This window comes from Meriones unguiculatus, chromosome 2 (assembly GCF_030254825.1).
Source record: "Meriones unguiculatus strain TT.TT164.6M chromosome 2, Bangor_MerUng_6.1, whole genome shotgun sequence".
Taxonomy (NCBI): Eukaryota; Metazoa; Chordata; class Mammalia; order Rodentia; family Muridae; genus Meriones; species Meriones unguiculatus.
Genome location: NC_083350.1, coordinates 22,065,770 through 22,136,744, shown reverse-complemented (window position 1 = coordinate 22,136,744; position 70,975 = coordinate 22,065,770). Strand labels below are relative to the sequence as shown.

Here is a 70,975-nt window from a genome sequence, read left to right as displayed (position 1 = left end):
CTACTTCTCTCTAAGTCCTTCCCTGTCCCATCCAACTTTGATCATAAGATTTTTAAACCACAACAAAGAAATGGAGATGACTCAGTACATGGAAATTCAGAGCTTAGACCACGAACTTCTGCCACAGATGCTCAATTGTAAAGGCTTGCCAGTGACAAGGACGCGTTAGCATATGGGCATCAGGAGCTCAGTTGCAGATGGTGGGGTCTAATGGGCACATCCACTTTGGAAAAGCATGTAACATGACCTACTATGGTAAAATACACACCTGTGCTATGATATATAACTCCTCTTCAAAGACTCACCTGCAAATGCACACTACCATGCATCAAAATTCATGTGCAAGAGGCTGGCGAAATGGCTCAGCGGTTAAGAGCACTGTCTGCTTTTCCAGAGGTCCTGAGTTCAATTCCCAGCACCCACATGGTGGCTCACAACCATCTACAGTAGGACCTGATGCCCTCTTCTGGCATGCAGGTGTACATACAGGTAGAGCACTCGTGTATGTAAAATAAATTAATCCTTAATATAAAAAAATTCATGTGTAAAAAGTATTTGAGGCAGCACTGTACGCAGCAGCCAAAATCTACCCAGTGGGAGGCGTGAGGTTCTCGCACGATGGAGTACAGTACAGTCACGAAGATTAATGAACTATAGCTATGGAACAATGATCACCGAGTCTCACTAAGTGAATCAAAGAAGATGAATTAGTGCCGGGACAAATCAAGTGTTTCTATAGAAGAAGAGAAACCGAGAAACCGCCCCATGTATCCCAGTGAGGTGTGACATGAGCAACCGTTAAGTAGACATATATCAGTAAGAGAACTTCTAACATTAAAAAGATGAGCCAGGCACAGGCGGTACACTCTTGAAATCCCGGCGCTCAGGGAGGCAGAGGCAGGCGGATCTCTGTGAGTTCGAAGCCAGCCTGATCTTCAAAGCGAGTCTGGGACAGCCAAGGCTACACAGAGAAATCCTGTCTCAAAACAACAACAACAACAAAAATAAAAATAAAAAGATGGTACCTACAGGGTCCTACTACACCACTAGATGTGGATCATGTAAGTATGAAAACAAGGCGCTGGTACACTGGTATTATCTTGGGTTGAAAGGAAAGTTCGAGAAGCTTGCATCCTTCCTGCTGCTTCCAGAACTGCGGTTCCCAGCCATAGACACTTGGGGGCGCTGAGGAAGGGGAACGGGCTGGTGCTGGCTAGAGAAGGAAGTAGTGATAGCTTGATAGCTGCTGGCGCAGGCTGTTTCTGGGAAGCTCAGCTGAAAGCCCGCGTTCCCCAGCGCATCACGGATGCCCGGGCAAGGGGAGAGGGCAGCGGCTGCCGCAGGAGCCCAGCGTCAGTAACAGCTCGTGGACGGCGGGCGCAGGCTGTGTGAGCGCAGCTCTGAGTTAGCGCCTGGCCTTCTGGGGGTCCGCTTGGCTATCTGAGGTAGCTAACACTGGGACCCTCTCTGGTGCACGTCCCAGAACGTGTCCTCACTCCCGCTCCCACCTCCCGAGGCTTAAAAAAGCTTATCATCCCGACTTCTCGGAAGCCCCCAGAGAATGCAAAACCAGTTCTGCCCACACGCCTCTTGCACCGAGCCCCAGGCTACTCTCGAGTAGCAGAGCTGGGGGCTGGAAATTGATGGTGTCCGTGAACGTGTTACTGAGGGTCAGCTTCAGGCGGGAGTTAAGGAGCCTCTGCTTCACACCACCACCACCAGATAACCAGGAACTTGCGGGGAGGGGAGGAAGGGATGCCCTGTGGGGTAACTGCCTGGAAGAAGGCCGGAGGGTGACGCTGGAGCACATCACCTGATTGTAAATCCAGTCGCCGAAGTCTCTAGAAAAGCCCCTTGTTGGAAACTGGAGAGGAGCCTGGAGCTGAGCCGTGGGGTGCAGCACTTCCGGAGACCTTTGCTCTACTTGTAGTGACCTGGTTGGCTGCCTAGGAGGAGCCGGCCATTTGAGGACCTGTTCTCTCTGTTCTCACGCTCGAACTCGAACACGCACTCACCACTCACCGGACAGCCCTTTCTAGAGCTATTTTTAAACTGCTCCCCACTCCCAAGCAGCAGGTCTCTGGCCTGCCGCGCTGCCTTCCTGCAGGCTCTGGGAAGCCGCTCCCAGATCAGAGCTCCAGCTCAGGGAAGAAAGGCGGCTCAGCTGGAAAACCTGCTTGTCGCCAAGTCTGATGACCAGAGTTCAATCTCCAGGCCCTAAGTGATGGAAATAACCGACACACAAAAGCTGTTCTCTTACCTACCTACAAACACACACACACAATGCATATTGAAATAAAACTATTATAGTATTTTTATTAATTCTTTGACAATTTTATACATGAATAAAATGAATTTTATCATATTCCTTTTATGGAACTGTCTAACTCCCTTACTTAACTATATGGAAAATTAACCCAGTTCTAAGACCTAAGACTGTATGAGTCTCAGAAGAAAATAAAGCACAAAACTTTCATGACATGGGTTCATCGTTGAGTCTTACAACACTGGGTACAGGAAACAAAAGCAAAAGGGAAATTCAGGGATCTGGAGCCAGGAAGATGAAGCTGATAAAAGTGCTCAGAACACAAGCCTGACAACCAGAGTACAATCCTTGGGACCCACATACAGGTGGGGGGAAGAGTCCACAAGCTGTGCTATGACCTCTGCACCGTACCCTCCCGTTTCAGAAGTATCCGGCCATTTAGCACACATTTTGACTCCTCTTGGCATCCAGCTGGTATCCCTTTCAGGGATGTAAGTCAGACCTTTGGCCTTTTGTTGGTGGTGGTTCTGGGTACGGAACCCGGGCCCTCACCTATGCTAAGCGGGTCTACTGTTGGGTGGCATCCCCAGGCCTTGTTTTTAAATGGGCCCAGACCCCGGGCTCTGGGTTGCAGTGTTGGCTGAATGCGCCCCAAGTTCCCTGAAGGCACAGTCCAAGAGGTGGCCAGCACACCAGTGATTGATGAACAGTGTATTACAGCCTTCAGACACTGTCATGTCGCAGAGTAGTTAGGAATATCGCCACCCAGCCTGCACTGTGCCAACTCTGTTTCTTAGTGCTGTGTCTCATCGGGTGGCCTGAGCTGATGTGTGTCACATCTGCCTCTGTGCAGGCAGTAGTTCAGAGAGTGAGTCATGAAGCCACTGAGGGTGACAGACAGCTGTGGCCTTACCTCCTGATCTGTGAGAGAGGTTGCTTCAGTGGTAGGTGGTGACATTAGAATGGTACTTGTAGGTCACTGGAAAGAAAGAGAAGTGGTAGAATCGATGGCTACATTGGCTCCTTTACAAAGGGCCAGATCCTTGGGGAGCGGGGCTTAAGTAACAAACTGGTTACCTCAAGTTCTGGAGGCCACCACACCTGGTCTGTGTGGTGCTGGGAGCCCAGCCCTCGGTTTTGTGGGTGTTGGCCAACACTGCTGAGTTACACCTCCAGCCCAGCTCACACATTTTAACTTTGAATGAGGACTCAGGAGTTTAAACCTACCCCTCTTTGTTCACAGGTGTCACATGGCAACAAATTACCCAGCAAGTTCCTTAGCTCAGGTTTTCCTCTGTGAGATGGACGTAACAGTAGCAGTCTTCTGGGGTATTGGGTTACTGTGTATATTTCTTTAGGTCATTGTAGGCAGGTGTTGGAGCCTCTGGGCTGTTGTCACTTTGTATTAATATCCTTCCTCATAGTGTTTTATGCAGTAACTGGTGTGTAGCCACTCAGTGGTTTCCTTTAGGTCCTCAGTCCCGTGTGGAGCTGTGCAGGCCTTGCTGAGGTGCTGCCTGCTGGACATGCTGCTCTCTGCTTGTGACAGACTAACATCCACCATCACCCACACACCTCCCATCCCCATCTCCTGGAGGTGCAGGTGGCCAAGGAGGGAAGTACCACAGCAAGAAAGGATATTCTCACTGCTGGGCCAAGTTCCCCAAGTTTTGATTTATTGATTTATTTAGTCTTAAATAATTGTTCTGCCTTGCACGTTTCTTCATCTACATTCTGTGTGGCACATAAATCGACCCAAGACCATTTGGTTGACAACTTGACTGAAAACATCATTTTCAACAACAAATCATGTATGAACAAATTACCTTTTCTTAAAATTTCTATTACCTTTTCTTAAAATTTCTCACTTGGTGTGCTGGAAAGATGGCTCAGCAGTTCAGAGCACCTCCTAATTCTTCTCAAGTAGTAATACTCCCTGTTGACTAAGCATTCAAATGTATAAGCCTATGGAGGGGAGGCCTTTTTTGTTGTTGTTGTTGTTGTTGTTGTTGAGACAGGTTTTCTCTGTGTAGCCTTGGCTGTCCTGAACTCACTTTGTAGACCAGGCTGGCCTCAAACTCACAGAGATCCTTCTGGGAGGCCATTCTTATTAAGGCCAACACAGATGCCCTCGCCTTGGTGCCACCATGTCCCATCTACTTAAAGTCAAGGGCGAAGGTGCCTGCATCAGAAGAAATGCAGTTCATGCAATCTTCCTCTCAAATGCCAATTGCTTTGAAGCCTCTTTGTGTGGACCCAACATGCTAACTTCCAGGGCTAATAATGATCATTTTCTCCTCCTAGAAAAATACTTCAAAGCTAAATGGAGTTGCATAACAGTCTTCTTTTAGGTTAAGGGGGGGGAAAGGAAGGAAACTTTCATGAATACAAATGGAACATAATCTTTCAGGGGAAAAAAAAAAACAACTCAGAGAAACATTGCCCCAAGAGCAATCTAGTTTTAAATTACAGAAAAGGTGGAATATTTGTGTGTACAATTCCATTCCTGTTCAGTCTCATCCCCAGACTCCATTCTCTCCCATGTGAGCAGAAATCTGAGGCTTCATCCACTGTCCTAGTAAGGCTTCTCTGGAGGAACAGAACTGATAGGATGAACTCACATAGATTATATTATAATATATTACATATAATATATTATATAAGCCAGGCATTCATACACACACATAATTGTTGTGGAGTTCAAGCACACTAAAAGACTCTCTGGAGATTTTAATCAGCTCTTGGTCAGATTTGAGGCTGCAGCCCTGGCTGGAGACAAGTGGGGGGGGGATTAAATTCATTTCTGGGACATGCACTTCTATAGATGCAATTCTGTTGGACGTGCACCCTGGGTCTTTTGCATTCCTGGAATTCCTGGAATGTTTTTAACTCACCAAAATGTCTGACAGGCCACTCTTAGACCTTTAGGATGGTTGCTTAGGCCAAAATGAAACCATTTTAGCTGCTACAATATATATTATATTAAAAGGACATTTATTAGAGTGGCTTACAGGCTGTGGTCCAGCTAGTCCAAAATGGTTGTCTACCAACAGGAAGTCCAAGACATCAGGAGTTGTTAAGTCCACAGAGCTCTATGTCTCAGCACCCGGGAGGCAGAGGCAGGCAGATCTCTGTGAGTTTGAGACCACCCTGGTCTACAAATCAAGTTCCAAGACAGCAAGGGGGCTTTTACACAGAGAAACCCTGTCTCTGAAAAAAATAATAATAAACAAACAAACAAAGCAAAAGAAAATCTCTCATAGGCATGTCCAGCTGCTTGGGTTTTAGTTGATTCCAGATATGGTTAAGTTGACAACCAAGATTAGCCATCATACCTACCCTGCAGGGATGCGGCAGGCATTGGTTGAAGGAAAAACTCAAAACAAACCCATGCCATATAGTATAGTGCTGATAAAGAAAATAAAAAAAATTGACAGCGATAAAAGGCTGTGTGGGAAAGTATATGAGAGCGCTGTGAACCTCCCTCGTCATTTTGCTGTGAACCTAAAACAAACGAACAAAACAAAAACAGTGGGAAGGCATCTGCCTTGCACACATGACACCCTGGTTTTGGTTCCCAGCACCACAGGAAAGTAAAGCACATCTGGGATGGAGGTGAAGAACCAGCCTGCCTCCATCTTAGGCTTAAAAGCCTTTATATAGTAAAGACAAACTAGGTTCATTCCTGTTTATGATTAAAATGTTTAGGATTGTGCCATGCCCCACCTGTCATCTTAACTAAAATGGTCTATACTGCCTGTTCCAGGAATGGCAATCATGCCTTTGTTTCAAAAAATTAATAACCATCTTGTAACCCTCTCTTTGCTTCAAAAGGGTTGTTATGGAGATCTTGTTATGACTACCTGTTGCTATGCTCACCCTGCAAACATGTCTTTGTTTCAGGAGGTGGTTGTGACTAACTTGCTTATGTTCTGATCCGGTAACCCTGCCTATTTTGCCCCTTCCAAATCCCCCATTTGAAACTCCCTTATCCCTGAGCTATAAAAGCCTTGTCTTCCTCATATCCAATACTGACCTCTCAAACCATGGCATAGGGGAAGGCAGTCATGTACACCAATAAAAAAGCTTGCTTTAATTAATACCAAGGAAGCAAGCCCCCAGTTTCCTTTAACACGATATTGGCAGGAGAAGGGGTGAATGGCAAAGCAGAACACCCCAACGGAGGAGTGTGGCAGGCATCCCAGGCTCTTGAGGCGTGGGACAGGGGATAAGAGTCATATAGATGACTGGTTCTCACTCTTCCAATTGTTGTGACCTTTTAATACAGTTTCTGATGTTGTGGTGACCCCCAACCATGAAATTATTTTTGTTGCTATTCATAACTGTAGTTTTGCTACTGTTATGAATCAAAATGTAAATACGTGTGTTTTCCACTGGTCTCAGGTGACCCCTGTGAAAGGATCGTTCAACTCCAAAGGGGTTGTGATCCATAGTTCGAGAACTACTGCTCCAGGGAACTCTGATTAAAACATGCATCAACCATCAATCAGAAAACTAATCAAGAGGGAGGACTCTGGCTAAAACGCTCAATCCCCATCCTGAAAGGCAAAGAGAATGGACATCAGAAGAAGGAGAAAACAGGGAACAAGTTAGGAACCTGCCACAGAGGGCCTCTGAAAGGCTCTGCCCTGCAGACTATCAAAGCAGATGCTGAGACTTGTGGCCATCTGTTAGGCAGAGTGCATGGAATCTTATGAAAGAAGTGGGAAATAGTAAGATCTGGAGAGGACAGGAACTCCACAAGGAGAGCAACAGAACCAAAATAATCTGAGCACAGGGGTCTTTCCTGAGACTCATACTCCAACCAAGTACCATGCATGGAGATAACCTAGAACCCCTGCACAGATGTAGCCCATGGCAGTTCAGTGTCCAAGTGGGTTTCATAGTAATGGGACCAGGGACTGCCTCTGACATGAACTGATTGGCCTGCTTTTTGATCACCTCACCCTGATTAGGAGGCAGCCTTACCAGGCCACAGAGGAAGACAATGCAGGCACTCCTGATGAGATCTGATAGACTAGGATCAGAAGGAAGGAGGGGAAGACCTCTCCTATCAGTAGACTTGGGGAGGGCATTCATGGAGAAGGGGGAGGAAAGGTGGAATTGGGAGGGGAAGAGGGAGGGACTTATGGGGGATACAAAGTGAATAAAGTATAATTAATAAAAATAAAAAAAGAAAATGCCTCACAGATTTGCCTGCAGGCCAATCTTATGGGGGAAATTTTCCAATTGAGGTTCTGTTATTCCAGAAGATCCTATATTATGTCAAGCTGACAAAAACTAACCAGCACACCAGAGTACCTTGAATCTGTGTTCCTTTCCTATGTCTAGTCACTCATATTTAGCCAGAATACTCTACTTCCTCCTTTTCCTTTAGAACAGAGTCCTTGCTTTCCATTAACATGTCTGAGCTGTTTGAGAGCAAGCAGGTTGTTTTCATCCTACCAGGAGGAAGGGAGGCAAGAAACCAAACTTCAGTGTGGGGAAATGAAGAGAGCTACACACCACACAACTGACTCTCTGGACCACCGAATGCCAAATGCTGTGCCAGCACTGTTAATTTTCATTAATGTCACCATGAACAACTACAGATGTATAGGATGGAAAATCTTAGAGGACTATGGCCTTGTAGTTCAAGTTTAATAGGATGAAGGTGGTGACAATAGTTGAAAGGCCATTTCATAGCATCCAGGATCTAAAAAGTTGAGAGACTGAGGAGTGACTGCAGGGCAAAGCCAAGACAAAAGACAAGTCCAGAGAAGCTTTGCACTGAGTTCTCAGGGAGAAGCAGGGACAAGGTTCCACTTCGCAGGAAGAAGGCTGATGACCACGTTAGTCTCTCTTCCACCAACAGGGAGGGGGTATGTGAGATAAGAGGACTGTCTTTTCCTCCAGAGGTCATGAGTTCAGTTCCCAGCAACCACATGGTGGCTCACAACCATCTATACTGGGATCTGATGCCCTCTTCTGGCACGCAGGGGTAATGCAGATAGAACACTCATACATAAAATAAATAAATACAATCTTAAAAAAATATAATAAGAATGTTCTTGTTGCAGATCCAGGCACAATGTGAGTGACATGTACCTGCCCAGCATTTGTTGGCAGCCACCCGTCTGGCTTGATTTAGTAAAACATCTACCTGGGGCAGACTAACTCCAACAGCTGTCTAAGCGGCTCTGGGCTCTTGAGCCAGGTGATAGGTAGGCAGGGGTCTGGCTCTCCGTTGCAAGACTTGTCCGCTGAAAAGGATTCCTTATAACCTGTAGTGTGGGTGCATGGGGCACCACCTTAATTCCCTGTGTCAGTCTGAGCTGCCAATACAAAGTGCCAAAGCTGGGGAGGCTTGCCTGCTTGTGGCGATAGGGTCTGAGGCCAGGACATACTAGGAAGGCAGTCCACCACTGAGTTGCATCCCAGAGCATCTAGGAGGCTCAGCCACCACAAATCCTTGAAGTTCCAGAGACTGCTTATCTATGATCAAGGTGTGGGCAAGGTTAATTCTTTTTTCCCACAAGTATCTCTACTTGGCTTGTGGTAGCTGCCTCGCATGTCTTTCTCTATATACAAGCTCCCACTTCCTAGAACTTCAACAAGTCCCTGACCAGATCCAATTCTTTAAAGCAGCCCCCCACCCCCGCCCCCAAGGCTGTGGTCCTGCTCCACATTAATCCCAGCATTTGGGAAGCAGGTACATGTCTGTGAGACGGGGTTTCTCTGTGTAGTCCTGGCTGTCCTGAAACTCAGTCTGCAGACCAAGCTGGCCTCAAACTCCGAGGTCTGCCTGCCTCTGCCTCCTGAGTGCCAGGATCAAAGGCATGTGCCATCACACCCAGTTAATTGGGGGTGGGGGGCAGGCGGGGGAAAGACAATATAAAATTCAGCTCTAAACAGCAGCCTTCTATACATAAGGTTTCTAATGCTCAGACATTATCAGGAGTCCACTTTCAGGGAAGCATTAATAAAATGAAACCCACCGAAAAGTAGATACAAAGTCCAGGCCAGTTTCTTAGACTTATTTGGCCCTGGAGCATAATATGTCATTTCAAAGCAACCTTTTGGAGAGGTAGATAGAAGATACCTTTGCCTGGCATTTTACTTCTTTGGCCTTTGCTCTGCTCCGGAAAGGACAGAAGAAGAGTCCTTGCACACTGCCACCTCCTGAGTTTTGGGCCCCTGCCCACGCACTTTGCTTGAGGCCTCCTGGTGACCTAGGTGAACGTTGAGGGTGTACCCTGGGGACCTCAAAGGAAGGGGAAGTTGAGAAGGAGTTTTTCAAGCCAGAGCACACTGAGACTTGCGGAAGTTAAATTCGGCAACCGGAGGCTGGCGGATGGAAAACTATGCCGCTTGTCCACTGAGGCTTGTCATTTAGGGGTGTGGAGTGATGTTTTGTTTGTTTTTTTCATTTTGTTTGTTTTTTGAGACAGTGTTTCTCTGTGTAGACCTGGCTGTCCTGGAACTGGCTCCATAGACCCATGCTGGCCTGGAACTCAGAGATCTGCATTAAAGGCGTGTGCCACCACCACCCAGCAGGAAGGGGAGTGTTATCTATTATAAAAGGCTGATTTCAGTATTCAGTGAGTAACAGATTTATTTGTTAATTTATTTAATTTTTGTAATGCCAGAAATTGAATTTCTTCAAGCATTCAAGGCACATAACTTAGACATATTAAATATTGGTTATATAGCACCCAGTATATTAGGCTCTTGAGGCTATGTTGGTGCATTATTAAGCAGCCTTTTTGGGGTTCTTAAAGTCCCATCCTGAGGACAGGACCCAGGGCCCCTGCACAGGCCACTAGACTGTACCTACAGAAAATGCATGAGTGTCAAGCACAGGACTATTAACTCATGTAATAATCACAAAGACCACTGTGTATTTAAATAGAAAAACAGAAATCTGGCTGGCTTCAATCTTCATACTTGTCAAAAGCACACCATTCTGCCTCTGTCAGAATAATGTCAGTTAGACAACGACGAAGTTATCAAGATTTTCTGCAGGTGTTGATATATGCAATAAAAATTTTATTATTCCAGATTGGACAGCAGTGGGGGGTGGGGGTGAGGAGGGTGGCGGCAATTCTTATTATCCTTAGCTGTCATCTGCAATGAAAATCAGCAGTGCAACACTTTTTACTTTTTGTTGGGGTTCAAAGAAACCCGGGACAAGTCTCACTCAGTGCCTGAGGCTCCTCCCAGCACTCCTCACCCGTCCACTACCCTAAACCTCTCCCTCCCAGGGGCTGGGCTTCTCTTCCCCCAGCTTCTCTTCCCTATGTACGGTAGCCATTTTGGCTGCTCACCCTCTTTGGTTCTCTTAGCTCTTGGCTCCCTTACTCCTCTCTCCTATCCCCAGCCCCTCATGACCTGGTTCAGTCCAGTCAGGTTGGACTCTTCTTGATGTCTCTGGTTGTACAATAAACCTTTTCAGCCATACCTTGGAGTGGTCATGTTCTCGTTTTTTTTTTTTTTTTTAATTAAAAAAAAAAAAATGATGCATAGCCGGTCGTGGTGCTGCACACCTTTAATCCCAGCACTTTGGAGGCAGAGGCAGGCTGATCTCTGTGATTTTGAAGCCACCCTACTGGACAAAGGGAGCCCAGGGCAGCCAGGGCTTTGTTACATAAAGAAACCCTGTCTCGAAAAACAAAACAAAACAAATCAGACATCGTATGCATGTGGTTAGAGGGCAATTCTTGGGAGTGGGCTCTCTCCTACCATGTAGATTTCAGGGGTCAAACTTAGTTTATCAGGCTCTGCGGGAAACATACTGAGCCATCTTCACTTGTCCCACATTTCACTTACAGAAGAGGCATTCAGAGCAGTTTCAGGCATATTCTGAAGCCCAACACTCTTGAACATTATGGAAAAACCAACCAAAGAAAAAAAACACGAACAAAGATGGAGGAGAAAAATGCCTTCAGCGGCTTCATACTAACCGCAGCAATCATTGGTCCCCTTTTCTGTGTCATGGGGAAGAAGCAGGGTCCTTAAAGTTGACTGTAGCTAAAAGGGCTTACTGCCATCTTTAGGTTAACTCAGGAAAAAAAAAAAGTCTCATCAAGGTTTTTACACAAATTCCCATTCTCCCAGACTGTGAGAAGTGGCACTCCAGAATAATTTTATGTGGGTCGATTTTTGTTTTGTTTTGTTTTGTTTTTCTTTGTGTGTAACCCTTGCTGTCCTGGAACTTTCTAGACCAGGATAGGCTCAGACTCCCAGAGATCCACCTGCCTCTGCCTCCCCAAGTGCTGGATTAAAGGCGTGCGCCACCGCGGCTGTGGGTTGATTTGTATAAAAGTGGTGGTTTAGAGGGACTCCTTAAGTTAAACTCTTGGACACTCAGGGAAACGCCTTCCCAGTATTTGCATTTTCATAACAGGCCTGGAATAGCTTTTTGCGGCCAAGGTTAAAAAGGTCACTCCTCGCTACAGAAATCCTAATCACAGTCACAGCGAGGGCTCCAAACAAGTTTTGAGTTTAAACAGTTTAGGAAACCCAGGGACCGTCTGGGTGTTTGGCCTGCAGCTCCCTCCCACCTGGGGACGGCGCAGTTACGTGTGCCTGCCGGGTGAGTTCCGAGGCCGCCCACACCAGCCGCCAGGAGCTGGAAGTGCCCACCCTGACCTCCCAACAGCCGCCTAGGCTAGGACAAGCTGGGAAGTGGGCCTGTCTTGGAGCGTGGCTAGGCGGAGCGAGCACGGGAGGGGCAGGCGGGGCAGGGAGTGAGATGGGGGCGGGAAGAGGGCGGAGCGAACTCTGCACAGGACGAAGGGGAGGGGCGGGGCCTATCGTGAAAGGCGGGGCTAATGCAGAGGGGCGTGGTCTTGAGGGGGAAGGCGGGGCAAGGCCTTGAATTGGGGCGGAGGCGGGGGCGGGGCGGGGCGCGAGGCGCGCCTACTTGGGCTGCAGCCCCCTGTGGGCCTTCCTGCTGCAAGGCGCGCGGGAGGAGGCACGGCTTGGCGGGAAGGCGAGGAGAGCCTGCGGAGCCTCCGGGGCTGGCGGCGGCAACGAGTGGAAGCCGAGGTTCGTCCGCAGCACGCGCAACGCAGCAGAAGGTGGCTGGGCCCGGCGAAGCCGCGATGAAGCCGAGCAGCGAGGAGGAGGAGGTGGTCCAGGGCGTGGGCCCCTGGGACGAGTGCTTCGAGGTGGCGGTGCAACTGGCGCTGAGAGCCGGACAGGTGAGTGCGGCGGCCGCGTCCAGCCCCTCAGAGCCCCCGAGGCACACCCGAGGTGGGCGGTGTGGGCGGGAGCGGGGTGAGTTGCAAGGACAGGGCCTGTGTCGTTTCTAGGGCGCACCTTTCCCTGGCCCTTGACCTCCCTGCAGTGGGAGGAGGCTTGCTTGCATGGGGAGCATGGGGTCAGCACCTTGGGGAGCAGGACACAGCCACCGGGAAAGCGTGAGGGACGCGCTCCTCATTGGACGATGGAATGGCCAACCGCTGAGTACTTGACCTTGGCGTTTGAGTCACCTGGAACGCAAAAGTCCCTCCCTGGCCAGAATACGGCAGCTGTTTCTTTTTAAGGGACCAATCTTGCTGCCGGGTTGTAGGTGCTACCCGTTTCAACCCCAGGTGCTTGGAGCTCTGGCTGGGTTGCCGCTGATTGTCCTCCAGGCATCATGAGCCCGGGCAGCCTAGGCTCCCAGCCTGAGAGCGCCTCCAGGGAGTGACTGGCCCAGACCCGAGTTCAGGAGGAACTCGTTAGACTGCCGGAAGGATGGAAACCAGCGCAAAGCTGCAGAGAACCAGACTGGGTTTGAAAACTAACTGTGGCGCCTCTGTTTTCCCTTTTCACTTTTGTGTTCGCTCCCTAACTGTTCCTCTGCTTCTTCAGCAGCGCCAAATTTACAATATCGGTGGAGTGAATATACAGTGGTTCCCAAGACGTTAGAGCAGGCCCTGTTTAAGTTAGGGCTTGTTCCATTCTCTGCTCCTAAGACGAGGTTGCTCGCTGCTGACTTGGGAGAGGGGAGGAGGAGTTACAATAGAACTGTGGACAGAAGGGCTTATATCCAAAAAGCGTGATTTTCAGGTGTATCTGAAAAGACTCTGAAGTGTTGCCATGGTGCTGGGGATGAAGCCCAGTGGTATAGTGGTACCTAGCATGCACAAAACCACCCTCAACATAGCATCAACCGGAAGGACAGTACTTTGAAACTACCCTGTGCAATATGCAGAAAAGCGGGGAGGCAGCCCTTCCCTAACAGCTGATATAGCTTGTATCTCTGGGCAGATGCTCTTCCTGGAAAGTAGCTCCTCTATGAACTGGCAGCCCTGTTTCCCATCTCCACGCTTCTGCAGCATCCTTCAGAGAGAGCTTTGTCAGTGTATGCAGGGACTTTTAAGAATCTACCACAATGTTTTTTGTTTGTTTCCTGGTGACTTCGAGAAGGAAATTTAGGACTCAGGCACTTCTATGTAAAAGCTGGTGAGTGAAGTTATAGGTTCTGAGGCCTTCCGGATTTAAAGCTTCAAAGAATTAGAGGCTTAAGCAACTTTTAATATTCAATGATGCTCACTGGAAGCTTGCAGTACCACAGACACAGTTCTTAGGGGTTTTATAAATTTTAACCTAAAGATATTGTTTTTGCAATTTCCTAACAACAACAAAAAAGCTTTAAAAAAAATAAAGGCAGTGAAATAAAGATTCTGACATTAGGAGTCTGGTCAGGAAGCTTAGGACTCAAGGCTCCCTCTTGGAATTATGCAGCTTCCTGCCTGCCTGGCATTGAGTGAGAGAACGGCCGAGAGACCGAAGGCACACAAGGACATGGTAACCTGTGACAGGGAAAGAGCCTCTAAATGATGATCTGGAGTAATCAAGCTGTGACCGGAGAAAACAGCCCTTAGCAAGGCAGCATAGATGACAGGGAGTGGCCTCCCCTTAGCCACAGGCTCCTCCTATGCCAATGCTCTATTTCCTTGTGGGCTACTGTCAGTTACCAGCTGAGAGTCTGGCTGCTCTATGCTAAAAGGCCCAGGGCCTCAAAGGGAGGGATCTCCCAAGATATATGCCCAGGATCCCCAGATTACACTGTCCCCAAGTTTCCCTTGCTCCATCCTGAGAAAGCTTCCTGCTTCAGAGATGACCCTAGCCTTGCTATTTCCCAGTTTTCCCCCTTACCCTTACTTCATTTAACCTCAACCTACTGGAGTCATTCCTACCCTTAAGAACTCCCAGCTGTGTGTGTGTGTGTCTCAGGGCCTCTAGCACGTTCCCTACCACTGAGCTACACTCCTAGTCCTTATAGTATTTCCTTCCTCTTTTCCTTCTGTTCTTTTCTTCCTTCCCTCCTGACAGGGACTCCATGTTTAGCCCAGGTTGGCTTCATGATCTCTTTGGCTCTGTCTCCCCAGTAGTGGGACTATAGGTGTGTGTCATGATGCCAGCTCATTATAGTGTTTTCCCTGAGGGAATAGAAAGGTAAACAGCTGTTCCTACTGCAAAACTGAAATTACCCGTAGTTTAGAAGAATTACACTAGTACAATTAAAATTTTTACAGTGGTCATCAACTGAGAACTTTAAATTTTCTTTAATGTTGCCATATGCTACATGGTACTTATACTGTGGAGAGAGTGTTGAGCAGACTGCATGTATTTAAAACCTCTGTTCTATCCAGTCAGCTCCCTTCTCATGCTGGCTGTCCCATACAGGTATATTCCTTTCTCTGTACCGAGTACCGGTAGCAAATGGCCAGAACAATTGGTGTGGTGTACAGGAGAAGCATTTTTGAAAGCCATCCCTTTCTAGGCTGGCTAACACTTACAGGTCAGTATGCCTGCACACCTGATAGATAGGTCTCATCAGACCTGCGTATGTCTGCTTAGACCTCCTTGCCCAAGCTGTTCACACCCACTTCAGTACCAGCTGAGGCCAGGTCTGACAGGGTTGGTCATGGATGAAAGAGACAAGGTCAGGTGTACAGTCAAATAGCTGATTTCTTCCCATTTGCAAAAGGTGATCTGGGGAATTGAGACTGCGTTTCATTAGTTTTAAATGTTTGTTTACTTCTTTGATACTATTTGTTTGTTTTAAAACTGTGGCACTGAAACACTGAAGTTGGCTCACCAGGCAGTGTGTGTTGATTGACTCGGGACCTATCTGTAGCCTTCGCTCTGAATGTGATGTGAGGTATTGTGGAGAGTCCCGTGAGACCCAACAGCCAGAGCCCACCTGGCCGCTGCATAGATCCTACAGGGATGTAACTGAGCTGTGGAAAGAGATGATGATTTCAAAGGCTGAGGTGAGAGTTCAGGTTGGATGTAGGTCGTGAGGGAAAGATGCTAGGATGGCATCAGGGATTTGGGCCTGAACAGTAGGTTTCTTGAAGGATTTGCAGTGTCCTGAGATGGTGAGCTGCAAGTAGAGCAGGTGTGGGGATGATCCAAGCTTATGGCGCGTGCGTGGCCAGTGGACAAGAGACTGACCAGATCCAGAGTGCTGGAGACATAGAATGAAGCAAGGCTGGCCAGCTGGCTGTCCACAGGACCACGTCACCCCCACCTGGGCTCCTTCTGTTTTCTCTCTCTCTTTTAAATAATTTATTTTTATTTTATGTACACTTGTGTTTTGCCTCCATGTGTGTTTGTGTGAGGTTGTCATAACTTGAAGTTACAGACAGTTGTGAGCTGCCGTGTGGGTGCTGGGATTTGAACCCTGGTCCTCTAGAAGAGCAGTCAGTGCTCTTAACAGCTGAGTGGTCTCTCCAGCGCCCCTGCTGTTCTCTTCAGAGAGTCTGAAGTGGCCCTGTATGATGGCTTCCCTCTGGTGACTACCTTTCTCCTGCCTGGTCTGGGCTGAGACATCTGCCAGTGAAGGAAGTGCAGAGAAAGAGGGGAGTAAGCTCACATTGCCACAGGCACCCTGTCTGCTTCAGCCCCTGTGTTACCTACACACACACACACACACACACACACACACACACTTCCCCAGGATCCAGCCTGTGAGGTAAACTGAAACTTTTGACAAGATTTAGTCCTTTCCCTGCCTGCCACCCTAGTGCTGGGGGTGAAATCCAGGGTTTCAATAAAGAATTCCACCACAGAGCCACACACAGAGCTGTGGTAGGTAAGGACAGAGTTTCTGTAAAGCAGCAGCTCATGAGTACTAAGACACAGGCACCCTTTAGAGGCTCTGCTGGTTTCCCAGTGTCCTGACCCAACCTAAGAAGCCAACTGTTGTTTTCTTTATACAAAGTCATGATAAATGGATGTGTTTCTTTTCATTTCTTTGGTTTGGTTTTTTTGAGACAAGGTCTTACTAAGTAGCCCAGGCTAGTCATGACTGCAGTATCTTCCTCCGTTGGCCTCTTGAGTGCTGAGCTGACAGGTATATGCCAGCAAGCATAGCTCCTCCTTGTTCTTTTCCTTCTGTTTCATTTTCTTTATTCATAATTTTCTTTAAATGAAATATATATGTGTGTGTGTGTGTGTGTGTATTTGAAGGCAAAGGTTGATGTTGGATGTCTTCCTCAGTTGCTTCCCACTGTATTTTAAAAAAATATTTTTATTTTATTTTTATTTTGTGTATATGGGTGTTTTACCTGTATGTCTGTGCACCACATAGGGGCAGTGCTCAAGAAGGACAGAAGAGGGAGTTGGGGTCCCCTGGACCTACTGCTACATTGTTTAACTGCATGTCGATGCTGGGAATCGAACCTGGGTCCTGAGCAAGAGCAGCAGTTAGTGCTATAAGCCATCTCTTCATCCTACCCCATCACTGATGTGTTTTATGAGACAGGGTTTCTCACAGTATCTAAGCTAGACTGACTGGCCAGCGAGCCTCAGGAACCACACACACACACACCACACCACACCCATTCCTGTCTCTGTCTCCCTGGCTCTTGGATCACAGGTGTGTGTCATCATGTTTGGCTTTTATGTAGGTTCTGGGAATCCCAAACTCAGGTTATTAAATTTACACGGCAAACATTTCACTGACTTGAGCCTTTGCCCCAGCCCCAAATTTTATTTTAGTTTTGTAATTTTTTCCCCCAGTGGGGAAGGGACTCCGGAACTTTGGGTCCTCCTCTTTGTGCTTCCCACACTCATTTTGCTAACAAAGGTTGTCTGAGAAAAATGGGAATGGAGTGCCTTTCCCATAGAGGGAAGATGTGTAGCTATGCCTGGTGCCTTTAGTTCTTGACAAGTAGGGAGTCTGGTGGGATTCCTCCTTGGTCTCACCTGAGTAGAGATGCAGTTCTGATCTCTGAGGCCCTGAGGTGGTCCTTTGCTAACCCAAAGGAAGCTCTGTCTAGTGGTGATGATAAGTCCTTGGGGTTAGGGGAGGATGAGGCTGAAACCGTGTAGCCAGAAGAGTGAAAAGCTGGGACCCAGTTCCAGGCATCCCCTTCCATGCCCACCCTAGCACTGGAACAAAGTGGGACGCAGAAGAGGGGATCCTGATCCACCTTCACTGCCAGACTCAGCTGGCTTGACCCTTAGGCTGGCCTGGTTTGCTGCTCTCTTCTCCTGGGAGTGAAGGGACGACTTCAGCTGAGGGGAGGCTTTGGTTTCCCCACACTGAGCCAGTCTCAGGATCCCAGCGTTGCTGTCTGCTGGCTCCTAGCCTCTGCCGAGCACAGTCAGATGTCCCTCTGCAGTGGGTGGACACTAGTCACAGAAGCATGCCAAAAGACCACAACCATAAGGGAACCCGAGAGGTGGGGACAGCTTCCTGAAAGATTTGTAATTTGTTAATTTGTATTCTCAAGAAGAGCTAGGTGATGGGTTCAGGAGAGTGGAGGGGAAGGCACACATGATGGAGGCAAAGATGCATAAGAAGATGGAATGGGTGACATGGAGTAGAGAATCCAGGAGCTGCAGGAGCCTGAGATGAGACCTGGAGGTCAGCCACTGGACGTGAGAAGGGGAGATGCGCACATGCCTAGAATAAGCACTAGGCTTAGAGGATGATGATGGAGATGCATACCTTTCTTTCTGAGTTTGGAATTCAGGCTTCGGTGACTTGGGCACACATTTTATATATTAAACATTAACCGCAGGCTGTTTGGAGAGGGGAGAAAGTCACACCAGGAGGTCTGAAAAGCTCATGCTGTCAAGAGTAACTATTAAAAAAAAAAGATCTAAGTACACACTAACTTGTTGATGGTAGAATGATTAAAATCTCTTTAGGACTGAAGGGGAAAGAGCCATGGAAAAGGGCTTAAAAAATAACAATGCACACTAACTTGTTTCTGGCAGAATGACTAAAATCTCTAAAATTAAGGGGGAACGAATCATGGGAACAAGCTTTAGCTGGTACTCCACATACACTCCCATCTCCCACTGCAACTCAGCCTTAGCTATGGAGCAGGGTGGCAGGTTTTTAAGTCTTATCACTTGATTGAAAACATCCTATCATCTTTCCTTTCAGTGTAGGAAGATTTAGGAGTTAAATTTTCTTTTGCTTCTTTTTTTTTTTTTTTTTTTAACAATGTACAGAGCTAGCCTCAGGAATCAAACTTTTCTCAGCTTCCGATTTTAGGTTCCTGCTTGACATTTACATGAGGTATGTGTGAAATGTCTGGTCATAAGCCTTTGAATTTTGTCATATCCGTATTCTTAGAAAAACCAGAGTGGTGGGAGTCTGGGAGTGTGTCGGCCAGCATGGGCACCTGGCCTGTACTCTTAAGACACCTCCGTGCCTCGGATGCCACTGTTGCGGCAGACAAGAACACTGTGGCTCTGGGTCTCGAGGCGGTGTTGAACTTAGAGCTCTGGCTGTGAAAGGTAGCTTATCTCGTCAGTGATAGGAAATGGGTAAGGGCAAGAAGGCGGATGAGCCCATACCCTGTAATTCGATGGCTGAGGTGAGTGAGTTTATGTAGCTTCCCTATGTGTGGGTCCACTGGGCAGGCAGCATCAGACATGCTGCTGAGGCTTACCTCCTCGCCTGTGGAGGGTGAGCTTGTCCTGAAGCTGCTAAGGTTCAGGACAAGGCTTACTGCCTCAAAAAGCACAGTCCAGGGAAGGGACAGTCAGTGCCACCTCCTCCCCCACCCCCCGGTAGCCAAATACTGCTACTACCATCCACTGACCCAGGAGGAGTGGGCTGAGCCAAGACATAAATGTGCTGAGGTAAGACTGGGAGAGTAGTTTGGGGACTGGGGCATAGCAGGAGATGTCATCATAACTATAAGGGACCTTATGTCCAGAGAGACAGAGATGAGAGGAGGCATGCAAGAGGGCACCAGTGACAGGCTGAGCCTGGTAGGAAATGGTCCCAGGGTGGCCTCAAGCCCTGGCACAGTTCAGGCTGGGGATGAAGGGAATGCCACAGAAGATACAAAGGCTAGTTACCTCTCTGCTCTCCTGTAATCCCCACACTCCAGAAGTTAACGCAGAAGAAGGGCAGTTCAGTGCTGGCCTGGCCTGCATAGCAAGACCCTGTCTCCAAGAACAAGGGCAGGGTGGTGAGAAAACATATATAGTAGAAGACCAGGACCTGATGGAAGGGATGTGCTGGGTAAGAGGAGTAACATCACTGTGGGGGGGGGGGGGGTACAGGCACATTCCACCCCTAGGGCAGCCACAATAACACAATAAAGCCATAAGCGAACAGTGTGTTTTTTGAAAGAGCACAGTACAACATGTCACCCCCAAACCAAACTGTTCACCTTCTGTAGAATCTGTAATGAAGCAAGGCTTAGTGTGGATGGAGGCTTTGGGGTCATATCGAGCAGCCCCAAGTTGCCCCTGAGCTCCACACTCAGCTGTAGGTCCTGTGGACCTGGAAAACCAAGTTTGTAACCACCCCTGGGGTTAGACACAGCACCGCAGGAACACTTACTAAAGCCCTCCCGTTTGGTTAGTGGGCGGATCAGTGTTTGACAGCGAGGCGTCTTCATCTGCCCCATCAACAAGTGCCCCTGGAGCCCTTCAGGTGTGGCAGCCCCCTCAGAGGCTCACGCCTATGAGGAGGTGGGGTCCTCACCAGTCAGCAAGTGCTGTGGGGAACTGCAGGTTGCACTGTGCTGCAGTCAGGGGGGGCAGATGCTGGTCTCTCTGGGAGGCTCCTTGTGGAGGAGGACATCTTCTGGCTGAGTCAGAGAATGGGTGTCTTAGTCACTGACCTATGGCTATGAAGACACACCATGACCAAGGCAACTCTTAGGAAAGAAAGCATTTAATTGGGGATGTTTACAGTTTCAGAGGCTTAGTCCATTATCATCTTGGTGGGGAGCATGGCCTCACACCTGGTGCTGGAGCAACAGCTGAGAACTATTTCCTGATCCACAGGCAGAGAGAGAGAGAGACACTAGGACTGTCAGGGGCTTTCAGAATCCACCTACTCCACACAACCGCACCTCCTAATGCTTATAGTCCTTTCAAGCAGTTCCACTCCTTGGTGACCAAGCATTCAAGTATAGGAGCCTATTGAGGCCATTGTCATTCACAGCATCACCAATGGGAAAATCTGGCATCCGAAGTCTCCTAGAAGGATGCCACCCTTAGAGTGACAGCATGGGGAGAAGGAGGGTGGATGTGAGAGACAAGGCTCTTGCTGGCCTAGAAGCTCTTCAGACCCCTATAACCAAAGCACGGTGAAATGTGGTTAGTGCATGACCCCGAGAGGGGCTCTGCTTGTGGAGCCCCCAGGAGCCAAGCTTCTCTCTCCTGTGCCAAGGGCCTCTTGTGACCGCCCTGGTGTCATTACCAAGGCTCACAAACTCTGGAAAGGAAGAAACCCACCAAAGGGAAGTATGGTGTCTTTTTGAGGACTAGGCTCTGAAGGTGCAGAGGTGTCTCCATTTGCACCCTCCAAGCAGAGCTTGCCAAGCCCAGTTATACAAGAGGGAAGTCTGAATAATTGATCTTTGAAGGCAGCTCTGGGCCTTCCTGAAACATGGGGATCCTGTTCCTAAAAGGAGAGGGGGAGGTAGCTGTCTAAGGTCAAGTCCAGAAAGTTGCCACACCCCTGCCTCAGGACCTTGACCTGCCAGGGTAGTGAGGGCCACCTGTGTATTATGCCAGGGAGATATGCAATTATGGAGGTACACCTGGCTGGTTATGATGGGGGTGAGTACCTCAGGCAGGCTAAGTTTGGCTTTGAAAGCAGAGTAGGAAATGCAGCCATGTTCTACAGCAGTCTAGAGGATAGCAGGTTCCGGATAGCAGGTTTCAGATAGCAGGTTCCGGGCACACTTTGTTTGCACAACCAGAAAAAGAGCCAAGAGAACAGGCACTGGGGTGGCCAGTGTTCACACGGAAATCAGTGGTCCTGCTGGAAGAAACGTGGCAGGAAGCACTCTATCCCTCCACGTGCCCTCCATTCCCCAGCAGTTACTGTTCTCCAGGCATATCTCCCCGCAGGCAGCTAGGCAGTGTCAGGGAACGACCTCTGCCGTCAGGGAGCTCATACTGCAATGAGAGCCATACAGCCAAGTACAGAACATACAAGACAGCCGCAGGTGGGAAGAGGGGGGAGACAGAGGACCACACTGCAAAGGCCCTGGGTAGAAGCCAATCCTGCTGTGACCAGCAGGGATGTTGGAAACTGGTGGAGGAGAGCAACTCAGTATGGTAGCCTGCAGAAGGTGAGGGAGAGGCTGGCTGTCTAGCATTAGCGGTTCTTCTGGCTACAGTAAGAAGCCGTTGGGGGTTTTCAGAACTTTTCTCATCTTTGTCTTAAATCCTCAGTCCAGCTTCTACATGGAGGTGGCAGAGGTGTGCAATTGGGATAACTGTCTGGTTTCAGGTCTGCTTCCTCTTAAGCATGTCCCAGGGGGCACTGGTTCAAAATGGAGATTTCCTTATGTGTGCACACATTAAACACACACACACACACACTCACACACAACTGCCAAGTGAGTCTGTCCCAGCCTCCTGGGTGACCCTCCTTCCTCCAAGGTATGAAACTGCCCTGGCTCCTTACCACAATGGAGCTTGCCAGAAACATTGATCTCAGACCCCAGGGCCAACCTAGTGAGCAGTTTTCTATGAGATTCCAGAAGCCTCTGTGGACTCTTGAGATGGACCCCTCTCCCCTGTCTCCCCAACCACAGCACGAATGTTACCCAGATACATTTGCTGCACCCACATACGGAACCTCCCTCCCTGTATATACACACAGTCCCAAGTGGCCTGCCTGGACTGGCCCAGGATCTGGGATTCCTGAAGGATGTCAGGCTCCCTGGGAGCCAAACATTGAAGAGTGTTGAATTTATGAGCACCTGTGGAGACTGATTTGACGAGCGATGCTGTGTGTAAACTGGTGTTGTAAGAGAATTAGCGTGGTGGTAACAGGCAGGATATTGCACATTCAAGACAGGAAGCCCTGCAGCGCAGGCTGGAGGCTGGCAGGATGTGAACAGTAGTGGGGAGCTGAAGTTAATGGACTGCAGGTGACCTCTTGGATGTCTGTGGTGTTGGTCGTCTTTCAAATCATCTAGCATGCAGATCTGTTATTTTTGCAGCCCCAATTTTCTTTTTTTCCCAAAACACGGTTTCTCCGTGTAGCCCTGGCTGCCCTGGACTCGCTTTGTAGACCAGGCTGGCCTCAAACTCACAGAGATATGCCTGCCTCTGCCTCCGCCTCCCTGAGTGCTGGGATTACAGGCTTGTGCCATAGCCCCCAGCTCTTTGCGGCCCATATTTAAAAACAGCGTCACCTAGGTAGACACATGGTGTGAGCTCCTTCAGCTTGGCATCACTGGCACATAGCATGGGCCAAATAGTGCTGGTTAGATACCAACAGTCATAATGGGCACAGGGTGTCAAGTCTGCATAGCCAGTCTGGGTAGTACTTTATTGGTTCATCATCAGTGTGTAGGGGGGCATAGCTGTGTTCCGTGATGCACAGGTGGAGATGAAAGGACAGCTTTGTGCATCGTGTTTCTCCTTCCACCTTTACTAAGATTCTGGAGACCGGATTCAGGTCATCTGGCTTGCATAGATGAGCCACTTGCCAATCCTTGATGGCACTTGGAAGAGAAATACATGATTTGGGGGGGGGTAGCTGGTTCTGGAGGGAATATGTCAGGTCTACTTAGGTGTCCTGACTTCACCACTTTTATCCAGTTTTGGACAGACAGACATGGAGAAACAGCCCCACATAGAACTGGAGGTGGCATTTTTTCTTTCACAGACTGGAGCTGATCCTCCTGAAGCATTCAGAGACAGACGGACTGTGCTCTGGTTTCCTGTTTGAGCCTCCAGGGTTCCTGGAACTACAACAGGACAGCAGAAATGGTACCAACTAGGCCTTACCCTATGTTTAGTCATAGTGGGTTCAATCCAGATGTGCTGGCAGCTTGCCCAGCCATAGAGCCTACGCTTATGGTCCCTGAGAAGCCTCCAGTGTCACTGGTGTGTCCCTGTTGGTGGCTGGCTCGTGCTGTTCTGCATACAGCAGCATCGAGCCAGCCTCAGTTCCTATGACACAGTTCCGCTCTGGCGGGGATGTCTGTAGCCTGCATTCACAAGCACAGCACATGCTCGTGTGGTTCATAAGGTGAATCAGAAGAAAGCTTTCATGCACAAATCTTGTGAATTTTAAATCAGGGACTTCCAGGAGGCAAAACTGTTCCGCTGCCTTATTTTGGGGAATACCTGTTGGTAAAACTTCAGCCTTTTCAAAACTTATTCTGTCAGAGAAAACTTCTTTCAAAGGTAGTTTCAAGTGAAATCTGAATGTAGAATTTCAGGTGGGGTGTCTGGTGGTCAGAGCCAGCCAGTCCCCAAAGAACACTGGGGTTGGTGAGGAGGAGACCAACAGATCTCACTGATCCCCACGTTTTTATTTCAGATAATCAGAAAAGCCCTCACAGAAGAAAAACATGTCTCTACAAAAACATCCGCTGCAGATCTTGTGACAGAAACCGATCACCGAGTAGAAGATCTAATTGTTTCTGAGTTGCGAAAGCGGTTCCCTTCACACAGGTAAGTGCTCTCTCCAGGAGGCTCACCCCAGTCACTCTCACCACACAAAGGCAGACTAGCTGAGAGGCATGGCCGCTTGTCACTGGAGGGCATATGGGGAACCCCCAGTTTCCAAGAACAAGCCCTGGTCTCTCCATTTTTAGGGAAGAAAACCGATTGCTTCTGTTCTCTTTGCTGTCATCTTGACAACCATCCCTTCCTTCTGTCTCCTTAGGAATATCAAAGAGCCTCTACTCTCTTAAATCTGTATTTAAAATAATTTTATTAGACTCTTCTGTAGGTTTTTCCAGAAATATTTACATGTGTGCAGTCAGTAAATAAATACAAGATTTTTATTTTCATGGTAGGAACTAGTCATTTACTTTACATTATACTTATCTGTTGTCTTTAAAATATATTAGAGTTCTTTATCCAGACATATGAGAGCTTTAGGGTTTTGTTGTTTAGGTTTTTAAGATTTTCATTAGCATATATATCATAACATTTTTATACACTCCTCGTTACACTCTCTTGTCCTCTTCCAACTTCTGATACTGCTCTTCCCAACTGGTCTCCTGGTCGTCCTCCTTCCATGTATGTCTGTCAGTCTATCCCTCTCTCCTCTCTGTGAACCAATGAGTTTTACAAGAGTTACTTATAGGAATATAGGTGAGTTGCTTATAGGAACATAGATAAAGGGGCTACTTACCAAAGCCCAAGCAACCCATTGGTGGTTACTTCACTAAAGAATATGCTTCTTCCCTTAGCAACCGCTAACTGTAGATCCTCAGGAAGGGGCTGGGCCTCACAAGCCCCACCCTATTCCATGATGGAGTGTTGACAGACCCAGTCTTGTGCAGGTAACTATAGCCATTAAGAGGTCAAGAGTGTAGCAGCCAGGTCCCACCTAGAAGCTAACATTCCACAATACTCCTCACCTTCTTCTGACTTTTAAATTCTCTCTGTCCCCCTTCCTCTCTGTTCCCTGAGCCTTGGAGTGGGTGACGCACCTCAATTAGGGCTCAGCATTCAACAGTCACTAATTCTCAGTGCTTAGACCTGCTAAGTCCCTGCAGTAACTGTCATCCACAACAAAAAGAAGTTTCTCTCCTCATATTTGACAACAGCACTGATATACAGACTTAAACATAAATATTTGAAAAGCAATTTGACAGGCACATCATGGCCATTTACAAAAACAAAATAGTAACGTCTCTACTAGGATCTATGATGTCCCCAGCTGCAGACTTTCCATGATACCATACATGACTCTGTCATCTGGAATGGGCCTCAAACCAGTCAGAAAGTGGGCACATCTTGCCTGGCAGGTCGGAAATACACATGCAGTGTCCACAGCAGAATAAGACCATTGGTGTCATTTCTCCCCTCAGAAGCCTTTCTAGCACCTTCCAGCTAGTTAGCAAGGAGTCAGCTTTCAGCTCAGGTCCAGCTTGATTTCCCTTCAGTCCTTCAACCAAAGCATGGCTTCAGCCTTAGGAATTGCCATCTAGTTCTGATGGCCAGCCAGCAACAGTGGCAATACCCTGTATTATTTTGGGGGCTTCAGGGACCTCCCTAGGTAACCCACCCAGCACTGGGTTTTTCACTTAATAATGTGTAGCTTCAGGGACAACTTTATCTACTCACAGAAGATACCTGCTCAAACTACACAGTTTTAGTTTTTTAAAACTCTTTCTCTCTCTCTCTCTCTCTCTCTATCTGTGTGTGTGTGTGTGTGTGTGTGTGCGCGTGGTTCTACTTTCAACAGCACATGCTCAGAAACACCCCCTCCTCCAGCCCCAGGCTTTTCTATAGAAGTATGCCCTACTTCTGAACCTCAGACAATGACACTTCCCTGGCCACCCAAGAACATATCTTAAGAGCACAGGATAAAATGTGGAGGACTCCGTTCATGGCCAATGTTCAGTGGTACACCCTTTGCAGGGAACAAAATCCATGGTGAGACACAGGCCTTCACAAGGATGTCACTTTTCTCCACAGGCCAGAGGTCTTCATCTTCTTCAGCCATCCCTATGAAGGATTGGATATAAGCCATTCATCTTTTCCTTAGAAATTAGAATATTTAGCATTTTTCATGTAGCTCTAGAAGAGCCATGGGCTCTAGAAGAAGCTATAGAGCAGACCCTCCCTGGACCCTGGTTTCTGCAGGATGGATCTTGAAGACCAGGGCTTTGGATTTAGGGCCTCCCTTTCCTTCCACATGTGATGTCTCATAAAGACACTAAACTTCTAAAACTGGGATAGCAGTTCCTGCAGTTCTGAGTGTTGATTATTCTAGTCTGGCTGTGCATCTGTGTGACCATGGATGACAAAAAGACATAGGTGGTCTCTTCAGAATCTATTTTGTTCATGATAGGCATCACCCATTTTTTTCTCCTGTGCAAAAACTACATGAATTAAAGAACAAGATTTGGTTAAAACACAGATTCTTCTACTGCTTTTTGGTGCTCTCTTTGGGGCTCTGAGGAAGGTGCATCAAGTTTGAATCCATGGCCTGCGCAAGTTATACAAGTCTTCAGCCATTGAACTAAACCTCCAGTTCCCAATTTTAGCTTTTTCAAATCTACTTGTAATTCAAGAGCAATATGAAAAGAATCTATCACATAGCTTGCTTTATTTTTTGAGAGGAAAAAAGTGCTACAGCAACCAACCAGCTATAAAGAGACAGCATGACCACAGCAACTCTTACAAAAGAAAGCATTTAATTGGGGCTTACTAACAGTTTCAGAGTGGTAGAGAGCATGGCAGACACACAGACAGATCTGGTGCAGGAAGATACCTGAGGGTTTACCATAGGGATCTGCAGGCAACAGGAAGAAAGAAACATGGGGCCTGGCTTGAGCTTTTGAAACTCAAAGCCCATCCCCAGTGACATACTTCCTCCCACAAGACCACACCTCCTAATTCTTCTAGGTAGTGCTGTTCCCTGGTGACTGAGCATTTAAATATATGAGCTTATGGGGACCAGTCTCATTCAAACCACCACAGAGTTTATTAAATCGAGAAGTTTTCAGATGGAGCCCATAGGATCTATTCTGCATAGAATCATACCAGCTATAAGTAGGGCTACTTTGATTTCTTCTCTCCTGTTTTTAATCTTTATATCTTCCTCTTGTCTTACTGCTTGACCTACAACTCTGAACACTAAGTTGATTAAGAATGGAGAGAGTGGTGGTACTGTCCTTGTCTTGTTCCAGGTTTTAGAGGAAAAGCTCAGTTTTCAGTATTGAATGTAACTGCCTATAGTTTTGTCATATATATTTTTTATTATTATGTTTCATCTGTTCCTAGTTTCTTCAGGACTTTTTATCATGAAGTCATTTTGAACTTTGTCAAATGCCTTTTTGGCACCTATCTAGATGGTTTCCATCCTTAAGTCTGTGTGAGTGTGTGTGTGTGTGTGTGTGTGTGTGTGTGTGTGTGTGTATGGTTATATGGAGCATTATATGACTTGTAATATTCAATCAACTTTGTATCTTTAGGATGAAACCAACTTGGTTGTGATGTAGGATCTTCTTAATGTGTTCTTAAGTCATTTGCAAGTACTTTGTTGTGAATTTTTGCATTTTGTAGTGTGTGTGTGTTTTCAGTCTTTATCCAGTTTGGGTATTTAGATGATACTGACTTGGCACAATGAGTTTGGTGGTGTTCTCTCTGCTTTGTAGAACGGTTGAGAACTGTTGTCGTTAGGTCTTCCTTAAAGGTTTCATAGGATTCAGTACCAAATCCATCTAATCCTGGGCTTGTACTTATACAGTTACTGTTTCAGTCTCATGGCTTCCTATGGCCTCTGTAAATTGTCTATGTCTTCTGTTTTTAATTTTGATACGTTTATAATTAGAAAATTTATGTATTTCCTTTCATCTAAACTGGAGTATTCTGGGATCTCTTGGATTTTCCTGGATTCTGTTCTAACAACTCCCTTTTTTATCTCTAATTTTATTAATTTGTATTTCCTCTTTATGTTTGGATAGGGACTGTATGTTTTGTTACTCTTTTTAAAGAACTGGCTGCTTGCTAGATTCTGTTTTGTTCTCATCATCTCTTTCATTCATTCTGGTGACCCGTCACAAACCCTGTGCTCATCCATATCCTCTTGAGATAAGCTGGGGAAGAGGATGGTGGCTTGAACAGCTGCACACTGTGTCCCGCTGTCTTTTGCTCCCCCTGAGGTCACTGTCATCTGGTGCCCTGTGGTGTGCCTAGCACAGAACAGTATCTGTTGAATGTGTAAGTCCTTCAGAACATAAGGCTGGGCCCTTGACATAGGAAAAGCCCATTCTTGCCACCAAAGCTGGACGTTTGTGTCCATTCATCCTCCCATTGTGCTTTACCCTGGACTCACCTGTGGGCCAGCTGGTGGACACAGAACTGCTGCTTGGGAAGAGAGGACCAAATAGCATCAGTCAGCTCCTTCATGAACTGAGGAGACAGCCATGACCTACTTGACACCACGCTTAATAGCCAGAAAAGAAGAAAGCCTCAGAAGCAGTTGACTGTCAAATTGCATGGAGATCTTGTTATAACTCTTGACTCTGAGGTTTATCTTTTCACCACTTTTGTCTGCTTGGTCCTGCATTCAAGCTTTGATACCCATTCCTTGTTTGTGTTTTAAGAGTACAGTGTGTACTGCAGAGGTGGAGAGATGGTTCAGAGTTAAGAGCACTGGCCACTCTTCCAGAGGACCTGGGTTCAATTCCCAAAACCCAGATGGGAGCTCACAACTGTCTGTAACTCTACTTCCAGGGGACCCAACACCCCCACACAGCACAGACATGCATGCAGGCAAAACACCAATGCACATAAAAATAAATTTAAAAAAAAAATCTTTCTTTTAAAAGACTATTGTTTTAAAAGACTATTGTGTTTTCTTTAAAAACATAACTCTAAGAGTCTCTGAAGTCGGGTAACTACAGAGGACGGTGCTAGAAAAGGTATGATTCCTTAAGACTGCCCAAGGAAAGTAGCAGAGCAAATGCCACAGTCAGTGTTACCTAAGTGGGCCAGTTCTCTTCAAGCCCACATGTGGCTGGAAATGAAGTGGGAGGAGCTTCCCTGCCTTTGGTCCAAGCAGCTGGTGCTAGCTGGTGCTAGCTGGCCCCATTTTAACAGTCAGGCATTCCCTTCTGCATATGTTCAGCTTGAGGTTTTGGCTCCTAGCAGGACAGAGATCATACTCGAGGGAGCCTTATCTACAGAGGGCCTTGTTATAAAGAGGGGTCAGCCCAGAGCCCCCTGTGAAGAACCCCTGAGCTGGAGACGGCCAATGTGGCTCCGAAGGAGCATGTAAAGGGGACCACCGTGAGAACAGACACTCAGGACAGGGAACACATGAAGCATCCTAATAACTATACCACTCTGGTCCAGCCCAGATTTTTTCCCAAAGGGGAACAGAGATCAGGGAAGGAAGGGTAACGAACGGGTCCAGGTGGGGAAGGGAGACATGGGTGACAGTTACCCCTCTATGGCCCAACTTCTGCTTTGCATGCTAGCCAGACCTCTTGGGCCCCTGCTGCCTCGCCACCACCTCTAGCTCCATGCTGAATTGGGAACCAAGTTTTGCTTGCCTCTGCTCTTTCGGGCGCTCTGCACTCCTGTGTCTCTGCCTGGCCTGCTCTGTTTTCCTTGTGTGCCTCCAAAACTGCCACAGGGAGACTCACTCTGGTTTGGGGGTGCGTGTTTTGGGACCGGGGCTGGAACCTGGAGCCTTGTGCCTGCTACATACACTCTTGTGCCGGGTGATGGACATTGACTCAGGCTGAGCCCCCTGCCCCAGCAGGTTCATTGCAGAAGAGGCCACAGCCTCCGGAGCCAAGTGTGTGCTCACCCACAGCCCGACCTGGATCATTGACCCCATCGACGGCACCTGCAACTTCGTGCACAGGTGAGCAGGAATTGGGAGCCTGCTACTGAGGGGCTCCATGTGGCTTCTAGGTTCTCTTCTCAAGAGGATAAGTTTTGAAAACGTTGACAGATGGTAGGTTTCTAGTCTTGCGGAAGAAAATCAAATCGTGACATTTTAAAAAGGTTTTCCCTTTGGGAAATCTAAAGATCATGTAAGGAAATTTTATTTTAAAAAATATTTTTGGCAAGGCATGTTGGCCCATGCCTTTAATTCTAGTACTCAGGAGACAGAGAGGGGTAGATCTCTGTGAGTTCAGGCCAGCCAGGCCCATCCAGTAAGACCCTCTCTCTCATTCATGTATGTGGTTGCATGTGTCTGTGCACAACCGCGTGTGTGGGGTGTGACTAGGTAGATGCTGGGGGGGGGGGTTAGGTGTGGTGGCATGCACCTGTTATCCCAGCACTGGAGAGTTGGAGACAGAGGAGAATCAGAAGTTCAAGGCCAGCTTGAGCTACATTTTGGGGATCTGTTTCTTCTAAAAATGTTTTGGCCTATAATCCAAAGGCCGAGATGGGATCACAAGTTTGAGATCAGCTTTCCCTGCACTTAAATATTTTACTGTTACTTTAAAAATTAAAAACACAATTGCCTATAGATGCGACTCATTTAGGAGACTGGCTAGAATTAAAGACACTGAATTAAAGGGCGGCTTCTTTGAGATGCCACCCTGGACAAGAGGTGGAGTTAGGAAAGGAAGCCTGGGGCTGAGGTGCACAGCCCAGATGTGCCACTGAGATTTGAGAGTCACAGGAGCTGGCCTCGTGACTGCAGACAGGGCTTGTGGGAGTAAGGCTGCAGAGAGGTCCCTGACAGTGACAGGGCTGGGAGCTGTGTGAACTTATCCACAGCCGTGTAGGAAGAGCCAAAAAAAAAAGCCGAAAGGTGCAGTAAGTGAGATGGCTTCCACAGAGGCCAGGTATTTTTAACTTGCCTTTCCCTGGAGATATTTCTATGCTACCAGCACTTCCCGACTCACAAGTTACATGTACATACGTCATGTTGAAACCATAGGTGGACAGAGCCAGGTGTGGTACCTAGCTCTCTGGCTGCTGTTGGCCTCCATGCTATGCTTACATGCAAGGCAGTTCCAAGCACACATTAAGCGTGACCTCTGCGTAGTGACTTACCTTGAGAACTCAGCCACGCATGAACAAGGAGACCCTTCTGACGCTGTGGGGTGGTGCATAACAACCCCTCCCCTCAGTAAGGCTTTGCTAAACGACACACCTCTCACTTCTGACCTATTTGTCATCCACAGGATGACATTCCACCTAAGGGCTACGTAGTCCTGTTAAGGTCTTCTGTGGCTCTGTTGTCCTTGGGGTCTCCAAGGACTTCCTGATCTGCAGCCCAGTAGTGGTGGTGGGGATCTGGGGCCGGAAAGAGTGTTCTTTGAGAAACAGGCTCTAATATTGACCTGGCAGTCCCAGGATATCCAGGCCACAGCTGCACCCTGTGACCCAAACCATTAGAAAGCCTGCAGTGCTGGGCCATAGCCAACACGGCTGAGGGAAAGCAGGGAGGCGCCTGCCTTGGAAGCGGGGAGACTCGGCTTTGCCTCTGAGGGTTTCTGCACAGGATTCTGCTCGTGGTCTAGGTTGGTATTTTTCCCTGCAAGTTCATAGTACTTGGTCTTTCCTTCCCCCTTCCTGTTTTTTAAGCTCCTATGATCTTCACACAAAGGAGGGATTATTTTGAGACACAGCAACAAACTGACAAAACTCAAACCACAGTCAGACTGTGGCATAAAAACCATCCCTCTACCACTGGCTCACCCTGCTGTTGCCTGCTGGGAGCCCAGGCAGGAGACGGGATGGGGATATTAGCACTGCTGAAGCATCGTCTGTCTGATGGCTGCAGCCCAGGGTCTGTGACGTCGTCCGCAGGGTCCTCCACATAATCTCTGAAGGTGGGGTTGGTCTTTTGCTGAGAACCAGAAGCATGGTTATTGTCCTCATCCCTAGTTAGTAACCTGTGGTCACTGTTACATTGTACCAGTCTTACTGAGGCTTCCACACACTGCTGTGGCTCTAAGTTAGCTACCTTACAGCATGGCTGGCTGAGCCTGTTTATACAGGAAGCAGTGAGTGAAACTGAAAAGTCATTGTGAAAATCACACCCAGCCAGAGTGCAGAAAGGGCCTTGTGTGTGCGGGAGGGGGCCTTCGCACAGCCACACACGTGTAGCTTCTGAGGACCTGTGTCTACACGTGACGTGTAACCCATTCTGTCTTCCCTTGCAGATTCCCCACTGTGGCAGTTAGCATTGGATTTGCTGTTCACCAGGAGGTAATGTGGCCCTCCCTGTTTATTTTCAGCCTCTGCATTGCTCTTTCACATGTGCCTTAGCCATGCCTAGTATGTCCAAGTGTGTGTTTTTTAAATCTAAGAAATTAAAGAACCACTGACTAATGTTTGTAGGGGGAGTGTGGCTTTAGGGCTTATTTCCCAGGGTGGGCTAGCCCTTTTTTTTTTCCCCTGTGATCTAGTCATAGCTGCTGTGGAAAGCAACGTTCTGAGCAGATGGTCCGAATGAGTCTCGTCTGACCCCTAGAGCGTGTGATCTAGTCACAAACAAAAGGGAGCTCCTATTTTTGGATGACAGTTTTCATCTCAATATTCTATTAATTATTCTTCTTTTCCTCCTGGCTATTAGTATGAGAACTTGGCCCTATCAGGATTCCCAGGAACCTTTTGTACTAAGCCATGGTGTGAGACCTGCAGGAAAGGCAGAGGGTGGAGGCTAATGCAGGAAGACAACAAGAGCCCTAATTTCTTGTAGTAGCATAAGTAGAGTTGGGGTGCCATGTCTTCTACAGCTGCCCCTCTTCAGAACAGCATAATACTGTGTTCCTCAATATCAACATGTTCCCCTCATGGGAACAAGAGTTTGCACCTACCTCAAAGCACTTCTGGTGTAGATGCCAGTTAGGTAAGGAATTGAAGAGCCGCTGGTTTCTCTGTTCAGTGTTGTCATGGAGACCAGTGAGCATTAATTCTCTCCTAGCCACCAGGTTATCATAACGGGAGTCAGGGCTTCCAGCAAAGAAGACCGGGGTCCACAAAGTTCAGTCAGGTCCTCAGCATATCTAAGCCCCACTATCTTGTCCTGTGTGTCTAGTTACAGAGCACAGGAATACTTTCAGTCATGGCCTAGTCTAGGGAGCAACTCTACCTTCCCTCCTGCCCACAGGAAATTTCCCTTTATCTTGGGACCTCATCACAGGTGGCCAAGACTCAAAACAATTCTGTGATACCTGGATTCGGCCACCAGGTTGCAGGCAGGGTCAGGGGAGTGGGCAGGTAAGTATCTCCAGAGAACCACACACTGCTGGGAAGTCCTCTTCAAAAATAAAACCTGTTCTACAGGCTGAGGAGTCATTTCTGGGTGGCTAAGCTTACATCAAGGCTACCTAGGACTCTTGGAGATATCCTGACCTCCCTGAAGATGAGTGTATGGTACAAAAGCCCAAGTGTTGAAAAGCAGGCAGAGAAAGAAGCAGAATGCTGAGGGAGAGGCTCATCGGGTCCACGTTTGCCTCTTCCTCCGGCTGCTGCCTGTTGGGAGGCTTTATCTGATACACTGTTGATTCTGCCTGCACAGGGAGGAGCCCTCTCTGGGCACTAGCCACGCTCCCTAGGGCCACCCATGGGTTCCTGGTTCTGTTGGCTCTATGGATGTGTGCTCAGCTCCTCACATATCAGCAACCGGGAGGATGCTTATGGTTTTTATTAGCATTAATACAGCTTTAATATGTTTAAGAAATGGCTTGCCCCCTGTGTCCGGGTGCAGTGTGAAGCCTGCTTGTCTCCACTGCTTTTCTCCACTGCGGTTTCTGTCCCACGGTCAAGGCTCTAAGAGGAGCCTTCTTCTTTACATCGCTATTACTTCTGTGTCAAGGAGTGACGTGCGTTCACTTTCTTCCTGCCCCTTGTAGCTGGAATTCGGAGTGATTCACCACTGCACAGAGGAGCGGCTGTACACCGGCAGGAGGGGCCAGGGTGCCTTTTGCAATGGCCAGCGGCTCCAGGTCTCCAGGGAGACAGGTGGGGTTCATTCAGCTCATCTCAGGTTGTTTCAGGTAGAGACAGGTGACTGGAAAATGCCCAGTGTTACTATTACACAGGTAGTGGTGGACATCTTTGGCAGAGAGTTCTAGCTCTTCTTAGGGATGCCACATCCCTAGTAGACATGGACAAGACTTATTCTGTGTGATGACAACGTCTGTGTGGTCAAGAGCTGTGAATGCATTATTGTGTCCTCTCGTGTCTATCATCTTTAAAGTGGCAGTGACTAGTGCCAGTTTGGCCTTGTGGGACTAAGAGAACCGCTTAGGCCCAAGGCCAGCAGAGCATCCAAACACAGCTTGCTGGTGCCCACGACCACAGCCATTGCTGACCTGGCTGTTGGAAGAGCAGGCACCATGGGATCGAGCTATGCGGAGAAACAGTGTTTGCGTGTGCCCCAGGCCTGCCACCAGGATTGTGCTTATCCTTTTTTTCCCCTTAAACGTAGAGATTTCCAGATATCGTTCGCTTTTGGGAGGTAAACCATGGAACTGCCTGCCTTTAACAGTGTGCCAGCTGGAGGTTCTCCTTCCTTCCTTTGTCCCACAGTGATGAGTAGTTTGGGTTTTGTTTTGTTTTGTTTTGTTTATTGTGTATAGCATAGTTATGGTAGGCAACAGAAATGCCAGGACACTTGTGTATGTTGGTGAGGTAGAGACGTGGCAGTGTGGCAGTGTGTGGGGTCAGAGGAGAAGAAAAAGGATCCCGGAAGAGAAGCAGCTGTAGAAGAGGAAGACTTCAAAAGCTCCTGAATGGCCACATAACTGAGTTTGGAAAGTAGTGAGGGCTGGGGATGGAGCTGCTGGTGAATGCTTGCTGAGCAGGCCCTAGGTCGCCCTGCAGCACTGGGCAGGACATGGTGGCAAGTGCAGCCTCTGCTCTTGTCTAACCTAGGTGCCAGAGGCTGTCCATCAGAAAGTGGCCCGACCTCCGTCCCTGCTCTCTGTTTGCTGACACTGGCCTCAGTCCCAAGATGTCAGTACTTGGCTCCCGGCCCGTCTGCCTCCTTTAACAGCCTCTTCTCTGTGCCGGTTGTTGGTTTATCTTTTCACAGTTCCTCTCCATGCACCCTTACTCTCCATCTCTTCACTGTTTGGTCCTTCCTGGTTAATGCTAGTGTGCCAAGGCAGCCTGTGAGGAGCTGACCTACTGTGAGAAGGCGCTATGTGGATGTGCTCACAGGCCTCAGGGGAGGAGAGGTTGAATGTGAGAGTCCTGCACGGGCCCAGAGCAGCGGACGGGAACTCACAGGGCACCCCAGCAGGATGGTTGGCAAATCAGTGCTCTGACCCTGGAGCGGGCCCGGAAAACTACCTTGTCCCATTTCTCCTGCCAGAGTGTTTAGTTTGGCTGCGGAGTGGTGTTAATTCCAGCCATGCTGGTAAAAGGCCTGCATCCAAGCCTAGCTGGGAAAGGCAGTGGGAGGGAGCCAGCCATTAAACATGCTCGGGTGAACTTTGCTCCAGATTTCACTTGATATGACACTGAACTATTCACACACCCGCTTCCTGGTTGGCTACCTTCACAGTTCAGGCAGATGGTGACTGCAGGCTCTGATAGGTCCACTCCCCCTCCGTTCCCTCCCCCAGCCCCAGAAGGGTGGTCTGACTTCCATTCTCCTGCCCCCCCTTCCGATAGCACCCAGGTTAGAACGGGTAGAAAGAAGCTGCTGTCCCTGGAGCTCCTGCCCCTACTGGCCACCTCCCTCCCTTCTGCCTCTGCATACTGCCGTACTGTGTCCTCGCCTCGCCAAAGCACAATTGTGCCTTGAAGTCCAGCGAGCTGTTCTCGCCTCTGGTCACGGATGTGAGAGTGTTCAGGACAGAGTGCAGACTGGCTTCCAGCCCCTGTTCTCACCCCTGATGCTGTGCCTAGAGCAAGTCAGGTGACCTCTTGAACTCAAGGTGGAAGACAGAGTGAGTTGTAGAGGCTGGGCATGGTCTTATAGGACTTTAATCCAGTACTTTCCGGGGGCAGAAGCCAGTGGGTCTCTGTGAGTTCAAGGCCATCCTTGTCTGCATGGTGCGTTCCAGGAAAGCCAGAGCTACATAATAGAAACCAAACAAGCAAACCAGAACCCGTGATTGTAGGTAGAAAGGCGTGGTGGTGCATGCCAATAAGCTCAGCACATAGGAGGAGGAGGCAGGAGGCCGGAAGTCTTAACTGTTGGGGAAATCTGTTTTGATTTTTTGAAATGGGCTCTCAGTGTTGTAGATCAGGCCTACCTTGAACAGTCCTTCCTTCCATCTCTGCCTCGTCAGTGCTGGGTCAGAGGCACGTGCTACCACCGCTGACACAGGCTCTCCCGGATTCCAATCTCCTCTTGAATTCTTATCTGGTAGTGTTGATGACGCGGCGGGCTCACTTTCTTCTTCACTCCCAAATGTTCAAGGCCTAACAATTTTACTTTCTCAAAATCCCCTGCCTGCTTGTTTCCTTACTGTAAAGGTTACTTCCAAAGAAAAATCCACTCACAGTTGAAGGTTCAACGCACTTGGTAGTATTCACAGCTTTGTGATTGTGTCCGCTACCTGCTGCTCTCCTACTGTGGACGACAGGAGAATGCCGAGCCTTTTAGTGCCAGCCCACGGTGAAACCAGCGGCTGCTTTGGTGAAGACGCCCACACTCCTCTGGTTGCTGTTGTCCTCTGAGTGCACAAGGCAGCACGGTGAAAAAGACAAGTGTGTTTTGATTTAATGGGGCAAATGCTTCTAACAGAGCAGCCCACGGGGAGATGGTGTCTCACACAGGCTCAGGAGAACAGTGTCCCCTGGTTCCTTGTGTTCATTTCTGCTTATCATTGGCCTTATTGCTTGTGAGTTTGTTTCAAGACTTACCTCTTTTCGTGTCGAATCTCTAAAACGTCCCCACTGTGTGCTGGCAGACAGTGTGGGTGAAAGGTGAACAGTTCAAAGATGAGCTTCTTTTTTAAGACAGGGTCTCACAGTGTAGCCCACTCTGGCCTTTAACTCATCCTTCCTGCCTCACCCTGCTGGATACTGGGATTACAAAAGTGCCACCATACTTGTTGTCAGTTTGAGTTTCTTCTACTTGTAAGGACTTTGGTTTTCCTCCTAGATACACATGGACATTTTGATATTTTATTTTAGGGGTCTTTTTTTGTGTGTGGGGGGGTATTTTTTGTATGTGTTGTCTACAGACTACAATAATTTTATTGAGGTAGACCTCAGAGCTGAGTCAGTTCTCCTACGGACATAGTTCTTTGAATATTTCATATCTCTTTTTACTTCAAAAAAAAAACTATTTAATCATAATCATTAGTATTTTTTTTCTAACTCTGTTGCTTCTGTCTTTTAAGATATCTGTTATAGGAAGTTGGTGCCCTCTACTTACGAATCTGCCACGTGCAGATGCCCTCAAGAGTCCAGAAAAGGGCCTCTAGTCCCCTGAAGCTGGAGTTACAAGTCATTTTGAGCCATGTGTGGGTGTCAGGAACCAAATTGTGGTCTTCTGGAAGCGCAGGAAGTCTGACCGCTGAGCCATCTTTCCCTCCAGCTCCTTTTATTCACTATCTTAAATATTTTTCAATTTTTTTTTTCCTAAGCTCTGTGCCCTCTAATTTTGAGTGTCACTGTTTTCCAGGCTTTTTCTGTTTGATGGGCAGCTCTTCGGTGTTCTTTTGTTGACTTTTGAGATGTTGCTCCGCCCATTTTGTGTACCCCTTTATGGCTGTGTATAGGAGTCACTGTGGTTCGTTGTAGTAAAAACAGGAGTGCGCCTGTGTAGAAAGGAGTGAGGGGATCCGGAATGCGGAAGGTTGTTTTGGAGGTGTCACATAGAATAAGACCTGCCAAGTAAAGCAGCACAGTAGAGGCTGTTTCCCCCTGGTTGTGGGCTGGCTGAGGTTTCTACCTGAGGACACCTAGTGTGGCTCCATCCTGCCTTCAGTGTGGCCCGCTGACGCAGGACCAGGTAGGCACATGTGCCAAAGCAAGGACAAAGTGCTCCTGACTCCCCCAAAGTGAGTCTCAGTCATGTCCCTGACCCACCAGCCAGGCTCTCAGCTCAGGTACCTCACACATCTGGGTGTGGGCACTTAGGCAGCCCCCAGGTGAAAGCCGCCATGAGTTTCCAGGTGTCGGCCCCTCTGCATCCAGATCACACCACAGAGCCTAAGTCACCTTCTCCACAGGAAGCTATCCACTCCTATGATCAGAGCAGACAGAGCAGACAAAGGCCTTGAAACCCTCACAGAAAGATTTAGCTGATGTGCTGGGTTTATTTTTAGTCTGCAAACATGGAACATTGCCAGTGTGGGATGGTTTGACAGCTGTTTTTATAAGCCACTGGATTCTCCTAAGGTCTTTGTGCTCCTCTGTGTGGTGGGGGTGGTCCCTGAGAGGAGACTGGAGAGTTTTCCTCAGCATGCAGTCCCAAACAAAAACAGCACAGGGCAATGACAACTAGAATTGGAGCGGGTTAGTTTTGCCTTCGCCCATCACCGCAGAAAGACCACATAGACTCAGCCACTCTAGAGCGAACTCGGGTGATCCCGTTAGAGCCGGGGCTCAGTCTTTGTGTTGACGGGGGAAATTCTTTCTTGCAGATCTCGCGAAGGCCTTGGTTCTGACAGAAATCGGGCCCAAACGTGACCCCGATACTCTGAAAGTATTCCTGAGCAACATGGAGCGGCTGCTACACGCAAAGGCTCATGGGTACAGATCCTCAGTCCCGTAGCCAGTGGGTTAAAATCAAATGTGCTCTTGGCTAAAGAGTCTCAAGGGATGTGAAGAGGCATGGAGAGGTAGGACAGGAGGCTGCTGACATCAGGCTCAGAGAGACATGCAGTACGCCATCACCCACCCTGGCTGCCGGGTGTCAGGAAGTGGATGGGTTCTGTGTCCTTCCAGTCTGTGTATGAAAGCCAAGTAACTAAGTTTAGGCCCTCAGTCAATGAGTCTTATGGGTCTTTAAAGTTTCTCTGTGCCCTTGCTTTGGACCAGGGGTGTCTGTCTTAGTTACTTTGCTATTGCTATGGTCAGATACTGTGAACAAGGCAACTTATAGAGGAAAGAGCTCACTTGGGGCTTACAGTTTCGGAGGGTCAGAGTTCACGACTGTCGTGGTGGGGAGCATGGCCTTAGGCAGGCGCAGTGCTTGAGCAGACAGCTGAGAGCTCACGTCCTGAGACAGCAACCACAAGGCCAAGGGAGGTCACTGGGCACATGGGCTTTTAAAACCTCAAAGCCCACCCTAGTGACACACTCCCGCCAACACGGCCACACCTCCCAAACTTTTTCCAAACTGGGGACCAAGTACTGAAATACATGCACCTATGGGGGCCGCCCCCGCTCAAACCACCAGAGTGTCCAACCATCTGATGTTGTGGTGTGGTGTGCTCGCTTATAAACCGGTTGGCTCACAACCCATACCTAGCCTAGGACAAATGTGGTCTGCCCGCCACAGGTTGGGCATGCCTGCTAGATAAACTGTTGGTTATTTATTGTTCCTATGTGCTTAAGTCAAAATGACTTCATTTCATCTACGGTAACCACCAGCCACTTGAAGGCCCTACATGTAACCTTCCAACGTTGAGCAGAGTAAGAACTTCAGGCTTCTGGCTGCACTGGCCACAGTTCACACTCGGGAGCCCCTTGTCACCAGTCTTGGTGCAGCGCATTGTGGAGAAGTCGACCGCCCAGGCCACTCCCTCCAGGCCTGCCTTCCGCACCCCGAGCTTGCTGGCAGAATCCTGTGGCTCATTTCTGAGTGCCTAGTGTGCCTAGCGGGGGGGGGGGGGTGGATGGCGGGGTACACATCAAGCATGCCCTGACAGGGGCCCTCTCTCACCCATACTCATCCTTCGCGCCCTCTAGGGTCCGAGTGATTGGGAGCTCCACCTTGGCGCTCTGCTACCTGGCCTCGGGTGCCGCCGATGCCTATTATCAGTTTGGCCTTCACTGCTGGGACCTGGCGGCTGCCACAGTCATCATTAGAGAAGCGGGTGGCATTGTGATGGACACCTCAGGTAAGCTCTATGGCCCTTGGCCACCCCCTCCCAGACACTAAAGCGGGTGACACAGAATAGGACGTACCCAGGGTCAGAACCACGCTGGATTCCTCCACTTCCTCTGAATTCTGCAGATAAGACTGCAGCAGGGTGCATGCCAGGCAGCGGGCAACCACAGAGGGCTGTGGTCCTGCCCTTGCTACGGCATAAGTTAGAATCACTGGGCTAATAGCAGAAGCAGCAGTATTCACCGTCACTGGCAGTTTCCCACAGCTTCTGCAGCAGTCCAGTGGCTTAGACAGAGTGGATGCTTCCCCAGGATCGGAGCCCAGCACCCAGCAGTTGTCCTGTTCTCCTGTCTTTGTGCCACGGAGTCCCACCCACAGTCCTCCTTTGTAGAGCATACCCGAGCCCCATTTGCATCTGATCATCCACTTAATGCCAGAAGCCCCACCCCTGACTTCTGACAAATCTTGCAAAGTTGTGCTGCCTTTTGGTAGTGAGCAGTACAGGGCAGTCTCACACGAGAAAGCACCTCACGCTGTGGGTTTTTATCACTCAAGCACCTGGGGGCTTGAACCTGTGCTGGTTGTGAGGCTCCTATATCGTACACCTATGAAGGTGCATGGAGCATGTGGGGAGGCAGGCTCGGGCCTCCCAGACGAAGCATTTCAGCCACTGCAGCCTGCTGTGCAGGGAAATACAGGGCACTCCACGCCCATCTTGGTCTCACCCAGTTGCACATTTCACAGAATCATCGTAACTGCAAGACAGGATGGCTTTGGGGCTCAGTTCCATGCAGCCTTGGCCGCATTCCCACTAGGGCAGAGTAGGTAGCAAGCATCACCGTGCCTTCCACATAGCCAGGTTCATTTCTTGGCTGCTGGCTGGGTACCGGCCCTGGGACTCCGCCTAAGGCCTGGGGGCTGTTTTTCTCTGCACGCATATGTGAGACGTTGTACAGGCTTCCGTTGCTCAGCTGTCTGCCCTCCTCTCTGTCCACAGGCGGACCCCTTGATCTCATGTCGTGTAGAGTCGTTGCTGCTGGCACCAGAGAGATGGCGGTGCTCATTGCTCAGGCCTTACAGACTATTAACTACGGACGGGATGATGAGAAGTGAGGCACAGGCAGAATGCGGCTCGAAGGCTGAAATCCAACAGCTCCCCGGGGAAGAGCTGTCCCGGTGGCCTGGGCTCCGAGACAGAAGTCCACCCTCGCTCTCACTGGACTTGGTGCTTAGCTGACTTTTTTGTACGCTCATATAGCCCTTTTCAGGTCGGTACATGTTCTTTCATCAGAGCCAAACCCAAATCTCGTGTGAGGTGTGCATTAGTCATTCATCTTGATTGTTTCTCCAGAGTGAAAATCTCAGGTCATAAAGCTTTAGAACTTGCTCTCAGGCCCTCCTCTGCCCATGGTAATACACAATGCAATAAATCAGAATCACAGTGTTCTGCTTCTCGTCCCCCTCCAGCCTCTGGTTCTCAGGCTTCCCGAAACCCTATGCTGGGCAGGCAAGGCCGTTTCTGCTATCACCCCACAGGTTGTCTTTGCTCAGCTTGGATGTCTGGCACCACAACCTTGGCAATGATGAAAATGTTTCCCCCAAATACCAATCTCCTGATCTACAGGCTGTATTTAACTGCACACAGATAATCTTTAGCCATTTTTTTATACTGCCTTTAGTGGACCTTCAGGGAGTATTATGTGTGCTATATAAATTAAAATGATGTGTACAGAACCTTATTGAAACCTACATGTATTAAAAGGGGGAAAATAAGGAACTGAAAAACAATACTAAAATATTTTGTGACAAACCTTTTTTTAAACATAAAATCTTTAAGGAGTTGCAACTTTTTAAATGGAGTTTTTTTTAGTTTGGGGTGTTTGGGGTGGGGTAGAACCATGCACATTAGACATGATTTCTACCACTGAGCTACATGCCAGCCCTAAGAACCAGAGTCTGGTTCCGACTTAAGCTGTGGCTCCAGACTGTTGAGCTAGGTGACAACAGACAAGGCCCACATGATTCTGAAATATCTGTATCAACAAGCCTCTGGGCCTTTTCAATCTTGTAAACCTGGACAGTTCTATACAAGGCATGCCATAGTTGCTGTCAGAGAGAGAGAGACAGCGCCTTCCTTCTGTGCTAGAAAATACCTTGTTCTTAGTGGGGTGTTTGCATGTTTCCTCCACTTGTCTGTAATATGCGCACTGTGCCCTTGTCAAGCCCTCCTTCTCTTTGAGGTAGTTGTCCATTATGTGCAGCTGCGCTGGCCAAAAGCAAAGCTCTCCACACATCGTCCTCATGGGATCAATTGCCCTGGTCTTTTCAAGCTACTGAATCCTTCCAGAAGCAGCTAAGCCATTTGGAGATGACTTTGTGGTGCTTTTTGCTTTTTTTTCCCCATCTCCAGAACTTGCTCTATTTATCTCCATGGTGGTTCTATTCATTATAGTTGCACTTTTCTGTAGGTAGATTGTTCTGTTTCTTTGAGACAGGGCCTCCTGGATCCCAGGCTGGCATGGAACATTCTAGATAGCCAAGGAGATCCTTGATCTCCTGCTCCTCCAGCTTCTCCCTTTGCATTCCTGGGATTACAGGCGTGTTCCACCATGCCTGGCAATAAGATGTTTTCTGATTACCAGCAGGCCCAGATTTGTATTTATATTCCTCAGAATATACCCCAAACAGCACCTGGCACATATGCAGATGCAGGAGAAATTCCTCAGATTCTTCAACATGCGTTTTGATATGTAGTGCTTAATTTTGAAGATCTCCTGGATTGAATGATTTCGGGGGTTATTTTCAAATAAATAACTCCACAGGAACAAGCTTTTCTTGGGTCCTCAGAGCACTGTCTGGGATGACTTACCTGTTAGGAAAAACCTAAAATGTTTTGTCCTGCCCCCCCACAGCGTAGTTGGGCTTTGCCTGACTGAAAAACCATTTACAGTCTGCACTCTGGATTCTAGGTACAGCCTCAAAACACACTGCCTATGCCTCCTCTCAGCAGGAGACAACATCCATCTGTTTTTTTTTCCTATGGAGGCAGAGTATAACTAGAGCACATGTGGGAAGACTAAGCAGGGCCTGGAACACGGCTCAGTTGGTAAGTTTTTGCCTGCAGGCATGAGGACCTGCATTAAGATCCCAGGCTGGGGAAGAGAAGCAGGATCTCTGGGGCTAACTGCTCCAGCCAATCGGTGACCTCCAGGTTCAGGAAAGGATGGTCTCAAAAAGTAAGATGGAAAGCCAACTGAGGAAGACTCCCAATGTCAACCTCTGGCCTCCATGTACATGCAGTGTGCGTGCACACACACACACACACACACTGAAGGTACATAACCAAAGAGCCAACATCTATAGCCTGAATCCATTGGAACCGTGAATCAATGGGGTATGCAGTGCTGTGTGCAAAGCATCAATACAGACATCCAGGAAGGGCAGGCTCTGTGGAAACCATTCAGAAGACCCCAAATCAGCGGGTTGCTTGTCCTAGCCGCTCCATGCCTTTCTTCCCCAGGCTTCCCAATTCAGCCCCACAAATCGCTTTCCCTGTCAGTGAAGAGGTCAGGATAGTTGCGGTTTGAATGAGAATGTTCCCATGGGCCTCGTATCTACATACCTGGTCCCCAGTTAGCGGAACTGTTTGGGAGGGATTAGAAGGTGTGTCACTGGGGGTGGCCTTTGGGGATTTGAAAGCCTGTGCCATTCCCACTTAACTGTCCCTCGTGTTTGTGGATCGAGATGTAAGCTCTCTGTTACTGCTCCAGCACCATGCCTGCCGCCATGCTTTCCCCCATGGTAGTCATGGACTCTAACCCGCTGCAACTGTAAGCCCCAAATAAACTCCTCTACGAGATGCCTCTTATCACAGCAGTAGAAAAGTAACTGAAGGGAGCAGTGATGCGGAATCACTTGGAAAAGTTACCTGTTGAGGCCACAAGAAGATGTAGCCAGCATGGGCCTCCTGTTTGGCACCACTGACCCCATGCCTGCCAGCAGCTGCCCCAGGACAGATGGGAAACTAGCAGGCAGGAAGAAGAGGGGGGGTTGGGGTGCACACCTTTAATTGGAGCACTCGATAAGCAGAGACAGACAGGTGTCTGTGAGTTGGTGGCCAGCCTGGTCTACATAGTGAGACTCTGCCTCAGAAGACCAAGACAGAAAGGAAAAAGGGGCAGGGAGGCCTGCAGCACACAGTGTCTGTGCCTAGATGCAAGACAGACAGCCCAGAGCCCACGAAGCAGCTCATTCACCTCAATACTGAGAGGACTGAGGAGCATCTGAACCCGAGGTTCAAAGGGACTGAGTGTCTGAAGAAGAGCAGAGAAGGAACTTGTGTGGCCTCTTCAGGGAGTGGGGGTGGAGATGCCGCTTGAAGTGCTAAGTATGGCCTCTACTGGAGCCTTTTGTTGGCAGGAGTGCTGCTGCTGTGGCCACTGATGTACAGCAACTTCTCACAGGTTCATGGCACCCAGGGAGGCACTGGACAAGGGGCCGGCATGAGCAAGCCTGCCAGGCTTCACGGTGACAGCGAATGACCCTGGAACTGTGAGTCAGATTGGATGAGAACCCAGAGCAGGCCACCAGATGGCGAGGGAAGAGGGAATGGGATGGGGAGAGGCTTGTAAGTGAGAAGCACGTGCTCCCCGGTAATGCCGTTTGGTGAAAATGCTGTCAGTCACAGGATAGGTGTATCCCCTCTGGCAGAAGGACTTTACCTAGCAATATGCAGAGTAAGCCAGAGATGTCTCGCAATGTCTCAGACTGAACGAAGAAGCAAAATGGACCCCTTTCAGGATAACCCAGTTCTCCCAGAGCCACTAGGCTGCAGGTCTATAGACATGTTCAACCCTGGGAGAGTTGTATTGGTAAGCTAATCCGTGGATGTTTGGGGGCAGATAGGCAAGGCTGTGGGTTGCTCAGGTCAGCATCTTCCAACCACCTCCTGAGACTGAGCCATCAACAGAAAGGAGCATGGCTTGTCTCAGCTAGGACACCCCCGTCTCTCCATCCAGCATTGGCTGGCAGCCTTCCACAGCCAGTGCGTGGTTTACTGAAACTGCGCCCCCCACCCCCCCAAAAAAGGATGGTGCAAACCTGCCTGCCGTTTCACTCCAACTGCCGGTGACTGCAGGAGTGTCCATATCTCCCTGAGAGGAGTCAATAAGGGGCCACACCCACTCCTTCTAAAGCTGAAGGGCTGCTGGGCAGAGGCAGTCCACCCCTCACAACCCTTAGAGTATGCCTACAGGACATTAAAATGTCTCCACATCCCCTCCCTGGAGTATGTGGGTTGTTTGTTTCCACCTATAATTTCATTTGACCTTCCTGAGGTTATAATGAAATTGACACTCACGGGGTGGGGGTTGCCAGTGTTCCACTTTCTGCTCTGGACTCCTGCCTGTACCCTGGTTCCCCTGGAGGCAGATGTAAGTCTGGACTAATATTAGGACAATGACTCCTGGCTGGTGGACCAGGTCTGACCCAGGAGGGACCCTAAGGCTGAAGGGGTAGCGCCGGGGAAGCAGAAAATGGACTTACCTGGGGTTTTGATTTTCTCCTGGCTGCGTTTGCTGTCAGCTTCGCTCTTCAGTCCCATTTTACGGCAGCACCGAGAGTGACAGGTGGGACGGGAGAGGCAAGCAGGTCTTTCCCTCCTTTCTGTAGCCTTTTAAGCCAAAGGGAGGTGTGTTGGCCTGTGGGGTAAACCTCCCGAAGGGAAGGAGGAAGGCCGGTTCAGTCTCAGGACCCCGAGAACCATAATACTAAAATAATAGCATGCAGCCTTCAGCACCGGCGGGCGGGGCTGCCCTGTCCCTAAGTGTGGCCACACCAAAACTTCTGTGCTGCCATCTGGGGTTGAGGAGCAGCTTGTCGGCTTTGTCCCCAGCATTCATGGAGCTTTGAGCTGCAAGGCGATTGTACAGTTCTACATTGCTGGGTTCTAGTTAACCAGGCCAATCCATCGCCAGAAAGTTCTGTGAACCCCAAGTCTCCGTAACTTATTGTCCCGAATACTCTCGGCTAGGCTGGCGTCCTAAGTGGAGAGCTCGTCTTTCTGAGGGCAGCGTGCCCTCTGTTGTCCGTGCTGGCGAACTGCACCACGTGTTTAGCCCACCACATCCTCAGATATCCATAGGGTGTCACGAGGTTGTTTGTCCCTGGAAATAGGGAGATTTTAACAGCAGTGTTCCTCTGTATCTATGATTGTATAGGCACAAGGCAACAGATCGTATGCCATTTTGTGTTACATGATAGATCAACAGAAGCCACGCCAAAAACATGTGAAATAAAAATTCAAGTCCAATAAGAAAAAGAAAACTTGCCGGGTGATGGTGGCACAGGCCTTTAATCCCAGCACTTGGACCGCAGCAACCAGTCTGGTCTACAAAGTGAGTTCCAGGACAGCCAAGGCTACACAGAGAAACCGTACCTCGGAAAACCAAACCAACAACAGAGAGAGAGGGAAGGAGGGAGAGAAAGGGAGAGAGAGAAAAAAAAACTTGCTCTTTCATAACTCACTTAAGAGTTTTGTTGTTTTGTTTTTGTCGTTGTTGCTTGGTGGTTTGTTTCTGAGACAGGGTCCTTCAGGCAGCCCTGGCTGGACTAGAACCTGCTGTATAGACCTGGCTAACTTCTAACTCTCAGAGATCCATCTGCCTCTGACTCCTGAGTGTTGGGATTAAAGCCTGCCTTCCCACTGTTAAATGTTGGACTTCGTTTGGCTGCATTATTGTTTGTTCATGACTTGGAAGAGCTTCTTCTTCAGCCTGTGTTAGTTACATGGAGGCAGAGTTGTATGTCTGGGCCTCCAAGAGTGCAGAGTAAGCGCACCAAGATCAGAGATCATGGATATGATCATGGATTTTTTTCAAAATCTCTCCAGAATAGTAGAAAAAAAAATCTTAATTCATCTGACTTAAACATGCTACCATTTACCATATTCTAATGGTGCTGTTTATTAGTGTTTATATGGCCACAGTGTAATGACCCTTGAGTAATGGCAACCCATATAGCAGCCGTCGTGTTATGACTAATGTGTGATGTCCACTGTGGGATGGCCATAGTGTAATGGTAACTGATAGTCACTGGGTAACGGCTACTGTGTGATGGTCATTCCATGACGGTTACCTTATGGTGGTCACTATGGGATGGTTACTGTATGGCAGCCACTGCGTGATGGTCTCTGTGTGATCACCACTGGGAGACTGGCACTGTGTGGAGGCCACCATGTGATGGTCACTGTATGATGGGCACTTTGTAATGGCCACAATGTGATGACATCTGAGCGATGGCTGTGTGGTGGGCACTATGTGAGTGTTTTGGTAACTGAAGCTTTAAATAGCTTTCTTACACTACCTATGCCTGTTTTGCCACCAGTGAGATAGAGTAGCAGGGCCTCCTGCGAGGCAGGGATCAAATGAGATGCCCGTCGACAGACAAGAAAACTATTTCCTCACCCGCTCTGGGCTCAACTGATACATGTGTTGTTATAAAAAAACAAAACCCCAAATTGTTCAATTTTACCGATGTAGACTCAGGAAGCCAGATTCTGGGGTGAAAACTTGCTAGCTCAGAGAGACAGAGAAAGCACCCAGCTGACCTTCCTACTCAGCTCTAATCCAGAAGGAAAAAGCCAAAAGTCAAAAGCCCAAGGCCAAAAGTCAAAAGCCCAAGGCCAAAAGCTTGCTAGCTCGGCTGACAGCCCAGGAGAGAAAGGCCTGCTAGCTCACCCAACAGCCTAGGAGGAAAAAGCTTAAAGCCAAAAAGCTCTTTCTACTCCACACCGTCTTAAATACCCTTCAAGTCAAAGTCCCTCCTTTCTGTTAATCCCTGTCAACTGGCCACCTTTTGACCTAGGGTTAACTTTATTAAAACCTGTGTACAGAAAACTCTCGAATTAAAGGTGTGTGCTGGGGCTGAGCCACACCATAATCACCTGTTTACAATAAACAGAAAGTTCTTGGATTAAAGGATTAAATAAGAAACAGGTTTTTACGGTTCACAATCCAGGCATTCACAATGGGATCAAATACCCTGCAAGCCTACAAATTATACATTAAGCATTAACAGGAGAAAAGACATGGCATTTTAATAATATTTATGTGGATGGGAATTCACACACAAAAAAGTAAAACTGAAGCAGTTTGATTAGGTAATACATACCATTTAACAAAGCAAATGGGAGGCTGAGCTTCAAAGTGTAACTGGGAGCTGTAGAGAAAGGATTGTTTCCATGGGGCTTTGTCTACATGTATGTAACTTGGGGTTGCCTCTATTGTAACAAGAGTCACTTTCATCCTCCCAAGATGGAGGAAGGGGACACTATCACAGAAGTTTTTGTCACTTTGCAAAAGGAAGTTTATGCCCTGCTCTTAGAAAGAAGTGGGCAAAAAGCCACAGGAGGTCAAATAAAAAAGCCCAATGCCAGGCATGGAACATCTCCCTCCGGTTGCTGGTCCCAGGTGTCCTGAAGACCTCCAAAACAATACAGGCTGTTGCCATTGCTCTCGGTTGTTTGCCAGAACCTGATGGCGAGACCCTAATACTAAAGTCACCGTGCACTTTGGTCATGGGACCAGGTTGGGGAACTCCTAGGTGCCATGGTTGAACCTTACTATTATTTTTGTTAAATGGATGTCAAAATCAGTGCGGCTCTCAGACCCACCTCCCTAGAAGTTTCCTTGTGAAGCGAGTGACAGTTAATATAGAAACTCACAACTGGTCAAAATTCATAGAAGTGTCTGTGGAGTGTTCCGCCACAAATGGGACTTCTACATCACATCCCCTTCCCCCAAAGCTCAGGGAACATCAAGGAAAAAGAAGTAGAAAGATCATAAGAGCCAGAAGTTGGGGAGAACTGGGGCAAAGAGTATCTTTCTGGACATGACAAGGCCATTGCGCTCATGAACTCGCAGCAGTTTTTGGTTTGTATTATAATCCCAAAAATAAAATTTTAAAAAGAGACCTGAGAGCATCAAGCCACTCAACATTCTAGCATGGAGCAGGGAAAGACCAAGGAAGGAGTCCCCACTGGTATCTAAAGAGCCATTGATGGCTGTAAGAACAGGAGAATCAGTTTCCTTTAGGGGTTAGCTGGCCCCAGTAGGTTGGCCCCACACCCATGTATATAGCAAACTGGACTTCGTGTGTTATTAAAAAAAAAGCATATGACGTCTGTTGTAGGCTGTTAATATTTACTATTGGTTTATCTTCTAATAAAGCTTGCTGTTAATCTTAAACAGCTGTAAAACCAAATCACCACACAGAGACTGGGTTTTTAGTTAACCTAGAACACAATGCTGGGCAATATTTGCTCCCTCCTAAGCCTCCAAGCCCTCAGTTTCCTAACATTTAGATTTCCCACATTATACTTGCTTTTTGTGAAATCTTAGGTCTGGTTTATGCTCCATGTCCTCTAAGCTCTCTCCTCCAGCTCTGCTCTCCTTGCTCTCTTCTCCTCGAGCTCCTCCTCCTTCTCGCTCCTTCCTGTTCTCTAGCTCCTCCCCTCTTTCCTGTCCTCTGGCTACTCCCATTGCACAACATTGTATCTAGTTGCTTTATTTGTGTCCTGTTTACACAAAAGTTGAGACAGGATGCTTATAGTGAGTATCACAATGCAATACCCAGATTAAAACCAGAGAGTTGGGGGTGGGGAAATCAGCATTTGAATTAACAAGGGTAAGGCATATACATTTTAAAAGAACATTATACCAACAGACGTCTGAAGAGGGTGGAGTGGATCTGAGAAGAGTTATCAGGTGGAGTTAACATGATCAAAATTCATTGTATCATGCATGAAATCCCCCAATGGGCACTCTCTAAAATTACGTTCAAATTACAAAACAAGGATAGATAGATCAGCAGTTAGGAGCACTGGCCGTTCTTACGGAGTTCATGGGCTCAGTTCCTAGCACCCACAGGTGGCCCACAACGATCTGTAACTCCAGTTCTAAGGGATCAGATGCCATCTTCTGGCCTCCAGTGCATTGTATGCATGGGGTGCACAAATGTGTGGTTCAAACATGCATATAAACACCTATGAACAAACACAAACACAAAGGGAAAGAGCAGGCAGGGAACTCTTCTTACAGCTGCTGCTTCTAACCTGTGTTCCACTCAAAATTCTTGTGCCAAGGAGGTACAATTGGGGGCAACATAGTTAGAACCTATAAAATTCAGTAATCGCACTACTCCTGGCCTGTATTTACCACAGTTAGATTATCTTCCATTCTTTGACAGTTTCATACATGTATATAAGGAATTTTAGTCACTTCCTCATTCTCATTTTCCCCTCTCTCTCCCCCCACTGAAATCTTGTTCCTGCCCATATGTCCCCTTCTCCTTTTGTGTTGTTCTTTGTGTGTGTGACCGACTGAGCTAAGTAGGATCCCCTACTTAGTGGGATGAACATGAGTGGGACAACGTGAGCATGGAGAACGCCATTGAAAAAAATGGCACCCGCTCCCCCAGTTACTAGTACCTGCCAACAATCCCTCATGAAAGGGGCCCACATAAACCCCTCTTTCATCCATGGTGACGAGCTAGCAGGTTCCATCTCGTGCAGATTCCCACAGCTGCTGCGAGTTCACGTCTTGTCCTATCTTCACGGTACACTTCTGTGTCTTCCCTGAGTCTCCAAAGGAGATGATGTAGACACCCTGTGTAGGGACAAGCACTCAACAGTCACTTTTCCCCTTAGTCTTTTTTTTTTCTTTTTTAAGATTTATTTATTATGTATATGATGTTCTGTCTGCACGTAGACCTGCATGCCGGGAGAGGGCACTAGATCTCATTATAGATGGTTATGAGCCACCATGTGGTTGCTGGGAATATGAACTCATGACCTCTGGAAGAGCAGCCAGTGATCTTAACCTCTGAGCCAGCTCTCCAGCCCCTCCCCTTAGTCTTGCCACCTGTGAGTCCACTGTAAAAAGAAGCTTCTCCAACCAAGGCTGAATGCAGCATGAATCTATGGGTGTAAATTTAAGTATTTAGGATGCAGTTTGACACTGAACTAGACAGTTTTATGTCAGCGTGGCACAAGCTAGAGTTATTGAAAGGAGGGAAACTCAATTGAGAAAATGCTTCCATAAGATTATTCTGTAGGGCATTTTCTTAATTAGTGACTAATGGGGGTGTCCCAGCCCACTGTGGGTGGTGCCATCCCTGGGCTGGTGGTTCTGGGTTCTGCAAGAAAGCAGGTTGAGCAAGCCATGAGGAGCGAGTCAGTGAGTAGCACTCCTTGTGGCCTCTGCATCAGCTCCTGCCTCCAGCTTCCTGCCCTGTGTGAATTCTTGTCCTGGCTTGACGGGCTACAGGTGGAAGAGTAAGTCAAATAAACCCTTTTCTCCCCAATTTGCTTTTTGGCCATGGTGTTTCCTCACACAGTAGAAACTCTTAAGACAGACAGACACCATGACCGTTTAGCAAAACAACACTAGGGCCCAACACCACCCTGGCCCTGGACTCTTGAATGGTTTTACAGTACCAGGTGCAATTTGTCTACCATGGTGGAACTTAGATTCAACTGAAAAACAGCCGGTCACCCCTAATTAGAGTCACATCACTACCACACCACAATCTTGTTTGGTCAGTTTTTTGTTTTTTGTTTTTTTGTTGTTTTGTTTTTGTTTTGTTTTGTTTTGTTTTTTAGCATAACAGAACATTTAATTGCACATTTAATTCCCATCAATCATCAGACTCTGTGATCACATTGGCCACTTCCACTGGTTGGCAGGAGGCTCTTCCACCAATGGCTCCCATGGCTTCCACTGCAACATTTTTCTTGCCAAACTTAGTTCCTTTTCAGCCTGAAGAATCACCTCTTCTACTTCACCACCCTGAAGCATGTCTTCTAACTTTTTAACATCTGGTTCTGCTTTGACCATCTCCAGCTTCTCATTGGTGATCTGCTGTGTGTACTTCCTATCGGCTGCCTGCTTAGGGAAGAGCTTCATAAGGTCGAGAATCTTCGTGTACAATGTTGTCAGCCTCTCGTGTGGACTGTTGCACACAGCCAATCCCACCAGGCCAGTGGTCTTCTTCAGCAAACCCGCCATGACGGCGCCCACAGCCCGCAGCGCTCGGCCCTCTGTTTGGTCGGTTTTCATTGCTGCTCACAGTGTCCACAGCTGGGAAAGGCTGTTGCCTTTTCTCCCGCAGCTGCCTGCAGCGACAGTTAGATTCTGACCTAAGTGACAGAGTCGCCTACAACACACCTCATTCCTCTCTTCAGACGTATGAGGCTGGTGTGTCAGTCAGCTTTTCTTGTTACCATATCAAAACACCTGAGGCGGGCTCCTTGTTAGGAGAAGAGTTTCATTTAGCTCTCAGTTCTGGAGGCCGAAACTCCATGGCACAGATACTGGCAAAGGACCTGCTTGGCTTCATGGCCTCAGGCACTGGGAGCACATAGGGACCCCAGAGGTCTTGTGTCAAGACCAGAAGCCAGAGAGCTGTGAACTCCACATCCCAGAGCATTTTCCCAACTGACCTCACCAGGTTCCTGCTAGATCCCGCCTCTTAAAGGGCCCCTTTGCCCAGCATCAACACTCTGCAGGACAAGATCCCAAGACATGAAGCTTTGGGAGCACAAAGCACGACCAATCCACGGCAGTAAGAAATAAGGGGTGGAAGGAGGAGAAACGGGTTGCTAAGGAGAGATTCCAAGCCAACACTCAGGATGTTACATAAAAAAATCACCTTGGCACTGGATCTTGAAGGGTAGATGACAGGCAGGCTGAAATTCAGTTCTGAGAAGAAAAACTATCATAAATAACACAGAATCATGGGCTGGAGAGACAACTCAGCAGTTAAGAGCATTGGCTGCTCTTCTAAGACGACCTGAGTTCAATTTCCCAGCTCCCACATGGCGGCTCACACCTGTCTCTAACTCCAGTTCCAGGAGACCTGGCATTCTCACACCAGCACGCGTGCAGACAAAACACCAATGCACATAAAATAAAGATAAATAAATTATAAAAACAGTAATGCGACAGAATCATCTGGGACTTTGATCGGTAAATCACCAGTGTGACCGGTGGAGGGCCGCAGGGTGGCCGGAGGAATTGCTTGTGACCACCTGGAGAGAGCTTCAGGGCCAGGCACAGCGCTGTAAACTCATGGTGCCTCGTGGGCCCGGATGACTTATCCACAGACATTGTAAGAGCAAATGCCCACTCGAGAAGGGAAACACCACAACAGGCTTTCGGGTAAGCGTGCCGTGAGTGTAATTGACCTGCGAGCTGGCAGAGTACGTCGAGGGGCCAGTCCCGTGTAAGTACGGCAAGGGGGGAAGCAGAAATCACAGCAGTAATGTAGGCCAAAGGTGGTAAGTAGCCACACTGAGACCTTCAAGACTTGTGGCCTGGCTGGAGAGATGGCTCTGCAGTTCAGAGCACTGATTGCTGTTCCCAGCACCCACAGGACAGCCCACAGCCATCCGTAACTCCCGTCCCCGGGGCCCAACATCCTCTTTTGGTCTCCTCAGGTGTATCACACACAGTGTAGTACACACACATAAATGCAGCCAAAGCCCCCACACACATAAAATTAATTTAAAAAAAAAATGAAAGACTTGTGGCTTATTACAGAAACCCTGACAAGCAAAAGGGGCTGCGGGAAGCCAGAGTCTTTGGAACTGATCTCTCCCTGTGCCGTCCATGTTTGCTTCCTGTTCCTGAGAGACAGTGGGGAAAAGAGTAACCGGTGGGTGACAGAAGGGAGCGTGCAGTGGGGAGAGGTGCGGTCTCCGTCTGGTCCTGAAGGTACAGGAATGAAAACTTAAATGGTAACTTAAAGCTTCCTGAGCCAACTGGAACAGGCGGCTTCACTCAGGCTTGAGCTTTGCTTCACTCCAGCGGGCCTGCTCTGGGACCTGTGATGGGGGCGTAAGAAAATGACTCATTGTTACCATGCACCCTGCAAAGCTTTTCCCATGGGGCTACGCTAGCTATAACCGGCTCTGTTCTAGAGTGGTACAGGGAACACAGGCATGCCAACCATTCGAGGTGTTCCTAAGTCCCCCAGCCTTCCCAGGGATGACACTAACAGTTATGACTGCAGGTGGGTGAAGAACAGAATATGAAGGCTGGATGCTGGTAGGGTGGATAGCCGGAAAACCCAGCAGGCGCTCAGCAAGCTACTTAATCGGCCCTGTGGTTAAAACCACCAACCTACACTTAGAAAAGGTTAGGGTGTTGGCTGCAGGCACCTACTTTCCCCTGAGGGCTAGTCACGGGGCTGGTCAGCACCCTCTCCTAGGGCTTTCTGCCCCCATGGCCGCTTGAAGAGCCAACCAGGCCAGGAGTGAGTGTGTGTAAGGACACGACCTGTGGGTAAAAAGGAGGTTTGCATGCCCAGGTCACAGTCAAACCCGGTGCTAACAGAGTGACACCCATCAGCTGCAAGGCCAGTGCCCCGAAGAAAGGAAAGAGTGACAAAAGCCGAAGCCTGTGCTTCCCCGGTTTCTTATTTGTGGTGAACCCTATGTTCCCTATTGCCAGGGGAGGAATCATCAGCCCACATTCAGCTCAGCCCTGAAGGTGACGAACACACCCAACGCTGAAGGCGGATGGCACTGTGTTGAGGGAAACAAGCCAGCCCATGGCCAAAAGAGAGAGAGTGGAGGGGAGGTGGCCAGAGGCTGGGAATGAAAAAAGGGGGCAGCTGTCTTGTGGATGAAAACAAGTCCACTTGGGAACATGAGGGATTTTGGCCACAGTGCACAAAGTGACTATATACATGAGGCTCTATACAAAAGGTGGTTGGTGGGCTGGGTGTAGCTCGCGGGAGCGCACTTGCCTGGTATGAGCCCTGCACTTGAACTACAAGAAAAGAAAGAAATCGCCAGTCACGGTGACACACACCTGTAATCCCAGCACTCAGGAGGCAGAGGCAGGTGGATCTCTGAGTTTGAGGCTAGCCTGGTCTACAAAATGAGTCCAAGACAGCCAAGACTACACAGAGAAACCCTGTCTCAAAAACAAAACAAAACAAAAAGGCTGGCTTTGTGTTCTGTATTTTTTCTAAGCACTCAACCACCTCTCCAGTTCAACTGTTGATTGTTTGTTGTTGTTTGTGGTGGTGGTGGTGGTGGTTTTCCAAGACAGGGTTTCTCTGGGTACTTTCTCTGTGTAGGGCCGCCCTAGAACTCACTCTAGACCAGGCGGGCCTAGTGGTGCATTAAAGGTGTGTGCCACCACCCGGCAGTTTTTAAAATGACTTTTTAAATATGATGCCCATGTTGTGCTTTTTGCAGGAATATTTATTTTATATTTTATACTCTGAGATGGAGTTTATCTGAACTAAACCACATTGTTATGTGTTTGTTTGGTTTTTTTGTTTGTTTGGGTTGGGTTTGTTGTTTTTCTGTGTAGTGGTGCAGAGTTTTGATTGCTCCAAACTAAACGCAAACATTTCCATTATCCTGCAAAGTGCCCTCTGTCCCATTTCCTTCAGCCCCCAGCCCAGGCTTCTGTCTCTCATCCAGATGAGAGCGCAGTTTGGCTCATGAGTCTGGGGACTGTCAGTGTAGACCTCCATCTTCCTGGCTGTGCCTGAGGCAGAGGTTCACTTCTCTCCTCAAAAGCACGCTGCATGTTCCCACCCTTAAGGCTCTCTGTGCTTTTGTGGCTGGCTCTTGCTCTGCCCACTGAGACTCCACCATGTTGAAGCACGGATTAACCATTCTAGAAGAGTATAATGTGCAAACTCATCAGCCAGCATTTGCTGAAGTCTGATGAACATTATGACTATTGTGTCTTCTCGCTTTCATGGGAGAGTGTGCTGTGAACGCGTGCTGCATTCTGTTGGAGTCCCTGGGTAATTGGATAACTGTACATTTGATTCTATGGCTCTGAAGCTGACATGAGTTTTCCTAAGTGGTTATGCCATTTTGCGCTAAGATCCCTCCAAAATGGAAACTATTTCTGGTGCCAGTGAGATGACTCAGCAGTTAAAGGTTCTTGCTGCACAAGCCTGAGGACCTGACTGAATTCCCAGAACCCATGTAAAGGTAGAAGGACAGAACTAAGTCCAAAAACTAGTCCTCTGACCTCAGCATGCATAGGATGGCAAGCACGGCTAGACAGACAGACACACAGACAAATGCATTTTTAAAATTAAAGTTGTATTTGCATAATGTTCACCCCTTTTAACCTCTGAGGTCCCTTTGAATTTTGGCAAATGACGCCATTGTGTAACTACTGCAAACATTGAAATCTACAGCAAGCCTCTCCACCCCCAGATCTCTGTGTGCCCCTGGGAGTCACCCTCCCTCCAGCTCCGGCACCACTGTCCTGTTCCTAGATGTCCCAGAACCTGACGTAGGTGGAATTACACAGCTCATAGTCGATCAAATCTGGCTTCCTTCGGTTTCCACAACACACCTGAGGTTCATCTGGGGAGTTCCGCACATCTGCAGTCCCTGTTGATTGCTGGGTACTTGGTTTTCTAGCTCTGCCAAGCTGTCTGTCCTCTCCCCAGGCAACACACCTTTGCTTTGCTTCCAGTTTGGAGCCATTCTGAATACAGCCTCTATGGATATTCACTTAGGATTCTGAGGGAAGCTAAGTTTTGTTTTCATTAAGGAAATACCTGAAAGAGGGCTGGCTGGGTTAGGACTGGAGGCTTAACTTCATAAGAAACAGAGAAATTCTGGTCCAGTTGGCATTCCCACCGGCCACTCTGAGAACCTCAGTGTGCTGCTTCCTTGTCAGCACTTGGGGTTGTCAGGGCTTCAACTTTTCATTTTACGCAGCTAACGGGGGTATCTCACTGCTAGTTTAATCTGCATTTCTCTGAGGACTATTGTCAGTTTTGCAGATGGCCAGCATGCAAGATGGCTGAGCAGGCAACATCACTTGCCACCAAGCCAGATGACCTGAGTTCCTCCTCCATGACCCACATGGTGACAGAAAGTACTGGCACCCACCGGCTGTCCTCTGACCTCCACAAGTGCCCTGCGGCAGGCACATGCATGAGTCCCACCTCCAAGCCCCATCCCCGCAACAAAATGAAATTCAAAAGTAAAAATGTAAAAACAAAAACTCATTTTAAACAAGGCATGGGTCAAAGCTCATCGCAGACACAAGGTCATGTTCCATGGCCTCAGCTTTGCCTGTTCTTCCTCTACTGAAAGCCAAAGCGTGGGTCCATCTCCAAACTCACAGCTTTCCCTTGACCCACTTTGTTTATTCCACAAACACCACACAGACTCTATCACTATGTTTTGAAATTAGGTGAAGTGAGTCCTTCTTACCCTGATCTTTTGCACACATACACATGTACATACACATACATGCACACATATCTCTCACACACACATGCACACACACATACATATACACACGTATACAAACATCTCTCACGCACATACATTCATACATCTCTCTGTTTCTCTCTCTCTCTCTCTCTCACACACACACACACACACACTCTCTCTTGTAAGCGCAGGTGCCTTCAGAGCCCAGAGAGTATCAGATCCCCTGAACCGGAGTTACAGGTGGTTGTGAGCCACCCAGCGTGGGGTCTGAAACCTCAACCCTGATCTTCTACAAGAACAGTAGATACTCTTAACCACTGAGCCATCTTTCCAGCCCCTGTCGTCACCTTTTAAAGGTTAACTACTGTATTTACATATCACATTTTGTTCATGTGTTCTCTTGATGGACATGTGAGTTGCTTCTGCCTCTCAGCTGTTGTCAATATATGAATGTTGGGCCTGATAAGGCCTGCTGCCTCTACCTGAGCCTGGCTCGAGTTTGGAGACCTGTCTTTAGCTTCTGATTTAAAAAGTGCCACTTCTGGGCAAAAGTGATTCAGCATATCCACCTTAAAATCAACCCTGCCTGGTAACTGTTATGTGGAGTTTTGCCGCTGGCCCACCTCTCCTTGCACTACCTAACCTTGCCCTCTGCGTCATCTTACCTCACTTCTTTTTTTTTTTTTACCTTTTTTTAAAGATTTATTACTTATGCAATGTGTGTTAGCATGTACACCTGCACGCCAGAAGAGGGAACCAGATTTCATGTTTAGATGGTTGTGAGCCACCATGTGGTTGCTGGGAATTGAACTCAGGACCTTTGGGAAGAGCAATCAGTGCTCTTATCCTCTGAGCCATTTCTCCAGCACCCCTTACCTCACTTCTTAACCCTGCCCCCTGACCCAAACCTATAAAAAGGACTGCTTTATTCAATAAACTGAGTTCCTGCTTCGACAGATCTCCTGGCTTGGTGATGTTTTATTCCCTGGGGCATCCAGGGAGGTCCGGGCCATCAACACTCACCATCTGCTCAGCCACAGAGGGTGTCCAGCTGGACTGGCCAACCCTCTTCTTGTTGGGAGCCGCGTGAGCGTTTCGCCAGCAGAAACGCACGCGACCACAGGAATTCTTCCGCAACAAAAACCTTTATTAGTCACGCGATGAAAAGAGAGGAGAGAGAGCCCCCATGTGGCGCTGTTTATATAAGCCGGGGTCGCACCTGAGTGACGTGTGAATACCCTGACTGGCTGCTTACTTTTACCCAGCCTGATGACTTGGGCCCATTATGCTTAGTGGGCTTGTGACGTGTCAATACCCTGATTGGCTGCTCACTCTTACCGGCGTGCTTACGCAATCTTTAGCGTGTTTACGCAATCTACGCATGCGCCCTGGAGGTTTACAGTTTTGAGGGCGAGATGTCAGCGCCACCTAGTGGCGTCTGAGTCTCGGCTCTCCACATCTCCCTTTTCGTTATAAATAAATGAAAACTGCCTAAAAGCCTATAAGCACGGTACAAGAGGGCCCTAAGCTCGATCAAGCGAACTCCTTCTTTGGGGAGTAAGCGATCAAAAGCTTTAGATTACTCCCTTACCCCACCAGGTGCAATGGAAACAAATCCTCTGGGTGCAGGGGCTAGGGGAGAAGATTTTTAAAAGGAGGTGACACTCATTCCCGTGCAATGGAATAAAATTCCAGGGAGTGCAAGAGCTGTCACCCTCCTATCTAGGTACCTCATTTTAAAAAGGAGGTGACACTCATTCCCGTGCAATGGAATAAAATTCCAGGGAGTGCAAGAGCTGTCACCCTCCTATCTAGGTACCGTAACCGTTTAGGCAAAGGCAACATTAACCTGGATCACTCATCAACTCAGTGCAATGGGTGAAACCCCTGAGGTGCATCGACTGAGTGTCACAGTCTGTTTTAATTTTTTAACATGGATAACCAAATTTTTGGGAGACGATCCTTGTTCCAAGGGTGCTAGTGCTTGCGCGATTGCGACCTAGTCACGTTTGTTTTGGGTATAGAGTTTGCAGAACAACCAGAGTAAAAAACACTAAGCCACAACACAATGCTACACCAAACATTCCGACCCCCACCCAATCTGAAGTAAGAAAAGGCAGAAGAAACCCAGGGTAAAGCCAGTCTGTGGGCAATGAATCCACTCGAGTAGAATTAGTGGTCCTCCTCGCTGTCCTTGATTCTTTAAGCAGTAGCAGGTGTGTCTGTTGAAAGATCATCTTCAGCTGTCACGAGCTTTCGCATGAGGCGCTCCGGTACCCAGAATGGATTGTTTTCTTCCTGTGGAAAAACACAGACAGCTCCCCTGGATCTTATTAAAATAGGATCCGGGCCTTTCCACTGTCCAGTTAAGACATCCTTCCATATAATCATCTCCTTGGGCCTGTTAGGCCCTGAACAGTGGCGATCAGCAGCCGAATGGCCTTGACTGTCCAAATTTAAAAAATTGAGAGTGAAGAGTGCCAGTGAAACCGTCACTCGTGGCACTGAGGGCAGAGCCTCCTGGACTCCTCCCCTTTGTTTTATTAAATAGGATTTTAGGGTGAGGTGAGCACGTTCAATGATGCCCTGACTCTGGGGGTTATAGGGGAGACCTGTCAGATGGGTTATTTCCATCTGATGACAAAACTGTTTAAATTTTTGAGAAGTATAGGCTGGCCCATTGTCAGTTTTTAGAATTTTGGGCTTTCCCCAGGCACTCCATGCCTCTAGGCAATGTTGAATAACATGGGCTGCCTTTTCTCCAGTCAGGGGAGAAGCAAACATGACTCCAGAGCAAGTATCAACAGAAACATGCAAATATTGAAGTTTACCAAAAAATGAAATGTGGGTAACATCCATCTGCCACACTTGTAGTGGACAGATTCCTCTGGGATTAATCCCAACATGAGGCATAGGTAAGAACTGACAGCAATTTTGACATTGGGTAACAATATCTCTAGCTTCTTTTCTAGTTATGTTAAATCGATTATGCAATGTCTCAGCTGTAACATGAAATCTTTTATGAAATTCCTTAGCCAATTCTAAATTTGAAAGGAGGGCAAATGCAATCATCTTTGTGGCTCGATCTGCCAGGTCGTTTCCATGGGACATGGGCCCCGGTAGACCGGAATGAGCCCTGATGTGTGTAATAAAAACAGGGGATCTTCTGGTAATTAAGGCAAACTGAATCTTTTGAAAAATTTTTGCAAGCTTGCTAGACGCTTTAATTAATCCAGCAGCCTCTAAGATTTTGGTTGCATTTACCACATAACTAGAATCAGAAACAATATTTAAGGGACCTGGAAATTTTTCCAAAACTTCTAACACTACTAAACATTCCACAATTTGAGGCGAGGTCTCATGATATTGCTTAGAAATAACTTTATTATTAACCACATAAGCTCCTATTCCTGTTTTTGACCCATCTGTATATACTACCAGTCCATCCCGAAGTGGCTTTTGGGACGTTACATGCGGGAAGACTACCTCCTGAGTTAAAGCAAATTGCAAAATAGGATGTTTTGGATAATGATTATCAATTGAACCACTAAAAGAGATAACCAGCACCACCCAAATATCAGAGGTAGCAGTTAATACCTGAACTTGGTGAGCCGTAGAAGGCACTATTAAAGACTTTGGCTCCTTCCCAAAGTATGTAATGGCTGTTTTTAACCCACGAAGTGCGAGTTGAGCGACTGCATCCGGATACCATTCAATAATTTTTGTAGGAGAGGCATTGGGATGAACCCACACTAAGGGCCCATCTTGCTATAATACAGCAGTTGGCAAATGTTTAGTTTTAATGACACACAGGTCAAAGGCCTTAGTTTCATCTACACGTTTTAATTGGGCATCCTGTAAAGCGTTTTCTACCACTCGCAGAGCGTGGCTTGCAGCCGGTGTTAAGGCTCTGGGTGAAGAAATATGAACATCCCCTTCCAAAATATCAAATAGGGGCTTTAATTCAGCAGAAGGAATTTTTAAAAACGGCCTAAGCCAATTTATATCACCTAATAATTTTTGAAAATCATTTAAGGTATGTAAATGATCCCTGCGAATTTTTATTTTTTGAGGAACTATTTGTTCCGGATAAATAACAGTCCCTAGAAAGGAGCCCACTTTTGAAATTTGGACTTTTTTAGTGGCAATATGCAATCCCCATTGTTGTAGGGCTTTTTGCAACAAAGGATACGCATCTTGTAAGATGGCTAATTTTTCATGGCACAAGAGAATATCATCCATATAATGAATCAGCAACAAGGAAGGAAATTGCTGTCTAACTGGTTCAAGAGCCATCTGCACATACAATTGACACATGGTGGGGCTATTAGCCATGCCTTGAGGTAAGACTGTCCACTGATATCTCTGGTCTGGCTCATGGCGATTAACAGCAGGTAGGGTAAAGGCAAATCTCTGTCTCGTGGGCACAATGGAATGGAGAAAAAACAATCCCTGATGTCTATTATAATTTTTCATTGCTTAGGCAGGGCTGAAAGCAGAGGCAAGCCTCGTTGCACTGTTTTAAATAATCGCATCTGTGCATTAATAGCCCTCAGGTTATGGAGAAGCCTCCACTTTTTTGATTTTTTTTTATAACAAAAATGGGTGTATTCCAGGGGGAAGTAGATGGTTCCAAATGACCAAGCTGTACCTGTTCTTTAACCAGCCTTGTAGCGGCTTCTAGCTTTTCAGAGGAAAGGGGCCATTGAGGAACCCATACGGCTTCCTCTGTGAGCCAAGATATGGGTATGGAACCCTCAATGGCAGTTAATGAAAACCCAGGCCTTGTTTTCCTGTATTATTTTCCTGTGAAATTGGGTGCAATTTTCCTTGTTTTTGTTTTTTAAGGCCTCTTTTTTTCTTATAACCCATCCTTTTTATTATATTAATTGCCTGTTGAGAGTATTTGTTGGTCAATGTTAATCCTAAATCCTGCAAAATATCTCTTCCCCAGAGATTGACAGGGAGAGGAAGAACATATGGCATGAAACTTCCTGTTTGACCTTCTGGTGCTTGCCACCTCAAGGAACGTGAACTAACTGCAGGGCTGGCCTCATATCCCAACCCTTGTAAGGAGTGGGATGATTGTGTAACAGGCCACGCCTTAGGCCACCAGGTGGAAGAAATAATGCTTTTATCAGCCCCGGTGTCCAAAATACCAGTAAAACCTTTTCCTTCTATCTGTAATTGTAAGGTAGGTCTGGTCTTAAGATCAACTACCAAATGAGCAAAATCTGTTCCTGTGGAACCGAGTCCTCTTGTGCCCCTTGGTGTTTCGGTAGATGGGAAACAGTCATGAAGACTTGGGAGGAAGACTAATTGAGCAATCCTATCTCCAGGGGAAATAGAAAATATACCTTGGAGGCAGGAACAAAGCACCTGGAGCTGTCCCGTAAAATCCTGATCTAAAATTCCAGGATGGACCATAAGTCCTTTTAAAGTGAGAGAGGAGCGACCCAGAATAAGACCGACACTTCCTTCAGGCAGGGGACCTTCAAACTCCACTGGGACAGGTTGTACCCCCATGTGTGGCATTAATAAGAATTGGGAGGTGGAACGGAGGTCCAGGCCTGTTGATCCTCTGGTTGCTCTATAGCTGGATAAGCCCTCCTGTTGTCTGTTTGTGTCCCTTTTTTGGGGGGGCCCTGGGACTTGGGGCCCTGAAATCCGTTTTTTGGAATATTTTTATTCCTCTCATCAGGGGGGTTCTCATGCTGGATAAGCTTTCCCTGAATATCTCTAATTGAACGGCATTCATTAGCCCAGTGATTGCCTTTTTTACACTTAGGGCAAAGCCCAGGAACTTTCTTTTGCACAGACACATGACAATCTCTTAAAATGACCCATTTTGCCACAATTAAAACAAACTTTATTGTTTTTAGAACTTGGGCGGTTATTGCTCTGTAATATAGCTGCCGCCAGCCCGGTGTTGGTAAGCGGGCCTCCTAGTCCTCGGCAAACCTTTATCCAATTTGTCAGTCCTTTGTTCCTTCTGGGGATAATGACTGCCTTGCATTTTGGTGAAGCATTTTCATACACCAGCTGTTCTATCATTGGCCGGACCCTTTCCGGGTCTCCAAATATCCTGCCTGTTGCATCCGTCATTTTGGCCACAAATTTTGGGAATGACTCCTGAGGACCCTGGATAATTTTTGTTAAATGGCCCTCGGTCCCACCCTTCTTTGAAAGGGCCTTCCATGCTTTAATGGCAGCAGCGGATATTTGGCCATACGCTCCCCAATCATAATCTGTCTGCTGCTGGACATGTGGACCTTGTCCTGTTAGTAGTTCGAATGTCCAGCGTCGTTGATTGTCTTCTGCATTGGCATTAGCCCTAGCTTGGGATTGGCAGGCATCATACCATAGGGCTTTCCATTCCAAATATACTCCCATATTAGGGAGGGCAGCTTTCACTACAGTCTGCCAATCATTTGGGGTCATTGCTGTAGAGCCTAGCCTCTCAAGCTGCATAATTGTGAAATTAGCATCCATCCCGTACTTATTAACTGACTCTGCCAGTTCCTTGACTAGAGGGTAATCTACAGGCACGTGGACACGGCCTCCCTCCACATCTTTAAATACTGGAAAAGTCTGAAAAATCTTGTGTCTATCTTCTGTTGAAAAGAAGGAATCAGGACAGTGCCTCCCGGTGTAGGATGGGGGAGCACTGGAGACAACCGGAGCGGCCGATTGAGAAAGTACGCCCTTCCTGTTTCTCATACTATCTTGCTTTTGGTATAATAGTGACGGCCGCTCATCCGGATGGTATCGTTTTTTCTCATAGTAGGCTGCTTCCTCCTCCAAATCCTCTCTGTCAGAGGGATATAGCTGCTCAAATCCCAGGGTGTTCTTCCCCTGACCTCTCTCTTTCGTGGCTTTAACTTCCACAGAAGGGTCTTTTTTCTTAGAGACGTCCCCATCTCTATCCATTGGGGCCCCTAACCTCGTCTCACGTCCTGATTCTGGCATGTTGTCTTGCATCCCCCCTATCCTTAACCTTTTGCTACTCCTTTTTTTCCCGAGGCAGCCCTTGAGTTTGCATGAGACCAAAAAAAGGAAAGCTATGGCGGCTATCACAGCAGAGAAGGCCATAAGGGCTTCTGCTAGCCGAAATGAGAAACGGGATAAGTCGAGATCGAACATGTCTTTCAGGACAAACCTTAATGTTGTGGTTCTGAATTCCTCCCCGCTAAAAGGGGGCCCTCCTTACCCAGCACTGTTCCCGGGTTTCGGCACCAGATGTTGGGAGCCACGTGAGCGTTTCGCCGGCAGAAACACACGCGACCACAGGAATTCTTCCGCAACAAAAACCTTTATTAGTCACGCGATGAAAAGAGAGGAGAGAGAGCCCCCAATGTGGCGCTGTTTATATAAGCCGGGGTCGCACCTGAGTGACGTGTGAATACCCTGACTGGCTGCTTACTTTTACCCAGCCTGATGACTTGGGCCCATTATGCTTAGCGGGCTTGTGACGTGTCAGTACCCTGATTGGCTGCTCACTCTTACCGGCGTGCTTACGCAATCTTTAGCGTGTTTACGCAATCTACGCATGCGCCCTGGAGGTTTACAGTTTTGAGGGCGAGATGTCAGCGCCACCTAGTGGCGTCTGAGTCTCGGCTCTCCACATCTTCTCAGCTCCACCTGCCGGATATCGACCCGGCATATGAACATCAAACAGTGCCCATCTGTACACAGTATTTGTCTGGGTGTTTGTTGCAATGTTTGGGGGATATTCCTAAAACGGTAGTTGCTAATGACAGAGGGTTTTTGTTTGTTTGTTTTATTTTTCATTATGTTGGGGATTGAAACAAGCACCAGACACATGATAGGCTACCACTGAGCTCTACCCCATCCAAACCATGCACATTTGGAGGAACAAACACTCCCTTCTCCTACATCACTTCCCTTCCCATCAGCAGTGTGTTACTGGTTCCAGTTTCTTCATATTCCCCAACATTTGTGTTGTCCTGTCTTGAAGCAAGTGAAAGAAGTGCAGTCCCAGTGTGTGGAAGTGGCGCCTTGCTAAGGTTCTGATTTTCATTTCTCTAATGGCTTGTGCTGTGACTGAACATTGTGCTAATTGCCTTGCTCTCTGCTGTGACCAAATGTCTGACAAGAGACAGCTTAAGGGGGCGTGGCCTTTGTCTCACGGTCTAAGGAGGAGTGCAGTGTGTTGTGGTAGGAAGACATCACAGGGGCTGGTCACCGTTCCTCTGAAGTCAGAGGGCGGAGAGCGGAAAAGAAGCCAGGTCAGACTAGCAAGCCTCAGGTCTGACCCCAGGGGCCCATGTCCTCCAGTGAGGCCCCTCCTAAGGGTCCCACAACTGGAGGGAACAGAGGACACCTTACATTCAAACCATTCCTGGGTGTTGCAGCCCAGGGACTGCTGTGTAAGCAGGATCCAAGTGCAAATAGCACTGCTTACGCTGTGGACCAATGGGGAACATCTCCAGTGTTCAACAAAAGGAGATGTTGACTAGCCTGTGCTGTGCATGGTGTGACTGGGCTTTTACTACTTTGTGGGTTTCTTACGCTCTTCCACCCTTCTCCACCCTTATTCCACTCTTCCAACCCCCCCCCAACAGTAGGTAGGAGAGAAAGAAGGACAAAGGGGAAAGGGGGTGTTGTTATCGTTAAACTACTTCCTGCTGATTAGGGGTGCGGAGGTCCTTGGAGCAGGGTTGATCTTTGCCAACAGGATATCCAATTTCTTCTTTTCCTCTCTTTGTGCACAACCACTTGGCCAACTGCAACAAACCACAGCCAACAGCAACTAGCAGCAGCAGCAGCAGTAGGAGCAGCTGGAGAAGTAGCATCACCACAACCCCTCTCAGGGCTGCCACGTTCACATACCCTCTCAAGAGTCCCCCCAAATCCAAACATCACACACTTGCAGAAACTGTCTGCAGCCAACAAAAATCACACCCCTGCTAGAGCACGAGGCAAATCAGAGCTGCTGTGGACACTCTGAAGCAGCCCCATATCCCACAACTGGGATTAAAACAAAAACATATTCCCATAACATTTCTGTGTTTTTAAAGAAACCAAAAATACTCACTGTGAACATGCCGTGAGCTAGTACACACTAGTCTAAAAGGCAGGGGTCAGTTTTTATGTCCTCAGAGGAAGAGATGCATGCTGTTAGGGAAAGTACATTGCAGAATATGGTATGCAATGCCATTTATGTAAACAAACAAAAGAAAAATACCACAAGGAGTGTGTATACGTATCATCCATCAAGAAGAAAAACAGCAGGAGTCCAACTAAACTGAGAGAGTGGGCAAAAAAAAAGGCCCAGAGTCATTGCTGAACATAGTCCGAGAAGATGCTTGCTTTATCCATAATGCCTTCACGAAGGCAGCCAGTGACAGCACTGTGCTTCTGCCACAGAGACGTTGATAAAAACCTCTTCCAGCCAGCCATGGCGACTCATGCTTGTAATCCCAGCCTTTGGGAGGTGAAGGTGGGAATTCCAAGACAGCCTGGGCCATGATAGAACCTGTCTCCAAAAAGAAATCTCTTGCGGCTGGAATGATGGCTTAGCAGTTATGAACACTGCTCTTCCAGAGGTTCTGACTTCAATTCCCAGTAACCATATGGTGGCTCGCAACTATCTATACTGGGATCTGATGCCCTCTTCTGGTATGCAGGTGTACTTGCAGATAGATTATATACATGTATAAATAAATACATATAAATAAATGAATAAATAAATAAAAACAAAAACTCATATACATTAATAATAATAATAACAATGATGATGATGATGAAGAAGAAGAAAAAGAAATCTTTTTAAAAGATGAGGATAATCATATGAGAAAACCAGAACTATGTGCTGGCACAGCCTATCTCTTTGCTCTTACACTCAGTTGTGGAAGATCTGGAATCTGCACACATCAGAGACAAAAATAAATGAAAATAAAATTTAAAAAAAATCACCTCACACTGAATTCAGCAGCAAAGAACATCAGCCTTGTTCCTATGCTTGGAAGGAAAACAAAAACCCAAGCCCAGCAACAGCAGCAAGCAGAGAGGCGCCAGGCAAAGCCAGGCCAGCACCCAGGGCTATTAATAGCGCTGGCAGAGGGTCCGCCAGCTGCCTGGATAACCCTTCTCCCAGCAGAGCAGTCTCCAGCTGGAGCTCCAGGGACTTCTGGGTGTTGGCACACTGCTGGGGGGAGGGTCATTGAGTCCTTTAGTCAAGAGAGGCCATGGCCTCTGTTAGATAGATGTGACCTTGAACCCCAGAAGGTTGCAGGGCATAAAAATATTCAGTGCCTTGTCACAGTTTAATACAGAGTTTCGGTTTTGCTTTATTTATGGCTTTGGTTTGGTTCATACTTTATGCTACTTGCCTCACTCACGCTAGGCAATGTTCTATCACTAAGCTGTATTTTCAACCCCAATATTAAGTTGTTGTAATTTTTTTTTTGACACAGGGTCTCACTATATACCCCTGGCTGTCCTGGAACTCACTCTGTAGACCAGGCTGGCCTCCAACTCACAGAGATCTGCCTGCCTCTTCCTCCTGAATGCTGGCATTAAAAGCATGCACCACCATACCTGGCTCCCCATATTAAGTTTTAAAGGAAGCTATGCACGAAATTGGGAAGATGCTAATCTCCATTTTAGAATCCATGGCGTATTTGCCTCCAACCTAGTGGAAGAAGTAACTGTCTAAAGCAAGGGTTCCTTGCACAAGTGTCCTGACCACACCCCACCTCCCCACCCTGCCTCTCCTAGTCTTATCCACATTTACCCACCAGGGCTCTCACTCAAATGGCACAGTGAAGGTGACTGTCTTCACAGTGCCATTTGCGTGACCACAGAGTAGAGGTCCTGCACCCAGCAATCGGCAAGCCGTCCAACTCTAGCGCTCCTACACCTGAGGGCGCCCCACTCTTCCAGTACTGTCCATTCTGTAGTGGAGCTGAGGGTAATCAAGAGAAAGACTTTGACGTGATGTAATTCCAGAGAAAGGTGTGGAGGGCTTGCCTACCTTGGGACTTAAAGGATAATTAGTCAATGCTCCAGCCACAGCCCTGGCCTTTCAGGCTATAAACACCTGCATTGGGGCCCCCCACCCTGACTTCTCTCCTCTGTCATCAACAGATGGGGAAGCACATCCTGCTCCTCCCTCGGACATGCTCCTCCATCACTTTGGAATGCACTTCTTCAAGTTTTTGCTGTCACTAGCTCAGAACCATGGCATCAGGGGCATGCGGTGGTGACTGTCTCAGAGGCACCTGGATCCAAACCAAGCCTCCTCAAGCTGCAGATGGCAGGGCAGGACCACGTAGCCAGCCCCCAGCCCTTCCACCCAGGCCTGCTCCTGAGGGACTAGGCTTCTCCACCCAACCTGCATTCCTGACACTTTCAGACTTGTGCCACTCAGATGTGAAGGGGCAGCTGCCTTGACGCAACTGCAGCCATCTTGACGTGGGACTCCATGGCTTCCTGGAGTCACCCTGGCTGCTTTTTCCTTAAGTATCCCAGCAAACTACACACAGATAAAAACCGTTAGTATCGTGTGTTGAGTTTTCTGCCTAGTCCAGGCTCACAGATGCACCTATCTCCTCAATGGCAAGTTAGGTACAGTGAAGCCAGGATGGTCACTTTTGTCCTAGGCCACAAATACGTCTTTCTTCCTGTGGTGGTCTCAATGAGAATGGCCCCATAAGTTTATATATCTGAATGCTGCCAGGTCCTTAATTGGTGGGACTGTTTTAGGAAGGATTAAGGGGTGTGGCCTTGTTGGGGAAGGTGCGTCACTGGGGGTGGGCTATGAGTTTCAAAAGCTCATGACAGGCCCAATCTCATTCTCTCTGCCTCTAACTTTTGAATCAGGATGCGAGCTCTGAGCTACTGCTCCATCCCCATGCTGGCCTGCCTGCAGCCATGCTCGGCAATATGATGAGCACAGACCCTGCAACTGTAAGCAAGCCCCCAATTAAAATGCTTTCTTTTATAGGTTGCTTCAGTCATGGTGTCTCTTCAAAGCCGTGGAACAGTACGTAAAGAAGACACTTTCTGATTCAAAATTCAGCAGTCCAAGTGCTCTTGTTGCTGGTCAGGCTCCTGCTTCTGTGATAGTAAGAGCCTCACTGAACTGATCTGTCCCTCTCGTTGGTCGGTCTCACAGTACCTGGTAGAGGGTCCTTACATAGCAGAATGGAATCACTCCAGAGCATGTATCCATGTTCCCAAGACCCAAGGGGAAACAGTACACACACACACACACACACACACACACACACACACTTACACACCACAGAGAGAGAGAGAGAGAAGAAAAGAGAGGGAGAGAGAGAGAAATGTCTTAGTCCTACCAGCCAAGCCATAACTGTAGAATGGATAATTGTATTTGATACTTAATATACATCCTACAATAGAATTCTACTTGGCAAGAAAATGACAAAACAATAGTAATAGTGTATCAATGTGAATGAGTCTCAAGGTGGGGAACTAGCAGCCAGGCACCGAAGAGAACACCCTGTTAAGGGTCTGCAATCCCAGCTTTGGAGGGCTGAGTCAGGAGAATCATGGGTTCCAGGTTAACCTGAACACCTCATCAAGCTCTAGCTCCAGCTATTCGGACTTCCACACATGCGGCACACATATATACGTAGGCAAAATAGGCATATACACAAAACAATTTTTTTCAGATTTTTTAAGAGAGCTGGTGAGGTGGCAAACAGGATAATGTTTTACCTTCCTGACAGTGCTGCTAAGGCGGCGTTGGTTGTGTGCCCAGCAGCATTTGTGTTCGCCTCTTTCTGGAGCACTAACATGTGCCAATGCCAAACATGTATCTTACACTTCAGACCGTATCTCACCCAACCCACACGTGGACCCACTGAGAACTAGGAACGCATGCCGCCAGGCATTATCGGTCATTTTTACTAACCCACGTTAATTAATTACACAAAAGAATGGGTTTCACTGGGATTCTTTCATACATTTATGTAATATGTTTTGGTTATAGTCACCTTCATGGCAGATGGTTAGAAATAAAGAATGAAGCCAGGCAGGTGGGGGCCCAAGCCTTTAATCCCAGTGCTTGGGAAGCAGAGGTAGGATCTCCAAGGCCAGCCTGGTCTACAGAGTGAGTTCCAGGACAGCCAGGGCTACACACGCACACACGCACACACACACACAAATCCCGTCTCAAAAACAAGCAAACAAATAAAAACATAAAAAGAAAAAAAAGAAGAGAATTAATGGATAAAATTGCACTGAAATAATAAAAAAAGAAAGCTTTCCTCTTGTGTCTCAGTTTGCTCTTGCTGTGAGAAATACCATGACCAAAAAAGCAACTTGGGGAGGAAACAGTTTACTTCAGCTTTCAGTACTGTTTGCAGTACAGCAGGAAGAGAAGTCGAGGCAGGAACTGAGGCAGAAGCTGTGGAGGAGTGCTGCTTGCTGGCCTGCCCAGGGAGGAGCTGTGCACACCAATCATTAATTAAGAAAATGCCCCCGCAAACATGCCCACAGGCAATTTAACAGAGGCACCTTCTCACTCTAGGTTCTTGCTTCCCAGATGACCCCAGTGTCAAATTGACCTCCCCCCCCCAAAAAA

General features: G+C 47.9%; 2 protein-coding genes across 2 annotated transcripts; one reads left to right on the top strand and one right to left on the bottom strand.

The window, feature by feature from the left end:
- The first annotated feature begins 12,168 nt into the window (after positions 1–12,168).
- Positions 12,169–41,982, top strand: Impa2 (inositol monophosphatase 2). Its single transcript, XM_021628766.2, has 8 exons — positions 12,169–12,471; positions 24,042–24,175; positions 29,955–30,059; positions 32,323–32,368; positions 34,018–34,126; positions 38,716–38,824; positions 39,986–40,137; positions 41,125–41,982. The coding sequence occupies exons 1-8, from the start codon at positions 12,373–12,375 to the stop codon at positions 41,238–41,240; spliced, it is 870 nt and encodes a 289-aa protein (XP_021484441.1). The 5' UTR covers positions 12,169–12,372; the 3' UTR covers positions 41,241–41,982.
- Positions 41,983–51,768: 9,786 nt separating this feature from the next.
- On the bottom strand, positions 51,769–52,227 carry LOC110542118 (NADH dehydrogenase [ubiquinone] 1 alpha subcomplex subunit 5-like). Its single transcript, XM_060376898.1, has one exon. The coding sequence runs from the start codon at positions 52,190–52,192 to the stop codon at positions 51,842–51,844; it is 351 nt and encodes a 116-aa protein (XP_060232881.1). The 5' UTR covers positions 52,193–52,227; the 3' UTR covers positions 51,769–51,841.
- Between the last annotated feature and the right edge of the window lie 18,748 nt (positions 52,228–70,975).

What these genes read in the sequence shown, in the direction of transcription:
- Impa2 (XM_021628766.2), top strand. Translation starts at nt 12,373, where the DNA reads ATGAAGCCGAGCAGCGAGGAGGAGGAGGTGGTCCAGGGCGTGGGCCCC. An exon ending in AAGCGGTTCCCTTCACACAG is followed by an intron (nt 24,176 to 29,954) that starts GTAAGTGCTCTC and finishes CTGCCCCAGCAG; the next exon opens with GTTCATTGCAGAAGAGGCCA. An exon ending in CATTGTGATGGACACCTCAG is followed by an intron (nt 40,138 to 41,124) that starts GTAAGCTCTATG and finishes CTCTGTCCACAG; the next exon opens with GCGGACCCCTTGATCTCATG.
- LOC110542118 (XM_060376898.1), bottom strand. Translation starts at nt 52,192, where the DNA reads ATGGCGGGTTTGCTGAAGAAGACCACTGGCCTGGTGGGATTGGCTGTG.